This window comes from Accipiter gentilis, chromosome 5, assembly GCF_929443795.1.
Source record: "Accipiter gentilis chromosome 5, bAccGen1.1, whole genome shotgun sequence".
NCBI classification, from domain to species: Eukaryota; Metazoa; Chordata; class Aves; order Accipitriformes; family Accipitridae; genus Astur; species Astur gentilis.
Window position 1 is genome coordinate 30947561 of NC_064884.1, and position 72089 is coordinate 31019649.

At 39.9% G+C, this 72089-nt stretch overlaps 1 protein-coding gene across 1 annotated transcript; it reads left to right on the forward strand.

Annotated features, from left to right (window-relative positions):
• The first annotated feature begins 15321 nt into the window (after positions 1-15321).
• On the forward strand, positions 15322-54809 carry NOX3 (NADPH oxidase 3). The gene is made up of 13 exons (XM_049801211.1): positions 15322-15425; positions 16089-16184; positions 16390-16500; positions 18335-18419; positions 26981-27126; positions 30186-30367; positions 33148-33277; positions 36417-36509; positions 37649-37902; positions 41507-41669; positions 48966-49112; positions 52349-52473; positions 54683-54809. Exons 1-13 carry the CDS (start codon positions 15381-15383, stop codon positions 54807-54809), a joined length of 1704 nt encoding a protein of 567 aa, XP_049657168.1. The 5' UTR covers positions 15322-15380.
• The last annotated feature ends 17280 nt before the right edge of the window (positions 54810-72089 follow it).

The following is a 72089-nucleotide window of genomic DNA, read 5'->3' on the forward strand; positions in this document are numbered from 1 at the left end:
ACCATCCCTTCTGCTTTTTTTGTACAAAGACCTTTCTTAGGACATGTTATTTGTTTTGTGGTGTGCTCTAGTCTTTAGAATTTCCCAAAGACACTTGAAATTTCTGCTAAGATCAAAACTTCACCATGTCTGTGGTAGTTAGGGAGCGTTATATTGATTCAGCTTTCATTTCTAATCAATGGAAGTTCACTGAAGAAGTTGTGCCAAACCAGCGTTAATTCCCCCATCACGCACACTGTCAGAAGGCAACGTTTGCACTTTGTCCTCTAATTGTGCCTGCGGGCTGCCCCTGAAGCAGCCCTGAGGGTGAGCTGGCAGAGAAATCACACAGGAGCTGGGGTGGAGAGAAGAAGGAACAGCTCCTTAAACTGTCATCACTGAATGTGTCAGCGAGCAAAATCCTTGCCAGTGCAAAGTGAGGCAGGTTACAGGAAGCAAGAAGTAATACGTTGTCTAGCCCTCTTTTTAAAATCTCAGGTATCTTCAAGATGGAATGTCTTCTGGATTATTTTTGTCCTTGTGTGTCTAGGATCATAAATAAGAATCATGCTGTTTAGGTGTATTGGGTTGTGTGGTGGGGTTTTGGTAGCGGGGGAGGGGCTGCAGGGGCAGCTCCTGTGAGAAGCTGCCAGAAGCTTCCCCAGCTCCAAGTCAGACCTGCTGCTGGCCCAGGCCGAGCCCATCAGTGACGGTGGTAGCGCCTCTGGGAGAACAGATTTGAGAAGGGGAACCTGCAGTTGAGTGGTGGGATTGGGATGTGAGAGGAACCCCTCTGCAGACACTGAGGCCAGTGAGGAAGGAGGGGAGGAGGTGCGCTGGAGGAGGGGATGCCCCTGCAGCCTGTGGTGAGATGGCGGGCTGTCCCCCCGCAGCCCACGGAGGGGAGCGGGAGAGCAGATGCCCACCTGCAGCCCGGGGAGGAGCCCACTCCGGAGCAGGGCTGTGACTCCATGGGAAAGCCCGTGCTGGAGCTGTCTGTGCCTGAAGGACTGTGGCCTGTGGAAAGGACCCACGCTGGAGCAGCTCGTGAAGGACTGCAGCCTGTCAGAAGGACTTATGTTGGAGAAGTTCATGGAGGACTGTCTTCTGTGGGAGGGACCCCACACTGGAGCAGGGGAAGAGTGAGAAGTCCTCCCCCTGAGACTGAAGGAAGGCCAGAGACAAGGCCTGGTGAACTGACCCCAACCCCCATTCCCTGTCACCCTGCAATGCTGGGCAGGGGAGGAGGTAGAGAAAACCAGGAGTGGAGCTGAGCCCGGGAAGAAAGGGGGGGGGGGAGGGGAGGGGGAAGGTGTTTTAGAATTTGGTTTTACTTCTCATTATCCTGCTCTGATTTGATTGGTAACAAATTAAATTGATTTTTTCTTTTTCCCCAGGTGGAGTCTGTTTTTCGCCCATGACCATAATTGGTGACTGATCCCTCCCTGTCCTTGTGGCGACCCGTGACCTTTTCATTATATTTTCTCCTCCTCATCCCACCAGGGCCGGCGGGGAGGAGTGAGTGAGTGAGTGAGTGAGTGGCCTTGTGGTGCTTTGTTGCCAGCTGGGTTTAAACCACAACATTAGGATACGAAAAAAACCCCAACACTTGTAACAGGGGATAAGGAAAAAGGATTTGAAAATACCTTGGCTAGTTAGGAGTCTCCTATTGTGCTAGTCATCAGTAAAGAAACAAAAGTAAAATAACTAGAAAGACCTGGGGCCACTCAGACAAGAAAATGGACTTTCCTTTGTGGACTACATGAGAATGCTAAATATATATCATGGGAAAATATTCATAAAACATAGCTCCATTTTTCCACCCAGCATGGGCATTTTTGCAAAACGACTCTTTTGACCAGCTTTAGACATAGGACAAAACTTTAATTTCAAGAGCATCTTGGGAAGCAGAGCAAGATTTCAGAACAGACCACAACAATACTAATGTGGGAGAGGCTATCAATTTTTCTGCATTAAACTATACTGGTTGCAACTAAATTAGGAGAGAGCTTTAAAAGCATGTTTATTGTATTAAGAGCTTTGTGGAAGCCATTAGTAAAAACTATTTTCCAAAAGTAGTAAGTAATATTTTCAGGGTTTTTTTTTCTCTGCTTGTTTTTATTTAAAAAGAAATACTCGTGTGAAAATTTCTGTTGCTGAGGAGTACATTTGTTCCACAGGGATTTTGATTTCAAGTCAGGAAAAAGCAGCAGCAGCTGATAAATTCCTATGTGCGTATTTTTATGCAAATACCTCTAGTAATCAATAGGGAAAAGTGATAAAAAACCATATATGCTCTAGAAACAGAATTATTTCTATATAGAATGTTTTCAGAATTTCCCATGAGAAGACAGTAGGTTTAAAAAGCAAGTTGCAAACGCCATCCTTAATCTGAAAAAAAAAATAATCTATGGCAAGTTTTTCACAATACATTTGTGAAAGGCATAGAAGTAAAGATTAAAGGGTGCATGCATTGTCAACCTTGGAAGCAGTTCCCATTAATTAAATATGTGCACAATTCTAGCTATTACATTGAAAATAAGCCTCTGCGAGAGCATCTAGCTTAACACTCCTTGTCATCTAATTACCAGGTTACTGTCAGGGAGAGCCTCTACTGGATCACCCAAATATTTTAAGCCTCAAGAGCTTCAACAGAGCCCAAACACTGTCAGTGTTTCACTGCCCCTGCTCACTCAGGAGATGCTGTGGTGCTGGTTAGGATCCTCCTGTGAGTTTCCTCTCAAGAGACACTTTGCTCTCCTGTCTTGTTCCTATCACCCTGTGTTTTTTATCGCTCTTCCACCGTAATACAAATTTGTCCTTTCCCATTATTCCTGTCAAACCTGCAAGCTGCCTGGTTTCCACTTCAGCTCTCTAGAAGGCACACCATAAACATGCAGAGAATAGGGAAATGAAGGTAGAGGTAGATACAGATGCACCATAGATTGCCATAATGGATTACATTTGCTTGCATCATTACTTTTTACTCAGAAAGATAAAGCTGCCAAGTCATTCAAAAACAAACTTCCAGAAAACAGTGCCACTTAGGCTATTTTAGCCTTCTCAATTTAGCCATTCATGTTTAGGAATACATGCAAGAAATTCATGGCTTGTCTGCCCTGTCTTTGAAGAGACCTGCAGATTAACAAGCATACATAAAAGAAAGGTCAAATTCTTCCTGCATGGCCTGTTCTCCAACTTATTTCCCACATACACTCATCCCATGTCACCTTGAGACTATTTTTCAAATTATTGCATTTTGTTCTTTTTTTCAGTCCAGTCACTTTGAGGCACCTTTCTTTAGAAGAGTAGATCAGGTACAAACCAGCTCCCCCTCAGTAATAATAAAACACCTTTTTCTAGTAATTTCAGTATTTATTCAGCTGAAATATACTCACATTGAATCTAATAAATACTTAGAAAATTATAGATTCTTTCAAAAGCAAGAAAATTTTAGCCAGAAGTTCTAAGACCAGCTCCATATCAATAGGAAAGTAATCAACACTGGGCACAAAAACCTCTTACCCTGACTTCTTGCATGCACTCTTCATAGAAAAAGAAAAAGATCAAAGTATTTGTAAACGTGTAAGACAAAAGCCAAAAGTAATAGACAAACACATCATCATGATTATGGAATCTTTATCAGGCATATGACTAGGTGCCACACAGTTTTAGTGAGATGTGTCACACTTATCAAACAAATGAAATGATCATTTATTCTTTGGACATAAAGAACATTGTTATTCAGAAAAAGAATTTTCTATTCAATGAAAAATTCAGACTGTGAATTGCTTTCTATTCAAAACTGAGTGAGGAAACAGTTTTAATGTTACTCATCTCTATAACTGCTTAGGACAGTTAAACTACTCTGGTTATATAAAATATAAGCAGCTGGGTTTGATTATTTTAATGTAATTCCTGGTAATTATTATTTTCAAAGAGAAAAATAAAAATTTAAAATTAAAAAAATATAAAATGTAGTTTTAACATGTTTTGAGTGAAAAATGTCACTGTAAACAGATATTGCCAAATTTAATATCATAATTTTGGCCAATACAAATTGGACCAAATTGTATTCTCTGGTGGAAAATTGAATATCAACAAATTTTCTAATGGCTTTGAGGATCAGAAATTGGATGAAAGAGAATGGAAGTAGAAAAAAAATTGCACAAATTGGCATTCAGTGGATGTTCAGACAGTGTAATTTACATGTATAGGAGACAGAGGGAAGTCATTAAAGGAAAAGCAAATTATGGGATAGTGTAAGTCAAAATCTGTTCCCTTAGAACTTTAATTAGTCACCCTCATCATTGCCTTTCTCTTATAAGCACTTTTGCCCCACCTCATTCAATCAACACCAGTTTAGTGCAGCACCTAAATTCAGGGATAAGCTGCATGTTTTAATAAATACACCCATTCTTTGACAGGCTCAGTCTACAGCTTGTCACTCTTTATGATGTTACTAAAGTTAGGCTAGCTTTGATGGAAGATTTGCTCACGTACCGCAGCCCTGATTTATCTGTCTTGGAAGAAAGATCTGAGGCAAGCTCCTTACATTTTGTGGAACTGCAGTGGAAATTTTATGGCAGCAAATATTTATTTTTAAGGATTATTTTGTTTGATTAAATACAACAGTGCATACCGTTGCACACAGCACAATTTATATGGTGTGTCTGATATTACATTTATTTCATACCGTCTGTGCCATTTCAGCTTTCAATGTACCATAGGCTATCACTTGCAGGTGTGAGTTAATAGTTCATTCATATGTGTAGGACACTTTGTGTTCCTCAGCAATCATCCCGTGATGTCTTAATGTCTGGAAAGCATCACTAGATCAGTTTACACTTGATTTATATTTTCAAGGCTGTCACCACAAAAACAAGGTCTAGGATGTTGTTTGTTTATTTGTCAATTGAAAGCTGCGATTGTTGAGCTCTGTTCCTGGGAAAGGGGTGAAATATATTTGAGACAGACTGTGTGCAAAAGTTTTTCAAAGGACGGCATTATCTTCAGCCCTGATCTTTGTGGCCATCTTCTCTATCATTACCAATTTTTCTACATAATTTTTGACTACCAGTTCTGGATGCATTCTCCTATATTGATTTTACCAGTGCTATAAAGCATGTCATATTCCTACTCCTACTCAGGACTCCCACAACCACATAGCCATTGTCTTGCTCAGCCAGCTCACTGTAATAGGAATTCAGAATGAGTCAGTTTTCTGCTCAAAACCATGAACCTTTCTGAAGTCACTGCTCGCCAGGAAACAAAGCTTCATCCTGTGCATACAATTTTATTCTCAAATACATAGATCGGCATTCAAAGTCCATTTTGTTTGAAATGGCCAAGAATGCAGGATGAACCAGCGTGCAAGTGTGGTTGGTGCAACCTCCCCCAGGCTGGGCAAGGGACGGAGCTGCTCCCTACACAGCAGACCCTGCCCCAGAGGGAGGTCCCAGTCACCAAAGCCAGCATCAGCCTTAATGTCAGGACAGGGATGCTGGAGCAGGTCTCACAAAGTATGGCAGCAGTTTCCCATTTAGCAAGTATTAACAATACTTGGGGGAAAAATACTTCAGAAGACAAATAATGAATTAAGCAATAAATCTCTTGTCATCTTTCTTTTTGTTTCTCACTGCCATTCTCTCTGGTAATCTATCAAATCACAATAAAAACATTTGGGTCTAGTGATCACTCATTATCATTTTCTCCACTATAATAACAATTAACAGTGCAGGTTTAATGTTCAATATATAAAGAATGTTTCAGCTTTTCTCAAAACAACGGAAAAATAGTAAAAGTCTTGTGAACTGCTCATGAGACAACCTGTTAAAGGTTGCTGTGACTCTTTGGCAAGTCACTTAATATCATCTTCTGATTTTCCTTTTTATAATAACTTATTTTCATCTTACAGAGTTTGATGTAAAGACTAAATCAAAATGTTTGTATAGTACTTTAAGTATGGCAAGAGTTCCCCCCAAAAAAGAGTGTATTTTTTTTAATGAAAAATACATTCTTATATAATAAAATTATATAATAAAATACATACAATACAAATACTATCAATTGAGTATTGAAGTAAATGAAACAGAACATTTTAACTGAATTTCTGTTAAAACAATTTAAAAATTAGCATGATTTGTAAATAGGCTTCTCTCTAGGTTTTATTTCTAAAAACTACATTTTAAAAATGTTGTTCAACTTTTAAATTAATAGCATTTTACTGATAGTCCTTTAAGTGTCTTTTAATTTCTTTATTCTCAAACCATAGGCAGTTGTTGGAACTTTTATGAGATCTGAAATGAGCAATATTTGAATATAAACCAACTTTAATCTCTTCTGTTTTAAAGCACTATATTGGGAAAACCTTTAACAAAATTGAATTCATTAGCTTAAGTTGTAACTACAATATAAACAGGCATACATTAAATACTATAATCACCACATCCTTGCAGTTACCTTTATGTTCATACTTACAATAAGGTAAATTTACAGCTCCACAGAAATTGCAGGCAGCTCAAAGCCTTGAAACACTTGCAATGTTAATCTAAATTTAGAGCAAAATGAAGTGAGAGCTGACTTCCCAGGGCCCTGGCGAGGGGTGATGCCTATGTTGAGCAGATGTGGCTGGGTAAGGCCATGGGGCCAGGGCAACGTGGTGGTGCTTGTGGTGGTGACGGTCAGCAGGGACATTGTTGGTCACTGGCTGGCTGGAGGAGATGGGAGCTGATTGTGCTGCTTGTGTTGCTTTCTCAAGAAAGCACTGTGGTAGGAGACCAGCCTGCATGTGGTGAGGAGAGGAGAAAGAAGTCACCGCACCTTGCCCAAAGGAGAGGAGAGGTGAGAAAAGAGCAGGAACTGGTCTGCTGCTTTCTTCTCCATGTTCAGCCTCAGACCCCCATTGATGGGGATTTACTCCACTACAGGTGAGAATGAATGAAATTGGTGTCTTATTAGAAAGGAATCACTCAAAATTTAATTTCAGCTGCAAGGACCAAATCATGAGATGTGTTAAACACAGAACCACTTGGCCCTTTGGGATGAATTTGACGTCCTAAAACTTTATTGCTTTGTCCACAGCACGTTAAATCAAATGTATCAAAAATTGTAAGTAAAAGACTTTTTAGCTATGCACACTATTGCCATGAGATGTTGAGAAGTCTAGCACAGGACTAACTATTTTTAGTTGCTAAAAATTACAGGGCTTTTAGAAAAAGTTTAAGGGAGTGGATAAAGATGTGGGGACAAAATGTTGAAAGGAGAAATAGATAGTATCAGGTATCACTTGGAAACCTTTGCTTGCAAGGGTACTGTTGCTTAGACTATGAAAATACTGTTTAAATGTCTGTCATCCTCCCCCTTTGTCTTTATTCATTGTTTCTTCACCTCTTCTTCGTATATTCAATCTTTATTCTCGCCCCCCCCCCCCCCCGCCTATGCCTCTTCCTGGCTTCTTCTCACAACAGAGAGATACTTTATAGGCAGTGCCACCGGCTTATTTGAATTTAAGGTAATGGAAGCAAATAACATTTTAGTGGCAGAGAAATGAGTCCAGAACACTTACGGCTTATGCTTTTATATATTGCTATACTGCAGTGTTAAAAATGATGGCCTGTAATTACTTTAAAATACAATTTCCACTTTGAACATGCTAGAAAATGCTTTCTACTAGGTGAACTCTTAGCTCTTGACCTCTGTTCTTGTGTGCAGTTGTGAATAGCCATCTGGAAAGGTTGTATGTATTGCTACTCTTCCTGCATGTGCATATGATTACTGACACCAAGGAGTATGTAGGAGTGACCTTTTAATGCTCCTATGCTGGGCAAACTGTATTTCATTTTTAATTTAATATGGAATAGGATTTAATAATAATCTCGGAATGAATTTGGGAAGGAATATAAAGTCTGAATGAGGAGAAATCATTCACTGAAAACCATTCAGATAACATACAGTTTTATCAACTCTGGTAATTTTACTACTATGCAAATGAGGAATTTGCATGGTTATGTGTTTTTTGGAAAAATGATTTGCAGCACACAGTCTTAAAAACATACCTATATACAAGTCCTTATATTAATTTAATGAAAGTCTTTATTCATGTCATTGGTACTCATTTTAAGGGTATATGAAATCACTTAAATACCTATGTTTCCTTCTTATTGTTTTTGAAGTATCCAGTGAAAGAATTTAAGACTGCATCAACCAAAATTGCTATAAAATATTCCACTGAAAATATTCAATCTAGCACTCCAAAACATTTCATCCTCATAAAAATCGACTGCTAATGGGATCACAAAGTTCTGAATAAAAGCCAGAAATAAAATCAGACTAATCTAATAACTTCTTCATGAAAATTTTAACAAAAGACAAATTAATTTAGTTAAATTAAGTATGCTGATAGTCTAGGGTAAGAAACTTCAGAACACTCCATTCACTTTGTTCCAATAAACTAAGTGGAAATCACAGGCTTCACAAAATGTCTGAGGTTGGAAAGCACTACTGGAGATTGCCCAGACCAACTTCCCTGGTCACCTATACCAGGCTGCTCGGGGCTGTGTCCAGGTGGGGTTTTAATATCTCCAAGGGGAGAGTCTCCATACCCTTTTTGGGCAACCTGTGGCAGTTACCCTCACAGTGAGAAAGTGTTTCCTGCTGTTCAGACAGAATCTCCTGTGTTTCAGTTTGTGCCCATTGCCTCTGGTCCTGCCACTGGACACCACTGGGAAGAGTCTGGCTCCATTTTCTTTGGACCCTCCCATGAGGTATTTATACATTGATAAGATCCCCCTGAGTCTGCTCTTCTCCAGGCTGAACAGTCCCTCAGCATGTCCCCTCATGAAAGATGCTCCAGTCCCTTAATCATCTTTGTGGCCCTGACTGGACTCATTCCAGTAAGTACATATCTTTTGTGTACTGGGTAGCCCAGCAGTGGACCCAGGACTCCAGAAGTGTCTCAACAGGACTGAATGGAGGGGAAGGATAACCTCCCTTGACCTGGTGGCAATGCACTTTCCTAATGCAGCCCAGAAGGCTGTTTGCCTTCTTTGCCATGAGGGTGCATTGCTGGCTCATGGATAGCATGTTGTTCACCATGACCCCCAGGGTCTTCTCTGCAGAGCTATTTCCCAGCAGTTGGCCCCCTGCTTGTATTGGTTTCTGGGCTTATTCCTCCCCAGCTACAGGACTTGGCATTTCACGTTGTTGAACTTACTGGATTCCTATCAGCTCATTTTTTCCACCTGCTCAACACCAAACCCAGCAGCTCATCAGAGAAGGCTATCAGGTTGGTTAACCAAAATTTCATGTTTGTAAAGCCATGCTGACTGCTCCTGATCACCTTCTTGTCCTTCAGGTGTCTGGAAATGGTTTCAAGGAAGATTTGGTCCATCATCTTCCTAGAGATTAAGCTGAGGCTGACCACTTCAGGTTCCCCAGATCCTCCTTCTTGCCCTTCTTGAAGACAGGAATGACACTTGCTTTCTTCCAGTCCTCAGAAGGCTCCCCCAGCTGCCTTGACCTTTCAAAGATGATTGAGAGTGGCCTCGCAGTGACACCAGCCAGATCAGTAATCGTGTGTCCCATCAGGTCCCATGGATTTGCGTACGTCCAGTTCGTTTAAATGTTCCCTAACCTGATCCTCCTCCACCAAGCGTCGGGTGGAGTCTTCCTTGCTCCAGACTTTCCTGTTGGCCTCAGGGGCCTGGAACAACTGAAGGTTAGTCTTACCGGTAAAGACTGAGGTGAAAAAGTGATTGACTACCTCAGGTTTGCCTTATTCTTTGTCACCAGGTCCCATCCCTGATCTGGTCAGCCCTGGAGAGCACGGAGAGTATTATGGATGTGCAATAGTGTAGCGGAATTGGTTGTGTTCTGATGTGGAACCTGAACAACCCTTTTATACCCATACTGAGTCTCCCTCAATACTTTCTCCATTGTGTCAGCAATGCCCTGTCTCTGGGGGAGGTGAAAAGCCAGCTGGCAGCCATCTTCCCCCTCTGTCACCTCACTTGCCAGGGCACAGCCCTTGCTTCCCCTTTACTGTGGGTTATACCCTGCCTGGCAGAGCCTGCTCCCATAAGGGGCATCCTGTGAGCACAGTCCTGCAAAAAAGTGTCACGATTGCAGATCAGTGGACTTAGTAGTGGCACCTGGTACAGGAGATGAAGAGCTGGAGGGAGGCCAACTGATGCACAACTTGCTTGTGCGGTATTAGGAATGTATGAGACAGGGCCAGATGAAGAATATCTCACCTATTATGGGATTTTTCAGGTCTGGTGACAGAGAAAACATCATGAATGCTACTGTCATCCCTTTTTCCTCTGCTTCTTGTCCTTCCCATTTCTCAGCTCATCTTTAAACTGTTTTCCATGGCTTGCTACCTACAAAACAGCTAAAATGAAAATTCATCTGGGTAACCTGTGGACACATCAATTTGTACAAGATTTCAGCTGCTTTGAGGGGTTCTTTTGTTTTATTAAGCTGGAAAACAGCTCGTGTGGGAAAACCAGCATTTTGCACATGTAATTAGGAAGGCAGGATACTCTGTTTCTGGAGATGCACAGTCAAGAGCTGGAAGATTTCGACACTTACTGAAACAAATAGCTTTTGAACGTGTGAAATTGCTCCTGAATATATTTTGATTACAGTGTGAGCATGGTAATAAAGGACTCCCTTGAGAAAGAAAAGATTTGGATTCAAATATTAATATCGTCTGATTATCTCCCAAGCTAGAGCTGTTAGGTTTCTCATTGATAAACCTTTCTGCTGGCTTACAGAAAGAGCCAGAATTGGGGCTGCCCTCTGCAAACAGGGTGCTGAGCCCTGCTTCAGGCAGAAACACCACTTGGTCCCACACTGGTCAGTGACAATCTCCCTTTTAGCCTCCAATGTGTCTTTTGATTTTGATCCCAGACCCTTTGCATTTCATTGTTGTTTTGACTCCTTTTCTTGACTCCTGTAGGCATTGCTGGTGTACGCTGTGATTCCATATCCTGGCACTGCCCGTCAGTTGAGATATCCCTGATAGTATCAGGTCTCCAAACACAGGGAAAGGAACAGTTTTATTACAGTGTGTCTATTTTATTGCACTGGCTTGTGGCGTTCAAGAGGGGCTCAACCTACAACCAAAAGGCTTTTCTTCTTTTTAAAGGGTTCTGAAACTTTATTCTGCTTTTCTGGATGGACGCAGAAGTCTTCCTTTCCATTTTGTGCCTTGTGACCAATGACTGGGTTTGTGGATGTAGTCAATACTTGCTGTACCATTGCTAATTCTGCCAAACGCATCGCAAGTGTTTTGATAACTGCATGATTTTTTGTTGTTGTTCAATCCCACTTCCAGGGCCAAGATTTTTAATATTTTATTAAAAAATAAACACATTGTTACTGAAAAAAAGCTGTAAATGAGAAGCCAGATGCCGTTGAAGTCGCAGTACTCAGTCAGCTCTCCCCCCCAAACCGCACACTCTTTTTTTTTTTTTTAATTTCATAAATTTTAGAACAATCTGATGATTTTTGAATCTTTGGCACTGACAAGTCTGATATTACATTAGTCTTTTATTGAATGTTCTCAAACTGCAAAACAGTTCCCCCATTCATAATGGGAGTACAGTTCATAAAAAAAATCCATTAACATTAATGAGGTAGTTAAATTAAAAAAAAAAATAAACCACTATAAGAAAATATCTGAAAATTATATAGCTGTTTTTCTGCTACTAGTCACTCAGCCACTGTTTACAGAAATTCAGTAAGTTTCTTTTAGAAAGCCAGAATCAGAGCCTTGAAGAACAACCAAAGCTGAACCTTGGCCTCTGTTCCTTCAGAATTGTCTTTAAAAGAAAACAAGAGGAAAAAAAGGAAAAGGTTTGCACTCTAATCAGCTTCAGCAGCTTCTCTCTCCACAAAAGTTGAATGGTTTATCAAATATATTGTGCAGCTTCTTCATCCACTCAACAGAGACAAATCTGCCTCTCACTTCTTAAACATTATTAGGAAACATTATGTAGAAATAATGTAAAAATTAGAGAACACTGCAGTGCCACCATTGTGTACAGTCTAATACAAAGTGTACACTCTGATATAGCCAGCAATTAAATGGCTGTCAGATGGTCTGCAAAATTAAAGCACCCTGATCCTCTGCATCATTTGTTTACCTGCATCCATCTCTATATGTAGCATAGTGAAGCTCATCAAGTTCATCCAGGTTACTGACAAACATAAAGTCAAGCACACTGAAAAACCATGAAAGGGCTAGGACAGAGTTCAGAGCCAACTGAAATGATTTTGTCTTTGAGAAACAAGGCATGCATACCTAATAGTAAAATTACGATAGCCTAGCAAAATGAAATATATGTAGGTATATGTATACAGTCTCATGCTAATAATTAATTTGTCTTGTAAAGGGTAAGCACTGCTGAAAGTACTTTAAAAAAATTACTAGCAACCTCATATAGAGGTTGCTGTCAAACAGAATAGAACTAACTGCGATTGAGATCTGTAGCAGTAATTGATATAAACATTGACATTAATGCTGAGATACTTACATGGAAGAATTCAGCACCTCATAAACCTCTTTCCATGCAAAAACTGACCTTTTAAGCTAATGACAGAGTTGCCTGTCTCTTGCATGGAAACTCAGCATACCCATCACTGCTTTTTCTCCAGCTGCCAGAACCAATCCCTTTTCATTCTTACTCTATATCCTTTTTAGGACAGTTGCAGCTCATTATAATGACAAAACAATAAGAAAATAGAATACTGTTAGTTCTTTAATCAATAAAATGTCTTTTCCTGACTCTTGTCTGAATAGTTTGTGCTAGAAATTGGCTGAGATCACTGCAAATCAGTATAATAAAATGATGATGACCAGTTCCTTTGTAGAAAATGAAGCAATAAAGAGCTTTTGTGTTAGCTTTATGTTTTTATTGATAGATAACATACCGGAGACCACACACATTACCGTTATATATGAGAAAAAACATAGCTGTTTCAACAGACAAAAAACAAAAGTGCAGTTGATTCATCGGCTCCTTTAAGAGGACGGGCATCTGGACCACATGCACTTCAAAGTCAAATGCTGTACTGAGATGTGCTGCTTTGAAGTACAGCTGCTGATCCAGACAAATTTTGGAGCCTAAACCAGCTGTATGAATCTGCTGTACTCTGAAAAAAAAATCTATTTCAGATGCCAGTTTTGACTCATTTTAGAAAATTGCTGTCTGGATCGGCTGAACTTCAAAGCAGAACATCGCAGTGCAGCGTTTCCCTTTGAAGTGCAGCTAATCCAGATAGTGGGTTTTCTCTCTCTCTCCCCCCTCCCCCCCCCCCCCCCCCCCTTTTTTTTAAGTAGTTAAAATTGGCATCTGACCTTACCAGTATTTCTCCTCACCCTCTGCACATTCTTCTTCCCTTCCCCCTTATTTCCTCTTCTTTTGACCTCTCTGAAAAATACAGCAATACTCACTATCTTGTTAGCTCCTGCATTACCAAAGCTACTATAAAGAGGGTCATTGTGGGAATAGCCTATATCAAGTCACAAAATGGACAGTGGCCAATTACTGCACATGGCTTGCCATAAAGTTTGTTAATAAATAATGCTTCATTTTACCATCCAAGAAAAATAAAGCTCAAAATAAATCCCTTGTAAATGCTTATTTTCAGAGTATTCATAACCACATTTCCATGGTTCTGCTAACTCATATTAATGGTCATTAGCACTGGCTTAAAAAGTAGCTGAGCTTAACAGCATTTCAACTTTAAGGAATTTTAAGCTATTTTGTCACAGAAAGGTCTCCTTCGCAGCCAAGTCGGGAAGGCCTTAAGAAAATGGTTTTACTGGGGAAGGAATGAGATTGCTAAAGGCAGAGTTTGCCCAGCTTCTGGCAAGGGGAGCCAAGGGTAAATGCAGAGCAGTCACCAGGACAGGACAAAAGAGAAGCTAAGACCTGGTCGGCCAGGAGGACATTCCTGCAGTGGAGTGGACCATGTTTCAAAGCAATCTCTTCCTTACCCCAACTGTTGCCAGTTCCACAATGTAAGGGAGGTCAAGGGGAAGGGATTTCCCTTTAGAGAAGTGCAGAAAAGTCAATAAATTATTCTTCTCTCTTAGTAAAGGCAAGTCAGAAAATGTGATCTTCACATGGAATATAATCGTGGTTCTGGCTGCTCAAATAATGACCTACTAAAGAAAAGTCTTGAGCAGACTAACAGCATTCTCTGTACACTGACCTGTCCAAAGTTTTTGATCTTCCTGAGAGGTACTGAATCCTGCTGACTCATTTTTGCAGGTGGCTTGTTAGATCCTTACAGGAGTAAACCTCTGAGGAGAAGGAAGTAGGCTGAACGGCGCTCAGCACAAACCCGGAGGAGGAACAGGAACATCAGGTTTCATAAATAAAAACAAATCCTGAAAAAAAAATGGGTAAACTGCAGCACCGGACAGTGTTTGTGGATTGTATTTGGAAGAGGGTTATATTTCCTGAGTACCTTAAGTCCTGCCAAAGCAACATCACTTTGCAGACAAAACATGGGAGCAAGGTCCATAGCCCATGGAGAGCCACAGCACCTGTCAGGCTGCTCAAGCCACATGCACAAGGGGTACAATTTTTCCTAACACCTCTGTGCTCAGACCTCTGAAATAGGCATCTTCTTCTCACCTCACAGATCTTAGGTGAAGGCAGCCAATGTTTGTGAGACTTGACAGAGAAACCCAGGAGGAAATTAATTGTTAATTCTCTCCTCCTAGCAGGGAGGGAAGGAAGTAGGATTTGTGCCCTTACACCAAACAATTTGAATAGAAGAAAGAGAAAATAACTGCTTATTTTATGACTGTGGCCGACTGAATGAAAAACTATCATGCATTTTAACTTTGCCATAATCTATACTCACAAGAAATCCAGAAAAATGTGAGAAGGGCACCCTTTATTCCGGCAGTTCACAACTTCTGACTGAGTGACTTTGCCACTCCCAAGCTCCTGTCTTATACACACAAAGGATGCTCCCATCTGCTACTAAATTAAAAGACAAATCATAAAGAAATGTTACATTCTGTTCAAACTGCAAAGACAACGCAAAAAAACCCACCCAAATAAATGCTAGTACAAAACGACAATTTAATGACAGAATCTCTCAATTGCTGAGAAATAACTTCAGAGAGAGAGAGGACTGGACAATGACCAGCATTTTATTTACTCAGGTCATGAGACATGTCACTTGGGTGATCTGTTCTTGTCAGGCAGTCCTTAATTAGAAAATTCCTAGAGAGAGCTCCTGCTCCCACTAGGTGCTTATTAAAATCTAAAGACAAAAGGAGTTAGTAGAAAAGCCTGAGGAATGGACGGAGAACTCAGGTTACACTGGAAGGCAAGAGTCAGCTGCTGCTAGCATAGGGAGAGGCACTCAAGATGGGATGCTGGATTTTGAATGAAAAACTCTCAGTGCTGTTATTAGTGAGTATTTTTAGCATTAAAAAAATCTAATTGGATATATATAAATATTTTAAGCTTGTTTAAAAGACATTTTATGGTTTGCTTACAGTAATACTCCCAAGCTTAATGTAAAACTTGCTATAAAATATTCAGCAGCCTTTTTATAACTAGTCTTAAAAACAATTTAAAGTCTTACGTTTTATTTTTAATTATTTTTAAGTCCGTGTACTTTAGTCCTCAGATAAAGGGAACAGGGGTTTGCAATTGTAATTGAAATTATATTTTGAATTCTTTTCAGAGACTTTGGTGGATTGAGTATGGGGGGCAGAGAAAGGAATTTCCTCAGCTCCTAACTCCCTCCATTTCTGGAATTCTTTAAATTTGGCTTTTATTGCCTTTTTAGAGGCCAGGCTAAGCCCTGTGTTTAAGATCAGGTTTACCATCACACAGTAAATGTCATCTATATCCTCTACCGGGGGTGTGGGAATAGGACTGTAATCCTGCATTTGCTAAAAGATAGTCTCATTCCAGCAGGCATTTGTGGTTTCTATCATCTGTGATCAAGAACTGCATTGCACACTGATTTTGAAGCACCTCTCAGATACTTTTAAAATTACAACCATAACTAGTTTTATATGCATTAAAAAACTAGTGTCACTAACCTGTAGCCTGTCTGCTTTGTAGCTGGTGTGGCTGGGACTGAATTTCTATTTGTTTATTGATACCTTCCACTGGTATGAAGATGAAGATGCTTACATTTATACACGGATTATGCTGGGAGTAAGTACGAGTTTGATTGTTAAAGGGCTCCACAAGAAGAATATATGCATAGTCTGATTTTATTTATATCCTTCATAATAATGTTTTTGATGCTTCGACAGTAATTTTCCCATATAAGAGTATTATGTTAATATAGTATTTTCTTTCTTTTGCTCTTCCTATACCAAGCTTGTAATTTAATTTCTTTATGCTGTTATATGTACAGTCAACCCTGGCTTGGGCAAGAGCTTCTGCAACGTGCCTTAATTTTAACTGCATGCTAATCCTGTTACCAGTCAGTAGAAACCTTACCTCATTCTTAAGAGGAGCAAGCATTGTAAGTATCATTTTGCAAATAGCCATATTATCCTCCCTTTTTTATTTCCATAGTTTAGCAGTGTTATCCATATCAAACATTTTCCAAGGATTTTTAATTTTTGATAGAGAAATCTGTACACTATTGCCTAGTTATTACCATTTAAATTGTCAGTATTCGTGACTGAAGAGAAACAAATGGCTTGTTTAACACAGTGCTCTAAATGCAATGCTGATTTTGGCAGCCACTGCATAGCATGGTGTCATGAAGTGAAAAGTGAGGAGCTACAAAAAAAGGATGTAATAATGCAACTTGGCCAAATGGAGAATATACGTATCCATCATGTATATCCTGTGTAGTTGCAAAGTGAAAATTGGAGAGAGAAAATGTACAGATAGATAAAAGTGTCATAAGGATAATAAGGAACATGTCTAAACCCTTCTGCCTGAGTGGCCACCATTCAGGTCTTCCTTTCTTGTAAACATGTGTTTTTGTAATGGAGTGGTCATCTGCTCAGAGGCATTTACATTAACCTCGGCATCACACATAGGATGTACTTCAGGCTTTAGCTCTATTAGCTATAGCTTCAACTTGCAGTGAATTTTTACAGTCAGAACAATTCCAATACCACATGTTTGGGTAAAAAATCACTGATCACTTCATGCCTCCAAGAACAACAGGAATTTAGAAATCGTGATATTAATTTATTTTATTGTAAGCTGGTTCTTATTTCAGTTCTGCCTTTTTTTTTTTTTCTTGAGAGTTAGAGTTAACATTTCAAGCAGTCTTTAGGCTTGGAATCAAAACTGATAATTGTTTGAGTCTAGGAGATGAGCATTTAAGAAAAAAAAAGCCTTGTTGGACTTCTGAATCAGTTTGTGAATTAACATAAAATAAATGCATCCCCACTTAGATGCTGAGTAGGAACTCAGAGAACTGGAACTCTTCTCACAGATAATCAATATCATCTTGCTCTTCTAGACAATATTCTCCTCTTGAGGAGCATGGTACAGAGCAACTTGACTGGCTCCAGCATGGTCAGCACAAGGCTGGATCCAGTGTCTCTCCGAGGAGGTGCTGTGTCTTGGCATTGCACCCCACAGTGCTCCAGATATTTGGAAGATTTATTAGCTGGGAAACAACATGGATAAATGCCAGGATCTTTGGCATGGCACTGTGCCAGGTCACGCGAGCAATCCAGACACCCACAACACCATTCGGAGACTGAATTAGGTCCGCAAGGGCTGTCTAGGTTCCAGCGGAGTGTGTTAGTTTTGGCTGGTTGCCGCCCCGGCCCCAGGCTGGCTCTGTGCAGAGGCACCCAGCTGGCCATGAGCACGCCACCAGCCACCATCAAGCACTTCCAATAATGGGAAGACGGCTCAGTAACACATAAGCGTGCAGCCACCTGAGGTCTAGACAGCCTCACCCTCCTGGGGTGTGCATTTCATGAAAGCAGCGAAAATGTTTTCATTCCAAGCTGGCTTTGCCAGCAATTCAGCTGTGTTCATGCAGCTAAACCTAAGTTTGCAAAGCAGTGGTGGCCCAGCCTGGTGTTCTTATACCAGCAAATTAGTTAATCACCAGCCACAATAAACCACTCGCAAATCACAGCTAAATGTAGCACAGTTTTACCAAACCTGGTTTTGAGCCCCTCTATAGGCTGAAGAGCTTAAGACGTCCTGTGCCGAAAGCAGTTACCTGAGACCCAAAGTCAAGGTTAACCCCAAACTTCCACTGAATTCCTTCAACATTCCATTTTTACATGTACTGAGCTCCTCTCTTCTCCTCTCCAAAATGTGAGCTGTAAATAGTAATAGAAATGATGTAAAACAAGGTCTGCTTTTTCACCAAGTGCTGTGGAGGAGCACTGAGGAGACAGCTTGACAAAAACATCGCATTTCACAAGATGGTTGCCTATGGAATAGCTGTAAATGCAAGTAAGCTTTTTTTTTTTCCTTCTTCTTTGCCTTTGAAATGTTTTGAATTTCACAGTGATTCTGCCTAAATGCTGTAATCCCCATCAGCTCTGATGTGCTATTTTAGTGCAATCATTTGGTGACTGCAGCTTTAAATAGGTGTAGGAGTTCCATCTGATTAACCATTTGTAACCATTTTTGCTTGAGAAAAGTTTGACTGTTAAGTCAATAACTTTCAACCTGTATAGTAATTACTAGTTGCCATTTAGTTAATGTGAGCAACTTGTGTGATCTTAATATTTAGTGTAAATAACTTTAATTAAAACTCTGAGAGTGGCTGTTTGGGGAGGTGACATAGCATTACAGTCTGTTTTCCTAAGGAAATGGTGCTTATGAGTCACACCGCTCATCTGTCCACCACTACATCTTCTTCAATAATTTTTTCAACCAGGTAATAAATTTAATCTGAATTTGAGACAAGCCACTGTCTCAAAACCTTTAAATTCCTAAATATTTTTTTTAAAATAGGTGATGAGTACAGGGAACTAATGGCCCCCTTGAGGGAAAAAACTGCATCCTGAGCTCAAATGTTATCATCTGTTCTGCTGATCCTAGTGACTCACTGAGGCATAGGTGTTCGTTCGCCTGGCTGGGAAGACGACATGGCACCTTCCTGTTCTCCAAGTCATTAAAGGACCTGGAGAATACTGAAGCTTATGGGTATTCAGAGGACAGGAGGACAACAGGAGATAGTGTGGGCAAGAGGAATGCACAAAGAAGGAAGAACAAAAGGCAGTATGAGGAAGGGCATAAGCACATAGAGATGGAGAGGTATCTGGGGCAGACAGTGAAGGAGGCAGTGGAGTTAATTAGGGCTATTTGGAAGCATAAGACATTGCAGGGTAACAGTTCTACCCGCAGGCTGTCTGGGTGGATCCTGATCCCAATACTTATTTCAGTCTACATGAGGGAGCTGCTTTTGTGTGTATAGGCTGTTAATGTCCCCATGTAGTGAGACAAGATCATGAAGTCAGGATTGCCATCAGGAATCAATAGCTAAAATTTGTCCTTTGTATGTAGTGCTAAAGAATTCAGAGGAGAAGGCTGGGGGATGAGAATGTGCATCTTATAGTATATTATGGTGATTTACTTTACTGTCATGTCCATTCATTTATCAGAGTTCGGTTTCAGCATAAAGCAGATTCCTACAGAACGCAACATTGCTTCTTTAATTAACAAATCAACCCAGGAATGTAAATTAACCAACTTCTACTTGGTGTATAATTTGTCATGCTCCAAAAAGAAAGCAAAACTGCACAGTCAAAGCTTTATGTTTTTTGGGTTTACGTCAGTATAAAGATGTTTGCTAGTGCATTAAGGTGGACAGTTTGGGAAGTGCAAGTCTATCAGAAAAGTGTTTACTTTATGGCTTCGGTAATTCCAAGGAAAAAGATACAGGAGCTGATGTGAAATGACAAAAAGCACCATTATTTAAATCTGTCACTCTCTAGGGAGAAAATGAGCATTTGTTGTTGGGTTGTTATTTGAGTTGGTTGTGGGGTTTTCTTCCAGAATATAAAATGGACAAATAGTTGATGAGGTATCAGTATTTGAGGAAGAAAACAAAATACAGGTAAGTCTAATGAACAAAACATGACAACTTATGAACTCATGCTTCCCTAACAGACAAGTGAGAAACAACTATCATATTTGGGAAAACACTACATCACTGTATAGTCATTCTTGGGTAAAGAATGGCCAGAAACTCAGCTGCCTGAAATTAAATTTCAAATTAATAAAAAAAATACAATCTACAGCACATAGTGTGACAGAAAAGCAACGTTTCAGAGAGGTACCCACAACTATATTGAGTCCCTTTTTATAAAATCTAACAGTGTTAAAATGATGTGTAAATAGATGCCATTTTCCTCTCAACTGACACATTATTTATCCAAGTACTACCTATATTGCCTTTTGTTACACAAAAGCATAGTCAACTCCTATTAGTCTATTGCAATTTAGTAATTCTTAGTTAAATGAATGTTCTCCCCTGTATGATCAATAGCCTAAATGTGGCAGCAAGAAGTTAAACCAATTTGCAGATCAGATCAGTAAGCTTAGCCTCACAATATAAAATTGTAGACTCCTTTATTATTAAAGTAACATGTATTCATCTCAGCTTGCCAGGTGGTGTTATTCCAGCATATTTATTTAATAGCATGCTAAAAATAGTCAATGCAACATTAGTATTGTCTGGCTTCTAACAGGCAGCCAGCTCAGCTGAGGTGCATGTGGCCTTGGAAAAAGTACATCGGTACCTTTAATTTTTCATTAGCTCTAATACAAATTCAAGAGCAGGCTTTAATTGGTCAGGTCATAAAGGGATATAATTAGAGACTAGTGGAAGAGGGAAGTTAGAGGAAAGAGGGAGAGTAAACAATGCTATCTATAATCAAGGGCATCATTGAAATTTCAGTAAAGGGAATTCTGCTTAGTTTGGCTTCCTGCATTCTGCATGCCTGTCTGTGATAAGAGCTGTCTGGGAGTTATTCACCCACTAATAAATCTTCCTTATAGACCCGTAACTCTGCTAGAATAAAATCATAGTTTCATGCACTCACGGTTTGATCAGTGCAAATCTTTCTATGCTTTCTAATGCAAAAGAGACTTTTCAGTTGAGAGGCAGTTGTCTGAAACCTAAAGATACCTACAAGAGATAGTAAATAACATTTTGTACAACTCCTCTCTCTTACTGTATTGTTTGTACCCTCACAAGAAAGTACATTAATACATTTTCTGAAGTGGGGAGTGTTGGGGGGGATATGTTGGGTTTTTTTACTTTGGCATTCGGTGCATATCTTGAAAAACAGACTGCTTCTTGTGTTGTTTTGATGTTTGCAGAAAGGTTATATAGATACATTGTGCCAACAGTCTCTGAATTTTGATATGAATAAAGCTTAAGCAATTAAGGGAAAGTAGGGGAAGGACAGTGAGGTTCTTTGTAGTTAGGCTGTTTGGAATGGTGGTTCCTGCTCCTTAAAAATTCCAGCAGTGAGATTTTCTTTAAAAACACGCAAAATGCGGAGAGAAGTATAGTGATGCCAGGTGTGTTTGGCTTCTGACAATCACTGAAAAATCTATGGCTAAAAATACTAGCAAACCTTTCCATTTTCAACCACATTTTGGTAGTGGTGGCTATGTGAAGGGCTTTGGTGATCTAAGTAACATTTTTGTGTAAGCAGTGAAGTTTTCAGGGAAGCAGATGCTTATCTTCAAAAGAGGTTTAGCTGATATCTCAGTGTTGTACTTCCAGAAATTACAGAAAATCAAATTTCCATTAAACTGCATATTTTTTTTCAGTCAGGTTGTTTAAATCCAGACTTAGTACAAGTACTAGGAAGAAAACTACATTAAATTAAAGATTATAAGCTTCCAGCTAGGATAAAAAATGGTCCAAGCCATGTTCTTCTTTGATGTCCGTAACCATTCTTAAAGAAAAAAAATCCAGTGCAAGTATGTGTGTGGTCACTATTGGTGCAATTTTTACATAACCTGCACTTTTTTAGTCCACAGAGACAGCATGAAGCTGAATTAAGGGTTCTATGTAACTAGAAAAGGCACAAAGCTGTGGGTGGCAAAAGAATCCAGGCTTGGTCAGGGACAGAATTCTACATGCCTGGGTTAGCTGCTTGCAAAGCTGTTCTCTTCACTGCGGGCAGAAAGGCCAGGGTTTGACCCTTTGATTTTATCATGATGGGTTGGTTAACCAAAACATTTAACTGCTATCAGCCAGCTCCAATTTGATTATTATCCTGTACAGGCACGCAGAAAAAGAGAGAGTGAAATCTTGTCCTCAGATAAACACATGCAATTTCTGTTTAGTTCAATGAGAGTTGTGCATGCTTCACTGAAGGCACAATTGGCTGAATAAGACTAGCTAAATTGTCCAGACTTTCAAGATAATTTAATTACATATCTTTGTATTTAAGAATATGTACAGTAAACACCATGCTCTAATAGCAACCCTTTTCCTCCCTCCCTCCTTCCAATAAAATCTTTTATTTGATCTCAGAGGTGGACTAGATAGAACATCTCAGGGTCAAATACGAATTAATGTATGTTAAGTGCTTCAGAGGTTCCAGATGTTGTTAAAAACAACAGTCAAAATTGTTCAGTCTTCATGCACGGTTATAAAAAAGAACTTTGTTTAAAGGATTGCATGATTTATTCCGTACTTTATATTTGGTGATGCAGAATGAGGAAAAAATTGAACTGAAAATCCTGACATGTAGTACCTTAAACTTTGCCCTCATGGTTAACTTAGATAAATGGTGCAGGGAAAAAAACCCAACTGTTGTAAGGTCAAATTTCAGAAATCTGCATATTAATTTTGGAATTGCTTAGTAAATTCTATACACTGCAGATGCAAAGGACCTTCAGAAAATGCACGTTAGGGATGTAAAATATTTTAGCTAATGGCAATGTATCCAGCGCCAGACTTTTTAGTCTGCTACAGCTATTGTACATTAAATGAACCACACTGAAAATGGAATTAGAACTTTGCATTACTCTTACCATCCAGCTATAATTCACTTTTAGATTGCATCATTTTTTCCTAGCAGCACACAAAAAATCATCAGAAGTATTAATCTAATAACACTCTAGGCAATATTTAAGATCATGGGAGACTCAGGTAAACCAACATATTCAGTACATCATTAGTTTGAATGTTAATATTTTCCAGTGTATCACTGTATTCTGTACATTAACAACTACCACAGAATAGCTTGCAGAAAAGACCTCTCCTGTTGATTCTGGGAGTCTTCTACACTTGTAATATGCTCTACCTGTTAGATGAAAGCTGGAGGGAATGTCACCCAAAAGGGAAGATGTGGTAAATCCCAGAGAAGAGGGTATGATGATGTTTCCATTGTCAGTAACACAGTAAGGCAGAACAATATGCAGGTGCACAAAATGGTGTCCTTTAATAGCCTGCAAAAAAATCTTACTAGGTTAAGTTGCAGAACGCGGATCTCTTTTCCAGGGAAAAGTTGCAACATGATTACCCTTCAGAAAACCTTAGGCTTGAGACCTTTTCGGGAAGCTATGTCTACTCAAACCACAGGTTTTTTCTGTTCGAGATTGCAAATACTCTGTTAGCAAATGTGGACCTCTGGAAGAAACTACCACCTCATTTTGTTCTCAACACTCGACATATACCAGATAGCATTAGGTTTCCTGTCACTGCTGACATGACCGGAATTTGTACAAATCATATACAGTCCTGCACTTTGAGGGAAGTGCGAGATTTTGTAGCCTTCTAAACAACAGAAATGTCATCATTTCACATGATGATTTCACAATCTGCATTATCACTTTTTAAAAAATCTATGTCTTTTGAAGGTGAAAGAGAGAAAGTGTGTTATGCGCTGAACACAGATTGGAACCACCACCTCTAGTCAATGTTGCTATTTTAAGTGAGCAAGGATAGTCCAAAACCTGCAGTGTATATGCTGCAGGGAACCCTTGGTAAAACAATGCTATAGATCACAACTGTATGAAACTCACCTGGTCCCAAAGCTATGGTGACTATTACATCATATCAGAGTTACAAAGAATATCCTGCAGGTATAGAGGACAAGAGGCCTAAGTACCATTACTGATTGCACCAGTAATCACTAGCAGATGCCAAGATATAACTGCTCAGTAGACATCCACTCAAGAGATTCATTGTCAGGGCTTCCCGTCCTTTGAAAGTTTTCGCTCCTCTTTCCATTAGGCTGGTACCGGACTACATGCAGCATGTAACTCCACAGTCTACCAGAGACAGCGGTCTGTTACCCCACACTCCCGTCCTCCAAGTGAGCTCTTTCAGATGTCAGAGAAATCAGGTCCTCATCAAGCAATGACTTGGTTCCCTTCCAGCTGGATCTGATAACATCCCTACCAGGCCAAAACATCTGTTCTGAAAGGAGCCCCTTGTAGGAACAGCTCCCCGCCGCCCCCTTCCCACTCAGCACTTAAAAGTGCTGTTACACTTAAATACATAAACAGTGTTTATATACTGCTTATACATCAGTTGTACGCTGGGGAACAGATTGCCACAGCCCCCACACAGCTGCCACCTAAACCCTGCAGCTCAGAGCCTCTCAGGCTTTTGAGTTTTGACAGTCTGAATCCACACATCTCACACGCTTCTTACGGTCTTGTGCAACCTTCATTCCAGCGTCCTGGCGCTGCCGAGGTGCTGGGAGCACCCTCTCACGTGCAGGCTCCAGGCAGCGTCTCCTGCCCGATGCTGGCCAGGTTGTTTCACATGCAGCACCTAATCCATAACAATGTACATGGGACATGCCGGGTCACTGAGTCCAATACCCTCTAAAGCTCACGGTCACGTCATATACGTTATTTCATAAAATGACCAACCTTCAGCTGAAAGCTGCTTGGATTGCTTGATCCCATTATCCTGTTTATTGAAAGGTTATTTTAGAGTCTCATTCCTCTGATGGCTTGAATCTGTCTTCTAATTTCCAGGCTCATTTTATCTCTGTGCAGTTCATACCCACTTGGATTCAGTCTCCATTCTGCTGAAGCTATTCCAGCTTGTATAAATAATTTATTATTCACTGGGCCAAAGATTCAGAAAAAATGGGAGCCTGATTTTGCAGTTTGGGTGCTCAGGATGTTCACTTGGGATGCCTGTGTCAAAAAATATTTGATTATTTTTATTAAGGGCTTCATCAGGAGACAGCTCACAAGAGAATAACCAGTCAGCCTCGTGACTAGGACATGTGATTTGGTTTAAAGCCCTACTTTAAATTTAATGTAACAAGGATTTTAAAATAGGTCTTTCATCTCCCATTGAGTATGTAAGCATGGGGCAATGAGGTGAAGCAGGTGTTGGGGAGTGGCAGGAGGGAGTCCCTAAGCTAATATTATGTTTTGAATGAAACGCAACCTGACAGTCAACCAACCACAGCACATCTACTGCTCTAGAAGGATCACCTCGGGAGAACAGAGTGAAAATTATCTCTCTCCAGCCTGGACACATGGGCCAACCTACTGTCGGGGGGAAGACTGCAATCTTCTGCCTTCTTGCACTGACTGTTTTAAGCACTTCCATGGCCAGCATCCTACCTTAACTCCTATTCCCATGTCCACAGCTCTCCCCAGGTGCTGCAAAGGAGCTGCACTCCAGCATGCAGAGTGAGGGAACTCACTAAGTGGATAGGCACCTAAAAGACTTAGCAATACCAAAGTCCTTATGCTTTTAATCCTGTGTTTCATCTATGATTACACAGTAACTAGCAGAATAAGACATTATTTTTGTGCAAATAGTTACAATTTTAAAAAGAAAAAAAAATAAAAAAGAGGAAAGAAGAAAGAAGGAAGAAGAGAGAATAAAGAAGAGAGGCAAGAGAAGAAAAAAAAGCAAAAAAAAAAAATGAAAAGATAAAAAAGATAAAGGAAAAAATAAAAAAAAGGAAAAAGGAAAAAATAATCTTTTGAGAGAATATTATTGAGGGAAGCAGATCATATTTGGTTTACTACAAATACTGCCTTTTAGAATGGTTTTTTAAATAGTCAGGGACAAGAACAGATAAACACTGAAGAAGAGATGATAACAGAAAGCTAATTATAAAAGCTAGAAATAGCATATCCTAATAGCTCTACTGTAAACATATAATTGTTTTTCATTGTCATTTTTTCATCCTTTGGCGTTTAATATTTTGCATTAATTATGACTTTCCTGTAATGAATTTGAGAATCTCTCATATTGAAAACTGAAACTGCACCTAACATGATTACAACTTTATCTATGTTAGCCAATAATAAAACAAAACGTCCTTTGTTTTTCCTTCTTTTGAAATTAACATCTTTCCACTCATGAATAGAATTACAGGGATGTTGTTACTTCACTCTAAGGTGTTTTTCTAAACTGACCATTTCATATACCTTTTGGGAAACTGCCAGAAGTAGGGGTGATATATGATGCTCAGGGCAAATCAGATCTAACACTGTGATCCAGACTCCTCCCCTAAAATTATCATTCCTGTGGCTTCCCCAGGCTTCACCTGCATACTTGTTAATAGGGGCCAGATTCTGGATTCATCTCTTAAATATCCCTGGTGCAAGTTGCAAACTGGTCTGTGCCTAAAACGGACCAGTTAGTGTCCTGCATAGCAATATTAAACCATGGCACATCCTAGTATATTAATAAAAAAATAGGGATTTTTAATCAATTTCCCTCATTTTGAACAATTAAAATCAGAGGCAAACACCTTTATATGATCTCTCAAGAGGTCTTCCTTTGATGACACTGAAGACTGCAGGGCACTTGACTGTAAACATGGGGGGTGACCCTGGAGCTGTTCTTCTCCTCTCCAATGTGAAGGAGTTACTCCATATTAGACACATATTTGATAAAATTTTCCTTTAATTGTCAGCTTAACCCATGCAAAGCGCTCAGTTTATGCCCCAGCTTTTCAAATAGTTCATAGTGTGCTTAATGAAGGTCCTTCCGGCACTGTGGACACATACAAGTGTGCCTGTAATTTCACACCACTCTTTCTCTCATGCAGCCATCCATGTTGTTGCCCACTTGATCAACATTGAGCGGTATCATACCAGCCAGTCAAAGGAAGCTGGGGAGTTACGGAATAAACTTTCTGGCCTTGGCAAGAGCCCAAATGAAAGCTACTTGAACCCAATCAGGACCTATGAAACAGTAAGCTGTCACTTTTTGGTTTTCCTCATCTAAAAAGTTTTCCTCTGTGGATTCCATTGTCGGTAAAACTGTATTTCAAAGCCTTTTAACCAGAGCGAGAAGGTGCTGCCAAAGGTTAACCTCAATTTCAGCTGAAAACACTTACTCAGAGCTGCAATTTTCAGGTTACTAAGCTCAAAGAAATGCCTGCAGTATTTTAATTAGTTTATCAGGAGACAGCTGGGGGGAGGCAGGATGAGGATCATTGTGAATGGTAGACAATGAAATGAACCTGCAAAGAATTTAAAATAAACTAAACTATCAGTACATGGAACAAACACAACTTCCTTCCAGAAAGAAAAGGAAACCAGCAATAACCCTTAACAATATTTCTTTCACAGCTGCTGTTTGTCTCTCCCCATGGCTGTACAGTATCTTCCCAATCTGGGGGTTGATTCTGCCTTGTTACATGTTGAATGTGGCTGCCCAGGGAAGAGCACATGCAAAACCACGTGGAGGCTTGCTGCATTTAGGAAGCAGTGCACGGGGAAGCTAGTGCCACTGTGTGATCTTCAGAGCCAAGCTGGATCATGGGCGCCTCAGCCCTGCAAATAAATGGTTCTGCTTGCTTTGGGGAAAAAAAAGTGACTGTGCCTCCCATCCACTTCCTTGGCTATCTCACAACAGCATTATAAGCTCTTCCTTATAATACTCATAACATAAAGAAAAACAGACCCTTTCTGCAAGGTGGGCATGTAAAACATGCAAAAGTTAATCAGCTTTTTTCCCTATTCCATTATACTATACATCACATTTATGTTATATATTTGCTTGTGTATAGTGTTTTATACTGTTACATACTCCAGGGTTGAAATGGCCCTGGTAAGACTCCCATAGATACTGTTTCTGCTCTTTAGAAAATTCCCACATAACCAGCATGCAATAAAGTCTGCTTGAACACCAGGGAGTGGGGCTCTTTCGATCAGTGGTGTGCTCCACTGAAACAAGAAACAAAGTGAGACAATGGCTGGACAACAGTCAGTAGAATTTGATAATACTTTTCAGTTACAAGGCATTTTGTCCTGTTTTTTTCTCAGTTCCTTTCCAGCTTAGTGTGATTTTTGCATCTTTCAAAACAAACAAGTAAACAATTCTCAAGTTTGAGGAAAATCAACCAAATTAATAGTCTCAATGGTATGAATAAAAAAGTCTTCATGTTAGTGTTGACAACGTAGTCAGGTTTATCAGAATAGGACAGCGAGCCAAGGACTCAGCTGCACAGTCTTTCAGTACCCCCAGTACCCACTCTCACCACATGCACATGAGGTGTTCCCCAGGAACCAAAGAAAGCTCACAGCTCTGGACAGGAACCTACCATCTTTCAGTAGGCATGTTTTTTTCTCCACTAAGGCTTCCCATGGTGATATAATTGTGAGGTAGGCCTCTAATTAGCATTAAAATCCTAAATACCCTTGAGGAGGAAGACTAGCATTTTTTTGAGATCCTTTCCCAGATTTCTTACAGTAATATGCCCCACAATTACCTTCTAATTTATAGCCTAGATTTTACTCTAGCCTCTAATATTTGTATTTCTTTTATCGCCCACTTGTGTCTCAGTAGCTACACTCAGAATTAATAAATTATGAAGGAAAACAAATAAAAGATTGCTTCTAACTTCAGAGAAGAAAGTTCTGAGAGCGACAATTCAGGCTTTCTTTTCAGTTTCATCCTACCCCTGTAGTAGCAATGTACTAAGTGTCTTTGACATTTTTCCTTGTTTCATCTCAACATTCAAACTAGCCGTTGTAGAGGAAATGTTCAAAATATCACCTAGATCAATCCTGTTAATATGTAATAGGATCTGAACACACTCTTCACAGGCACCAATTTGAAAATGTACTGTGTGCTGTCAAGTGTGAACATTTGAAAGAATGATTTTACTGTAAAAAGTGACTGTAAAAATGGCATTGTGGAATTTTATCACCTCTAGGATTTCCATATCAAATGAGTACAATGTAGGTTTTTTTTCTCCTAGTGTATTAAGCTGTAGAACCAACTCAGGATCCAGAAGGCATGCTGAGCTCCTTCATTCCTGTGCATCAGCACCAGGAAAACAGATATATATGCTTTGCAGGCCAAATGGGGACTTTATTTACACTCTGCTGGCATATTTAGCTTGAGCCTCATCTTGCGTGTGAGATTTTTACTGCTGTTCTTCATGATTTGCACTTTACAACTGACATCAGCATCTGACTGTTGTGTTCAAAATAAATCTTCATTCTCACTTCAGTTTATTTTGGTGGGTTTAGACAGATGTAACAGACCTGTGCTGATGTCTGTGAGTCATGAACAAGAAAGAAAATGTTCTAGCCCAGCATATTAATGTTTAATCACTGACGAGCATAAAAATGTAAATACAAATATGTCTTTTAAAAAATAAACCCAAGTATTTTCCAATGTACCTCCAGCTATATGTAAGGAACAGGTAAATGAGATACGCTGTTTAGGTAAATGAAAGCATGCCATTTTTATACACCATTTCAGGGCTGCTAAAAACCCACAAACTTTGAAGTAAAATAAGTACAAAAGAGCCCCACACCATTATGGTTGCAGGTGTCTTAGCACCTCACTTCATCACCCTCAAATGAATAAGCTGGTTTCTAGTGCTGTTTTGCTTATTACATCTCTAGGTTTAATTGTCTCATTTCTCTAATAATTTTCCTTTTTTTCTGAGACACTTTTTCATAAGCAAAATAGATAAAAGTACTAATGAGACTGTCTAATTTCCTCTTTTCAATTCCTGAAATAAGTAAGTGGCAGCAAGCATTTACACATCTGTCTGGGATAAGCCTGAGTGGAAATAGAGCAGAGGAATGTTTTTCCATGCTTTTCTGTGGTAAAATGGAGGTTTGCCTTGCATCCATGTCTTGTTCTGGTTTTGTTCCTATGCTGAAAATATTTCTTAGATTTTGGATTTGTATGTAATAGCAGCAACAGAAACAATAGTAACAGAAGTAGTAATAAAAATAGCAATTATAACAACAATAACTACTAATACTAATAATGTATTCTTATTCTAGAACACAACAGGAGAGTTACTAACCACCATAGCTGGAATAACTGGAGTTGTGATAACTGTGGCTTTAATTCTGATCATGACTTCATCCACTGAGCTCATCAGAAGGTCATGTTATGAGGTGTTCTGGTATACCCATCACCTCTTCGTGGTTTTCTTCATTGGTTTAATAATCCATGGTATGGGGTAAGTGTCTGCATAAACTACCTGGGGTATATGTACACAGTTTGAGATGAAACATGATTCCAATCTATAATCCTTTGCTTTTCTATTAACAAACTGCTGGGATCTTTGCTTGGAGACAGATTGCAAAATTAAAGCATTTTGGAATTAAAACACACCACTTTTCTGTGGACTAAAAGTGTGGTTTAGTTCTTTTAACCACTCTTCTACCATCTGACAAACTGCACCTTATCAATGCATCAATCTGAATGAATTTTCATCCCTGGGAACTTGGGGCATTACAGATTAGGAATCAAACCTTTGTGGGTTCAAATTAATAGGGGATAGACCTTCTGCTGATAGGTCTTGTTAGGCATTTTGTGAGAGAGCTTGTACAAGCTTGACAAGCTTTCAGCATGTCAGCTACCCTATGGTGGATGTCCCTGTGCCCATTCTCCTCTGCATCCATAAATGTAAAGTGGTTTTGGTGGTCTTTCTCTGTGGGGAAAAGAACCCCAAATTTCCTCACCATAGAAAAAAACTGTGCAGTAGCAGTAGGCACTATATTACAAACCAGGCTTAAATGACTGCAGTAACAAACAACTCAAGTTTATGACTAGTCGAGTCAGGCGGCTTTTATGGAGAGGGATGACTGCCAGGTCACTGACTGTCTCCTTGTTCCTCAGCACAAGAGGAAGGTCCATCATCTTGGTGCAGGGCTCTGATTCTTACACCAAAGGACAGCAGGTTCAGGGGAGCCTCCATGAGAAGCTCAGGGACTGATAAATCCCCTGTCAATGCAGAGTTAGAGTAAGAAGGTGCCTAGTGCTGAAACCATTCCATCTTCCATTTCCAGCTTCATTGACATCTTCTGCTTCTTCTCCCTTTTGTGCTTTCCCCCCATTTCCTTTTCTCATTTCTTTGTGATACTATTAATGTAAATCTACAGTGGTGCATCTACACTGACATTTTAATTCAGGTAGGGAGTACAGTTTTGAGGCAAATCTCATGGTCCTCCTCACCTCCTAGGTTTAACTTATACCATGGTGCAATCCCTGGACTGCATAACACAGAGTGGTTTGGGATGAAACTACACCGACAGGAACACATCTCTATGTGCCAAGCACTAACAAGAGATCCATTCACAGGACCAAAACAGACCTAGTCCTAAGCCTTAGGTAGCCCTCAAATGTGTTCCTTGCAAGGCCCTCAACAAAGACTGCTTCGCTCCATAGATCTTTTCCTTCTGACTATCTAGCATACACATGGCCGCAAGCTGTAGGTAAGCTTTTCTAGACTTAAGGACAGAGTCACTTGGTGTTATTGTAATACACTTTTTATGTCTGTTTTGTAAAACATTCATATGATATTGGCCACCACTAAAGTATGTACAGACCACTACTCTTTGACACAGAGGAACTTCCTAGCCCACAAGAGTGTGTGTGTACCTGTTCTCTGGAGGTATGTGGCGTCACCATGGGGCAGGGAGCAGGCCAGTACTATGTCTTCTGGCGTGTTACTTTTCTCACCTCTTTCCTTGTGATTTAAGAGCTGCCACATTCAGTCTGGCTTTGAGTGTTCCTGAAATTGGCCCAATTAATTAGTCCCAAGTTTCAGAGGCACAGATGCGAACAAATGCTATACACTGTACCCTGGCCTGATTAAAATGGCCCCCTCCCCTCTCACTGGCAAATCTTTTAGAATGCAATTTCAAACAACTATAATGAACCCTTTAAACCTTCAGCTTTGTAACATCCCTCTGCCTAGCCAGCTGATCGACACTCCTCAACAAGAGACTTCCCCCAAAAGGGGACACTTATTTAACAGCCCTATTGATAGCATTCTGAGTATGCTGCTTGCTCCAGGCTTGGAGTGTGCTGCAACAGAGCAGCTCCCTGCTGCCCCAGCACATCCCTACCACTACCCCATTTATGAAAAGGAGTCAAAACCCAAGCTTTCATCCAATTCCCACCTCTTCCTCCTTCCCAGATGATTGAACAAAACTCACTCAAGCCTACCTCCTTTTCTGTCTTTCTGTCTGAACCGGTGGCAGCCGATGACATTGCCACGTAAAAGAAGGCAGCACTTCTTATCTCCTTGTCTCTTGTTAGACTAGTGGGGCAGGACAGGCTAACATTGTAGAGCCAAAGTAAGTAAGGAAGAGAAAATTCAAAGAAACAATATGAAACAGGGTTTCCCCATAAAAGTCTTCCTTCTCTACCAAAAATCCACACCAGCTGAAACCCATTTAAACTGAACAGTCAGGATTGATATGTTGGGAAAATTCACATCATTAACATTCTCAGAAGTAAAGAAGCTAGACTTTAATATGTTTAGAGAGTATACATCTAATTATGGTCCTCCAACTTTATCTGCAGCTTTTAAAAATGCATTCAGAAAGCAGCAAAGGAAAGACAAAGTCTGTCACTATTAAATTGTATTATTTTTCTAAAGAATAGCAGATGCTCTTATACAGAGGAGGTCAAAGTGCCTTCTCCAAAGAACTTGGAAATCATTCTAATTTTGCCACAAACAGCAAAATGTAAATTTTCTATGCAAGGACTCTCTACACTTCAGCTGCATTGATGTATACTAATACTATAACACACTTCTTGCATTTGGCCAAAAAGTCATGGCAAAGCTAACGAAAGGTGATCTGAACAAGAGAGCAGAACAGGGTTGAAATGGCCAGTTCTTGAACTTTCAGTTATCTCCTGATCTGCATTCGATTACTAGGGCAAAAACTACAGACGCACAGAAACCTTGCAAAGAGGCATATCACTGATGAACATTTTCGTTTTAAGTCAGCTTGTCCGAGGTCAGACGTCTCAGAGTCTGCTGCTTCACAATGTCACTTACTGTAAAGATCACTACTTGGAATGGGAGAACGCCACTCAGTGCCCTTTGCCGCAGTTTTCTGGCAACAAACCTGTGGTAAGAGTGATGTTTGTCTTCTGTTTTTAACTTCATGTTCTCCCTTGGGAGGCCAAACATCTTGGGGAGCAGAGGGCTGGAGTGTATGCTAGTGACTGGCACTTACTTAGTGTCATGTTTAGAGAGTAGTTTCACATTTCCATTCCATGACCTCGCCCTGTGCTTTAAGATAGTGATCCCGACCTTCTCTGTCAGTATGGACAGGTACAGATGAAGAGTGATGTATAAAATTTTGGTGTCATTAATAATAATTTTTATTTCTGGAAGATCCTTTAGTTAGGCAACACTCCCTTTGAAGGGTATGGATTTCAGAATTCTGCTCTATTTAAATCTGTTGTGTACATTTAATTTGAATTATTCAGTATCACCAATATCCTTGATGTGTTCATTGCACAAACGTAGCCTCCAAGTGAAAACCTTATGAGGGTAGACATACAGAAAATACAATGGAACAGTAAAGCTAGGGATGCAAATTAGTATTATTATTTTAACTAATAGTACTTTAATATGGATAGTCTAAATACCAAGGGAGAATAAGTTGGAGATAAAATTATGTCCTTGCTTCGGGGCACATGCTTCATATTGTCCAGCCTTGATGTCTTAAGTCAGGTAATAAGGAGAGAATTTGAAACAATGAATTATGAAAGGGAAAGGCAAAAGGCAGGAAAAATGTCCCACGGAAGGGTGGTTTTGCTGCAACAAGATTGCAAATCCACAGGGGGTAATTAAGTAGCAGACTTGTACAGTATGTCAGATGTCTAGCATCCAAACAAAATCATTTAACATTTAGAGCTCGAGATTTAGATTGCTCATATGCAAGTTTTTGTTGTTTCTTCCAAAAAGAGAAAATATACCAAAGGAAATCCTAAACTAAAGGAGAAAAATTAGCATTCAGTGTCTTGTAGCTTTTTTAATGGCTGACATAGATTTTTTTCTTAAACTAAACTATTGTTAGCCACTATCCAACCCGCATATTAATGAGAAAATGAATGCCTCTCTAAAAATTTCAGCTACAACGTCGCCATAAAAATCAATACATGGCTACGCACCATGAATATAGACACAAGCTTGCTTCCAACAGCATGTCCTGACATTCATTATCATAAAGCTAACTGGAGAGAACTTCCCCTTCTCCGTGTTAAACCTATTTTGCCACACTTTCCTGCATACCCAAGGCCATACTAGCAAAGTCCCATTACTTTAAATGAATTGTGATTATACCGTATGGCACATAGATCATCTATAAGAACAGTGCTTTGCTGGATGGGTAGTGTGCTATGGTGTGATACTTGCTAGACACCGCAGATAGATAGCACAAATTCATTCAGAGGCTAAAAAGCCATGACGAGGCTTGCGCGGCACCAGCAGGGGCAGGCGCAGGTGGGACTGAGCAGGGAGGGCACAGCCTGGTGCACAGCTGGGATTGCGTGAGGTGACACCAGAGCGCACGCCCCACTGGCCACGGCTCCCGGGGGACGCTTCCATGGCGGAGCCCCTCGCTCAGTCATGCCACATCTGCTCCCCTCCTCCATATTTCAGCAGGTAGGAGCCCGATCTGTCTCGCACTGAGGACAATGAAGCACTCGTGTTGTACCCAGGGCGTCTGGACTTTTATCCTCGCAGCCCCTCCTGAGCCATCGCTGCCCCATCTCAGTTCATTCTCATTATAGGAGGAAACACCACTTGGGCAAGAATACCAATGCCCTGATTAGCCGGCCAGGAGCCGTCTTGCCTAGCAGCCCATCCCTCCTGGTGGATGCCCTGTTGTCCCAAACCAGCCAAAAGATATTTTGGACGGAATGCTCCATTGCACTGGGAGCGATGGCACCTTTGAAATCTCAGCTGAGCTCTCGCAGAGGGTAGCCTTAACATTCTTGTCACATGCTTTTATTTACAGGTAGTACAAATGGAAGGGAGGAAAAACAGGTCTCATCATTATTGTGGCTTGATATATGCAAATATATTCAAGACGTGAGATTACCCACTGTGCAGAGACACCTGTAGTATTTAGGGACAACGGATGTGTTGAGTTTCTGCTTTAACTGAGAATCTTCTGGCTTAGGCTGGTTTCTTCCCATTATTAAATCATGCATTTTTTTAATTTAATTTTCAAGACGTAACCTTGGGAAATTGCCACCCCATCCTCTTAGCACTTTCTAAGGAAGCCATGTAATTTTATGGCTTGCTTCTCATAAAAGATACTTTATAACCCCTGTTACCCAGCTTGTGGAGCAAAGTCAATGTTTCAGCAAGTAAAGTTACTCTTTGGAGATTTTAAAAGCCACACGATTGTGGAGTCTTCAGTTTGCTAGAATGAGCTGTGTAATTAACAAAACTGGAAATAAAACAGTATCTCTTCTAGAAAAAAAAAATATTTTTTTAAATCATGAAGATTCAATTACATCTAATTATCTTAGCTATCAGTGCAACTCAGTAAAATCATCAGCTAGTATACTTGAATAGCCAAATATCTTTGATTGTTACAGTGATCAGTACATACGATTAGCAAGTACAAGCACAGCAATCATCTGCAGTACTTAAAGTATGACCAGCTCAGTATCCTAGATCAAAAAAACACATTTATTGATACAGAGCCAACTAATGGATTAAATGAAAACGTATCCCATTCCTCTAACTGAATATTTGGGACTTAATGTTTTCTCATGCAGCATCAGAAAACTCACAGCTGACAATAAAAGCTATTCCTATCTGACCCTTCTGAAATATTTTAGACATTGAAGAGCAAAAAAATAGTAAGGCTATGGATAATATTGTATAGCTGTATGCATCTATACATCTTCAGGTCCAATGACAAGTATATGTAACACCTAAATAGATTAATCCTTTTGCCTTTTAGTAGGAAAAGATTTTAAAGGACTCTTCTTGGCCAGAATACAGATAGATATTAGCACCGCTTTTGGAGTGCATCTGTGAAGGAGTCCCATATGTCTGTTCCACAAGAAAGCCAGAACTGCTGCAGTAGCAACAGAAATACTCTCTTGAGAAAGGCAAGCCAAAAATCACAGAAAAGAAATCAAATAATTTCATTTTAGGCTACCTGCTGATTTAAACCTGAAATGCAAAATATTTTTTCAGACATTCAGATAAATGTTGTTTTTTAATATGCAACTTTCTACAGGCTTGGAAGTGGGTCTTAAGTCCAATGGTGTTGTACGTCTGTGAAAGAATTGTTAGATTCTGGAGATTTCAACAGGAGGTGGTCATTACTAAGGTATGTAACATAGCTTGCACGTCTGCGTAAAAGAAACGTTATGTCAATGACTTTTTTTATCTTTTATAGGTAAATTCTCTATATTATGACCTCATTTTTCACTCCTAGCTTCAGCAGTTCTTCCATCATTGCCATGGTTTCAGCCAAGTATTGATTTTAGGTTTTGCATTTATTCCAATAGCAAGTCCATAAGAATATTCCTTCCATACAGGACCAAACTTGATTAACGAAGTACCAGACTTTACACCACCATAACACAAACATCTGCACAGAGGGTCTCTCTTTTTCATGAACTGAAGCCATGTTCCACTGCAGTAAATGCCCTCGACTTCAGTAGGACACGGTTTTTACTTTCAAATCTGGAGGCTTCCAAGGAGATTAAGGGTTATATTATCAGTTAGCATAAACAGTCGAAGCTTCATTAATACCACTGTAACAATTTATCCCAGTTGTAAATATCTCTGTGCGCTAAGGGCCTGTTTAAGTCACAGCAGAATGCATGGGGAATGGCACTATTGAAGCAGCCAAGTCCACATGTATCAAGCTGGCAATCAGAAACAAGCTTATCTTGTGTGAGAGGAAAAGCATGTCGGATAAGTCTTGCTGCTGATTTCACAGAGTGGCTGTGATCTGAGAATCTCAGTATACTATGTGTGACATATAAAACTGGCTGCTTAACTGAGATTACCTCTTAATAAAAGTATATTATAGAATTGAGCTCACTGGGCTCTTTTCTTCTTGCCAAACACACAATAATCCCATGCATGTTAATTGTGTCACATGAGAGTAAAACTGGGAAATTACTCCAGACTATTAAGGAACACTTTTTCATAGGCTCTATTAAGATAGAAAGTTGACAAATTGTTGAACTGTTACAGCCTTTCCTCTGTCTTTTACACTCACAAAGCAAACTGCCCCACGAACACACTGTATGTGCTCTCAAGCTATTGGGCAGCAACAGCACTGCAACATGCAGTTTAGGGCATAATCTACAGGACATTTAAAAATTACTGTGCATCCCAATTTGCATTAACTTGTGGTTCAACTCAAGCAGAAATGGTTGCAAAGTCACCTGTAACCTAATGGAAACAGTTACTCTTCTGAAGGAAAATAAAACAGGTCCTCTTATTATTGTTCAGGTGGTGACACATTCCTCTGGAGTCCTTGAGCTTCACATGAAGAAACACGGCTTTAAAATGGGACCTGGTCAATATATCTTTCTACAGTGCCCATCTGTCTCACAGCTAGAGTGGCACCCTTTCACCCTTACCTCAGCTCCCGAGGAGGACTTCTTCAGTGTTCACATACGGGTCGCCGGGGATTGGACTGCAGCCCTCTTCAAGGCCTTCGGAGCAGAGGAAAAAGTTTTCAAGGAATTGTGGATGTTACCAAGGTTTGAATAACAAACAATACATTTTAAAATGTTAATTCTACATTTTAAAATAAATGTTAACATTTTAACTATAATTAATTTTGTGTGTGTTCTATATGATACAGTATTAGATCATAGTTCTGGATCCATAAATATGCCATTATGCTAAAAAAACCCACAAATACACATAGTCATGAATATAGGCCAACAGCTACCAAGAAGATGTGATGACTAATCCAAGATTTAAAGTCCATATCATTATCTACATCTCTGTTGCTATCATTTAAATCTCTAACATCTCTATCTACACCTAAAGATACCCATTTTGACAGATAGGTGCTTAAGAACTGAATTCAAACGACACTGGAAGCTGTCTGCTAGCTTTGTGCCTGTATGCTTATGCTCTGATGGCACCCATCACCTGCCATCCAAAATTCCAGCTTTTCCCTTTCAGTTACTTAGATATCTTGTGGCCCCAGAAACTTCTGCCTGAACCTTACTTCTTTCCAGCAATCTCCCTCAACTCTGTCTCCGGTTTCCAAACCCTGCTCCACTTTATAAAGGTTATTGGCGTTCAAATTCTGTATCTGTGGCATCTTAATCCAAGCAAAAGCTTGATGCTGTGTTGTCGCAAGTCAGCAACCTAGTCCGCTGAAGTTAATGGAGCCATTCTGACTTACACTAGCTAAGCACCTGGCTCTATACGTAATGGATTCAAACCATGTAGCTCCTTGCAGGTGTAGTGGAGATTTTCAGCACAGGATCATTTCAATTCTGGTGGAGTGTGTAGGGCCTGGGACTGAAAGGACTGTTTTCCCCCTGGAAAATTGCTTTTGATGAGGGAGTTCTAGTAAAACTGAACAGCAAAAAGCACTTGTTTAACTACATTTATATAATTTAATGGGACTTGGATGATAAAGAACATTCCCTTAAAAAGCTTATAGACACCCCTGAGCTACAGAGGTGTACTAGAGGGTGGGGGCAGAGAAGAAAGTCTGGTCCAGTCCCTGCATTTTATCAGTTAATAAGAATTAGAAATGAAAGCCATGCCTTTGTTAAAGGCAACTGGAATGAGAAGTATGCCGTTTCAGCAGAACTGGAGCAAAAATGGTCCAAAGTGATTGACAGCCCATGTAAAGAATGAGAAAGAGAAAAATGTTATCAAATGTTGCTGGCCACAATGCAGGCCTGAAATTAACAGCTCTGTCAGATATATAAAGGCTCTTCTTTTTAATCTTGTTAGGGTGACTAATGCCATCATTCAGTTGCTTTCTTGCAATATATTAAAAAGAATATATCAATAGTTAAGGTAGCAATAAAGCAAAAAACAAGTCTTTTTCACAGATATCAATATCTAACAATAAACACCAAATTGGTGACTGTATTAAAAAATAACATATAGCAGAAACTGAGCAGAAGACAGAAGACATAGCAACTGAATGATATGGTAAGGTTCTAAAAATAAACTATGTAATTAATAAAAGAAGACTAAAATAAAATGTACAAGCATTTATACACATAGCAAAGACAGTTAGTTGTGACTTCTGGGCAGTTTGAGAGATAAGACCATAGACTAGACTATTTCTGTGAAAATAATCAAGTTCCATATTATGCCTCTTTGGGATTTTGGCTCACTTAATTGCTGTTTTAGCACATTGTCCTGAAATCTAACTTCTCTTACAGTCAGGGTACTACACAATAATGCTGATCAGCAAATGTTTAAATTCTAAAAATAATACAAGAATCTGTTAATATTTCTTTTTCAAAACTAAATTCTTTCCCTGCCTTCCCCAAAAGTATAATGCTTCTTTCTAATGAAATTGTGTAGATAAAGACAAAGAATATGGACAATCCAAGCCACAGCTAGAAACAGTCTATAGCACTATTTTCTACTCCTCCCTTGGCAAATGCAAATGTAAATGTAATATTTTTTGTCACTTTGTTTACTACCTTCCTCCCTTCCTCCACCCGCTGTAGATCAAATGAATGGGTTGTATAGGTCAGTTTCTCTTTTTCTGCTTTCTCCTCCCTACTTCTGTGAGTCTTTGTATTTGCTAAGCTCTCTCTACGGCTAAGCAAGGCATTCAAGCAATGATGGGATCTCTGTCACCTGAGGATTTAGGAGCAGACTGACAAGACAAATCTCTGTAAGGAATGATTCAGAAATAATTGATCCTGTCTTGTAGCACAGAAACAGATTAAAGAATCTCTTGAAACTCCTTCCAGATCAATTTTTTCTCAATCTACTAACACTAATGAGAATTGCTCCCAAGCCCACGTTGAACTACATAGAAAGTTTACCTGAAAGCCGTTCTCAGACACTTTACATATATAGCCTAAAGTAACTGAATTTTACAGGAAGTTTTGAGTGCTCAAAAAGTACAGGGCTGGGCAATAACCTGAATAACAATACATATTTTGAAAAAAAGATTATTTCTTTTATACTCAAGGCCAGATTTCCAAAAGATATCCCCGAGTAGCTGTTTCATTTGCTACCGCACTTGTAGAGCATTTGGAATACTGAAATAAAAGTGACAAGTACAAATGAAAGGGAAAATGTTTGCTAGGACTTCAGGTATACTTTAAGAAAGCAACAATTGGGTTTCAGGTATGTTGTGTCCCTATATTTGTATGTACCATTGCTTGGTGATCCCCCCTTCTTTTCCTGTTAAAACATTTCATTCTTCCTTATGTCTGCATATTTGTTTGTAGTATTTGAGCTGAATTTTAAAGATGATTCATGCTATAAAGAGCACAAAACAACGGAAGATCTGGAAGAAGGAAAACTTAATTTTTCCTAAGGACTGGGTGTTAGTGAAACCATCTTCCAGAGCGCTTATGTTATTTAAAGACAGACTGGACAGAGCACTCCAAAGTACTGTGTGTATTTACATTCCATGTTGCTAGAGGAATGAATCTGATTATTTAATAATCTTTTTCATCTCTAATTTTGACCAAAATGAATGCCTCAGCATCAGCAACACTGATTATAGGAGGTAGTAACATAAACAAGCATTTCTCTTTACATATTTTGCCTTTATGTCAGATACTAAGTACAGTATTATTGCCAAAAATGTATTTCTGAAATACTGTTTTTTCAGAAAGAGCTGAGAAAATAGTAGTTTCCTTGCATATGATGACCTCCTTCTTGCTTGCTCTTTTATTACTTCAACACATATAGAGAACTTTTCAAAATTATTAATATAATCTGTTCCTCTTTACTTTGATATATACAATATAGAAAATAAAGCTCTAAAACAGGATGCTTTTCAGTAATTTGTAATCAAATATGCAAATTCCACAGCTAAATTTGGACATGCAATTATATGACTAATCACATTGCAGAAAGCCAGAAAATTGCAATTGCATGCTTAAATAGATGGCCAGGCCCCAAAACCACATGGGTGCTCTTGTTCTCTCACTTCAGAAAAAACAGTTGCTTTGCTATTACGTGGCACCCACTGAAAATTAAATGTGTACGGGTAATTTCTGTGCCAACTTAGACATGTATTTTCTCTTTTATTTTAACAGAAGTTCAGTTTTGAAAGCATGTAGCCTAACAAATTTCAACCTTTCTGTCATTTTATATGTTGCTGACCCTTGACTAAATGTCTTGTTGCTGTAGACTAGCCGTGGATGGACCATACGGATCTGCAACCACAGACGTCTTCCACTACCAAGTGAGTGTGTGCATTGCAGCAGGAATCGGCGTCACGCCATTTGCCTCTATTTTAAAATCCATTTGGTACAAATGCTGCAACCCTACCACAGTACTGATGCTGCAGAAGGTAGGTGGGAAAGTTTATCGCTCCATCAAAAAGTTGCACAAATGAGCTATTTTGCCAGGTGAGAGAGGCAATTCAGAGCTAGAGACTCATTTGAGTGCTTTAACTCACTTTCAGCAGCGGTCACTCGCTTTCCAGCTGCCTCAGAAGCTGTTGTGGGGTAGGGTCTCCCAAATTCACTGTCATTCCCTGAGGAAGAAGGTAGCCCTAGCTGCAGAGTTTTAGTAAAAGCTGAAGAATCCGATTTTCGGTAGCAACTGGAGATAAACGTGGAATGTCTTTCATAGCTGGACAGATAGAGAGCTAGAAGAGAAATTTGTCCTCTTTCCTACCAAAAATAAATCCTGCGAGGTCATCTCAGATGGAAGTGAAGGGCAGCACTTGCTCCTTGTCCAGCTGCGTGTTTCATGAGGGCCCTTTGGCTGTGTCTTCTGGTCCAGAATGCTGCATTCAGTGACCATTAGCTGCTTTTCTCACCTTGCAAAGTCAGGATATTAGCCAGCATAGAAGGAATAAAAAAAGGCATTTAAGCTCTGGATGAGATGCATATATCAAGATACATATTACTGCCTCAAACCACTTTAATTATTTTGTTGAAAAAATTATATTGGGGTCTGTAAAGCATGGATGGCACCAATTAAGTTAACGTACTCTTGATCTGCTAACCTGTTATACATCTTCTGCCAAGGGTATGTGAGGCAGCACTGGCAGAGGATAGGTGAAGAAGAGATAATGGGTGAAGTAAGGTAAGGGGTAGAAGGTAACAGGCAAAAATCAGCATTAAACATTCTCTTCCCTATCGATCATGGCAAGTGGTAGCTTTTGGAACTTAGAGCTTCTTTTAGCTCATTTTCCAATTTAAAAGCTGAATCAGGAACTGTTCAACATTTCACATTTAAGGACAAATGTTGAAATTACATTGGAGTGGACAGATCTCTGAGAGGGTCAGTACATATGGAGCAGATTGCAGGACTAAGGGGCTGAACTTTTTAAATGAAAGAGTGTTAAAACTGGCATCTTAATGACAAGCTGCCACTGAAAAAGCATCTGGGATTTTAGTAACTGAGGAGTTGAGGACAGGTTCAAATTGCCAGGGGGTATCTTTGAGGCAGAAAAAGCACTGAGAAGGGAGGGAAATAAAAATGAAAATACGTGCTAGATGTGAAAAGAAGTGTAGTTTCAAACACTACGATTGTACCAGAATGGTCTTTTCCACTGGAAGGAGAGCTAGAGATATATATAGACCCATCGTATATGTATATTATGTATATTCTATATGTATACAAGTAGAATTGTTATTATTGTCGTTGCTGTTGTTATCTTAAGGGGAAAAGAACAGAATTTAACTATGCATTGAGAGTATAGTATACCTCAGGGTGTTCATCCATAGCTTAGGGAGAATCTTGGATAAGTGTGCCTGCAAAGATAAATGCATGGTGAATTCTGCCACAGTTTTCTGCTATAGAGTTCAGTTTTTCTGAATTCCTGTGAAATACAAAAGTATCATGATTTCTGTATGTCCTTTCTCTATATCTTGGCTTCCTTACTGGTGCAGTGGGAATAGTGATACTTATTTTTCACAGGTGTTATGAGGCTAAACTTCATTGGTGCTTGTAAAGTATTTTGAAAGCCTGGATGAAAGGTCCTGGGGAAGTTCACGGCATTACTTAAAAAATTTAGCAGTCATCTTAGTGAGAACGATTTATCTCAGGGTAGCTCCATATTTTTTTTCCATTGGTTAAAAGCTTCCACTTGTGGTATAATTACAAATAATTTAATCTTCCTCAAAGTATTCAGCACTCTCTTTCTGCCATGATGAGTACCATAGAAATGTCTATTAAGGAAATAAATAAGAGGTTTTTCTTTTTTTAACAACTCCGTTTTGATTTGAGTACAGCTATCATTACGCTTATTGAACTAATATTTCTTAGTGTTGCCCACATACGGTTGAGATATAAATACTCATAGCTTCCATAATGTCTGCAGCTGTATAATTTAAAAAACCCAGCAAATCAAAAAGAGTACACATTTATCTAATTGATTCTTCACAATTAAATAGCCTTAGAGCCTTCATTTCCCTATCATTTTTTGCAATGAGGAAGGGCACTACTACTAGTCATGGCTGGAAAGTTTCTGCTAGCTTTAGTTACACATAAAATGATCTTTTTTTCACATTAGTGGTCTCATTTTTCAGATCAATTGCCGCTGAAATTGATAAAATTGTACTGATCCATCAGATGCTAATATTAGCAAACATCCACTTTCTCTTTTACACTGTATAAGGACATAAGAAAGGTCCTACTGAGTGTCACCAAAGATCCATCTAGCCCAACATCCTGTCTCCACCAGTGGCTCTTCATGAACACCTAGGGAAAAGTATACAGACCAGAAAATCATACAGTGATAAGTCTTTAGTGAACACTTCCTTGCCTTTGAGCAACTTGCAGTTCAGTAATGTCTTGATGCAAGAGCTGCATCTCCGCGTTTAATATCCCTTAGTAGATTTTTCTTCCATGACTTTCTCTAATTGCTTTTTTAATCCATGTAGACCTTTGACAACCACAGTATGTTGCGGCAGTACGTTCAGCTACATACCGTGCGGAAAACAAAACCAGCCTCTTCCGTTTGCTTTGAGATGGACCGTCCCTCCCTGAGGCAATTTGCTTTGAGCTCTACCCCAGCCCACAGCCCTCTCCATAAAACATCTTCTCCCAAAGACCTAAAAACCTGGGCTCTTTTTGCTGTCAAACATCACCATTTTTCTGAGCTGTATTTGAGAACAGTGTAGGCCCCTTGCCCCAAATTTAGGGGTATGAATTTGAGCCTTGTCCTGCATTTATACGAAAGGCTGCGTGCTGCCACACCAGCTGTAAGTCAGCGCCTCACGCAGGCTGCCAAAGCCCCATCTCCTGCACGCCCTGGGCTGCAAATCAATTAATTAGGCTGAGGAAGACCCCCGATCTTTTTTGGAATGCTACAGCCCACAGGTGGTGTGGTCTACTCAGGAGCAGGATGGACTGGGATTTTGCAGGGAGGTGCCCGGCTGCAGATGTAGGAGGGTTTTGCAGGGACTAGTCATCTCTAAGACGGAGCGGCGTGAGTCAGGGATGAAGGTGCCTCCCTGGGCATCTCCTGCTTCATCACCTTTTACACCCCTTTGGTGAAAAGCTGGCTTTGCCCAGAGCTGCAGCTCCACCTCTGTCTGCAGGGAGCAGGGAGAAACAGACGGATGGTCATCAACAGATAATTATTAATGACTTTCCACACAATGGAAGCTGATTTTCAAATATGGTCTTTCACCTTACAGGAAAGAGCTATTGGAGCTCTTGCTCTTGTCTGTTGTACAAAATTCAGGAAGTGGGAAACTGAGTGATAAATACGGATGCATTGCAAGGGAGGAGAGTATTACAGAAATAAGCGACTACGCAAAACCCTGCATTACAGATCTGATTAATAGCAATACTGCATCTAACTCAATTTGCAAAAAGAGCACTTGGAAAATTTAAGACAGTTTATTTGGGCAAGCCATCAAGCTGATGAATGTAGTTGATGGGGGTAGGGTGGGTGGAGACTAATGAAACATAAATCTAAAACAGATTTTTAAGGGTCCTAAATAATTGCAGTCAGTCAATAGTATGAGGCTTACAAGAAAAAAAGTAGGATTCAGAATAATTGTTTAATTATAGAAATGCATTGATGCTGGCTTTATTCTACAGTTTTAATAAGGATTAATTTTATTGTGCATTTATTGTATTTTAATTATACATGTAATATGTTGTGCTATGCTATGGGCAGTCAGTGTAAAGAAAGGAAGACTTCTTTGTAAACACCATTTATTTTAACATATTATACTAGAAGTCCTCTTCAGTCTAAGGGAAATGGAGACCTTTTACCCATAGGCCATCCTTCTTCACTACCTCTTTTCTTTCTGAGCTTATAATCATGGCCAAAAATACTTCTTATAATGACAGTCTTTCTTCATTACCAAAAGCTGTCCGCCTCTAACATGTGAAAAATAGAGGCAGTGCAATGGGTACCACTTCAGCAGAACCGCACCAGGGGTGAGTTTAAGGAATTTCTCCAGCTTCAGAAAGTTATGTCCTTTCTTGAGAGGACTGTGCCAGAGGCGGCTTGGCCCAATTCAGTTGGACTGGCTGTTACTGTAACAGCTAGGTCTGCAACCAGCTAAAAGCACACCTTCAAGCTCCATAGCCTGATATTCTGGAAACCAGTCCCTCATTTCGAAGACCACATCACCTCAACTCATTGGCTAGCTTTTCTTCCTCCTTCCCTGAATGTACTTGGCTCCCAGTCCTGCCCACATGCTCTCAGTTGCTACCCCATGCACAATTCATTATTCATGTAGAAGCACATGCCTCCCCTCCACACACATGTACCAAATATACATTTCCATAAAATGAACTGCTGAAAAGACTTGAGAAATAAGATGATCAAGTAGAGGCTGGGGGAAGAAATTTCTCACTACAAATCAAGAGCCACGGTGTGATACAGACTGACAGCACTCAGTGGCCCGATTTTTGAGGTGCTGAGGATGCAGAACAAGTGGGGACTTCAAGATTCAGACACAAAAAAACTACATAAAGGTTAAGGCTATAGATCTTATCCAGTTTCAGTAATTTAAAATAATGCTGCTGTTGGTCACCAAAATGAAATGCTATAAAGTCAGTGGGCTTGCTTTTTCCTCATAATCTATGCCAGTATAAATCAGCAGCAACCCCCCTGTAAAGCAGTGAGGTTATATTTAAGGTGAAACATTGGAACAGAAGGGGAAAAAGCAAACAGTCAAGATGGTTGGTACTAAAGTTCTGCAGACAGTCCTATTCCTGGGCTGTAAAAATACCCTACTTAACCCTGAATGCTTTATCTCTGTTTCCTGGGACCATACTTCATTTATATTTCTTACAGAAACCACAGATGGTCCCTTACAGTGCACTCAGATCTAGGAAACATCTCAAATTATTGTTAGTCTCTTTCACCAAATCTCCAGTGAAGCATGGTGTTACCACATTTTTCTCCCACCACCTTACCAGAAGCCTGACAACCTAGTATATTAAAAATCTTCGGGAAATCTCTTTACAGCTTTCTGGTTTCTTCTCTGATTTTTCTCTTCAGAAGTGTCTAATATGCATCTTGATCTCATTGATCCTATGGAAAAGGGCTACAATTTCCAAATCATCAGTGCTCCCACAATGATTGCCTTGGGGACCGACCTTCCAGATTACCTTTGATATTGAGGTACAATAAAAGACAGAGGGGGTGGTGAGCACAAAGAAAGATGGGTTGGAGGAAAGCAAGGGATTCTGCAACAAAATAAAAATCACAGTCACAATTAAACAAGTTCCAACCGTCCCTTTGTTATAAGCTTATACATTTTCCTCCATGCTGTTCCTTTTTCATCTGAAATTGTGTATTTTTAGGCTTCCTCCATGTTTGTGAATTATTTTTTTGGCGGTACTATAAAAATAATTAGACTCAAAATTACATTGCCCACAGAGGCTCATTCAAGGTCTGGCACCCTCTGTTCAAAAGTAATGATGGATTGTGTGGCAAGAGCTGCAGAATTCGAGTTTTAAGAATTGCAGTCAGATTTGTCTTAGAATTGTGGTTCAGCCGGGCATCAGGGTAGTGCCTGGGCAGACACCCAGGGAACTTCAGATATTCATCCCCTGGGTGGTACGGGAACTCCCAGTACAGTCATCTACACAGCTCTACCGCCTTGAGACGAGAGACTGAGCTGAAAGCAGGGGATGGGCTGTACTCCCGATCCCCGTCACAGCACAGAATTGGTGCAGCAGATTTCCAGGTGGGAAATTCTGACTGTCCTGAAGACTCCCAAAGGTAGCTCCTGCTCCTGCTCCTGCTCCTGCTCCTGCTGGCCTAGGACAGCTGTATGTCTCAGTGTGTTGATTAAGATCCTGAGAAGGGATTCTCACCAGTCCCGAGACTGTTCCTGCAGGCAGTTCCTGCTGCAAAATTGATTAACTTGTACACAGATAAGACATTTGCAAATGGTCAGCAGAAACTGTTCTTGCAGAAGTGGTCACACAGGACAGTCTTTTATACATAGTTAATTAGTTAGAAGATGCTTTGTATGTAGTTAAGACAATAAATCACAATGGATCGTGCACATGCTGGAGTGGTCACGACGGTCGCTGGGCCAGCTGCCTGTAAGAACTGAGCAGAAAAAGGGTTTTGGGGAGTCTCACCTGATCCAGCTGAAGATGCCACCACAAGGACTCCCGAAATAGAAACTCTCATCATCATATGGACAGTGACTAACCGTCTTGTTTGAAAGATTTTATTCCCTATGCAAGCATTACCCTATGCCAAGATCCTAACAAATAAAAGGTTCTTTTTTTTTTTTTTTTTTTTTTACAAATGCTCTGCTCTGTTTCTGATTGACTGCAGTAGAGGAGGAAGAGACAGAAATAAGCCATAGGAATGATTAAAGGATGGAAAATTAGACTCTCAGTGACAGATCCCAGGAAGGTTTGGTTTACCATAGAGAGGATTATAGGTTGACTTGATCCCAGCCACTAATTTTTACCAAGGGAACAAAACTTTAATAATAGGCTCTCCAAACCAATAGACAACTAAAACAAGATCCAGCATATGGAAGATGAAGCTTGAGAAATCTGGATGAGAAAAACTGTAAATTTTTCATAGAAAGGAGGTTTTCAACCAACAGAAAACCAATCATGGGACAGTGGTTTGTTTTACCCCTTTGGCAACTTTAAAATTATATGCTCCAATTTAAACAAGAAATACATTAAGAAATAAGTAGAGGCATTCTGTAGCCTGTTTTATACAGGGTATCCAACTTGAAGAACGTAACTGTGTCTTATGACCACATTAGCTGTTAACCTATGGCATAAGGTCTTGAGAAACAGGAATTTCTTGCTTTAGTGCTGAATGAAACTGAAATTCCATTTTAAACATAACTGAACATAAATCCAAAATTTCAAAGAATAATCAAGTTATTTGCAAGAAATGCAGAGTGAGGTATTATAAATTGAGATGCACTGGCAGGGAGAGATAAGAAACTTGTACATCTTCACTAAGCTATCTTCCCTAGCACATTAATATATTCACTCAATGTTTAAGATGAAAATAAATTTTTTAAAAGATAGAAACTACATCATCAAAATGATATGTAATTATGTTTAAATTTACAGTGGAGAAGAGTCATACACTATGTAGCTAATGACTTGAGCCAATCATTAGGAAGTTTTATTGAAAGTTTTCTTCTTGTTAAATCTCTTTACTTTTATCTGACAGGTTTATTTTTACTGGATTTGTCGAGACCCATCAGCATTTGAGTGGTTTGCTGATCTTCTGTTCCATTTGGAAACAAAAATGGCTGAAAAAGGGAAAAATGATTTTCTAAGTTATCATATATTTCTTACTGGCTGGGATGAAAGTCAGGTAATAATGAAACTGTTACGAGTCTGAGTTAACGTACCTTGTTTTTCCAGTATGGTAACATATGGAACAGGAACAGCTGAATAAATGATGGATGAAGCAGAGACACAAAGAACTGTAAATATAAAGACACCAAGCCGTCTGTTTCCATCTCATATTTAGGAAAACAGGAATGGAGAAATCAAGCCAGTGATCCTTCCAGTCTTATATCTTGTCATGGGCAGCGCTGATTACCAGGTGTCTTGCAGAAAAGTGCAGAGAGCCTTTCAGGAGCTTGTGAAGGAACATTTTGTCCACTTATTTGGAATGGTCTTTAAATAGATTCTGGCATTTTTGTACTGAAACATGGAGGGTTGTATAAAAAGTGTTGGTTTTGTTTAATCTTATTATTTACTATAATTTCTGTTGTTCGCATATATGTCCAGAGCACTTTTGAAACCTGCTGCGCTCAGAACATTTTGGCAACAGACTCTATAATTCATGTTGTTTGAAAAGACGTTTTCTCTGATTTGCCATCTCATAATTTCATTGGACCATCCCCCCTCGAGGCACTTAATCCTTAAACTGGGTTGATTTTATTCAACTTCTTTAGTCTTTACCTAGACCCAAATGAGTTTATTTTTTCTCTCTCTCTTTTTTTAATGGATCACTCAGATCACACTGCGATCAGAGTTAGGCACCTGCCAGAAAAACTCTCACAGGAAATTCTTTGCTCTACTGTTTTATTTCCTGCTGTCTCTGTTGAATGAAGGACTGCCTAGTAGAGATTAAAAAAATAGATTTCATAGAGCTTTTCCCCTCCTGCCTCTGCTGCCACAAAACCCCATTGTTTCTTTCTGCTTTCCTTAGGGTTTCTGTCAAGTAATGAGGTATGTGCATAAAGCTGTATTCAGAAAAATCTGCTCCCATCGTTAAGTATATGGCAGTTAGAGAAACTAACACTGCATTAGCAATATCACAGGGTATTACCTAAAACCTGCTTTGAAAGAAGCTATTGAGGAACCTAACAAAACACAAAGTTGCCCTCGTCTCTCAACTGTCATCATCCCACTTCCCTCCTGGGCAAACATCAGGCCAGAAATCAGGTAGGGAGACAACTATTCTTGCTGGGATGTCGGACTCTCTTCACTTGTGTGCCCTGCACTTTTCTGAAGTGCCTCCTTCTTCTCTTCAAACTCCATTATCTAGTCTCCTGTCAGCACTAACTCGTTATCCTGTGCTGCTGGTTAGGTGACACCAGAGCATCCCTGAAGCTGTGCTGCCTCCCCTCCTGCACTGGTACTGCTCTTGCTCCTGGACCGCCCCCCCCCCCCCCCACCCCCAGCATCCTACCTTTAAAGGGCTGTAGGGGAAGAGGAATGCTTTTCAGTGGCTGCTTCTCCTACTCTAACCAATCCCAGGGAACTGTGCTGGGTAACAGCTCCACCTTCTACAGACATCCACAGAGCTCCCTCATCTTATAGGTCTTACTTATCATTAGTAAATTCCAGTTCATCACTCCTCAAAATTTGAGCTTCAGCACCAGTAATATTTGGATGATGCTTTGCTTTACTTCTCCCTTAGCAAACAATGAAACCAACATTCTCCCCATTCTATCCCTGTCTCACCATATAGACGACCATTAGTCAGGTGAAACTGAACCCAAGTAGGATGGGCAATTTATACCTTCTAGTGCACCCTCCACCTAGTGCAGGTGTTTACTCCTCAGACATAATATTTGTTCAATGCTTCATGCTCTTTGTAGATTCCATGTTGGCAACAGATGGTCAAACAGATATGGCACATGTCTGCCTCTGCTTGGACAAGGAATCATGTTTCAGCCTATTGCTCCTTGCAATGCCCCTGAGATTCCTAGGCAACTTTAATGCTGTGAGCCATAGAAAGGGCTAACACCGAAATTCCTGGAAAAGTTCCACTTAACGAGAGCAGAAATATACCATCTGTTCGGTGGCACAATTTTGCTGTAAACAATTAAAAAATCCTGCAGTTCCCCACCTCCCACTCCCACCAAAAACATTAAGTTCTTTCTTAGAGTTTTCCAAGTCCTCCATGACATTGGCCAAAACTAAGAAGAAGAACCTTTTAGAAACATGACCTCTTGTGACAACTGTGCTTGACCAGAATTATTGAGTTGTTAAGAAACATGGAAGACTCATTAGCATGAGAAATATACAATATTCCCAGGAAATTGATCTAAATTTCAGCAGCCACTTCTACAAGAGGTGATAATGATGCCTAGTTCATGCTAGGGCCTGAACTAAATGCAAAGTCCATTTTTTAACTTAGCTTTCCTCTGGTAATTTCTTGACAATAGTAACAAGTCTGTAGTGAAAACAAGTGTATTACTCCTACACAATAGCAGCAGAATTAGTAGAGATGATGGTTTTGTTTTTAAATGCATCTAGGAAGTACTCAGCATGGTAATGTGTGGAGCTGAGAGACTGTAAATGCCCATGAAAATCAGGATTTGTTTTCTTGGCACTGGGAGCTGTGCAGCTCACTTAGTTCAGTGCTTCACCTGAGCTGATCCACTTTCTGCACCTGCCTCTACCTGAGGAGAAGAGTCAAAACACTCCGGGTTTTACACCTGCCAAGCTGGTACATCCGCTGTCTTTCCCATCAACAGCAGAATGCTCTGGACTTACTTAAGGTGCATGTAATTGCTAGTATTTATTGTCAAACTCTGTTATGGTACACTTTGCTCCTTTTCCTAAACTCCAACACAACCTTAAAATCGTGACTGTCACTTCAGGATATGCAATGAAGGAAGTGCAGGGTGAGACATTTAAAGGCTGAGAAGAAGTTTAGGAATCTAAGACCTGCTTGTAAAAGTGACTGAGGCACTTAGGCTGAGGCCAGTAAAGACAGGTATTTAATCCCGACTCGTTTCAAACATTCCATCTCAAGAAACTGAACTCCTTTGAGGTCTTGGGCACTTTTGGAAGTACTTTTTACAATTCTAGTAATATTGTGAACTCTTGATTACTCCTCTCTCCTCTCCTCTCCTCTCCTCTCCTCTCCTCTCCTCTCCTCTCCTCTCCTCTCCTCTCCTCTCCTCTCCTCTCTTCTCCTCTCCTCTCCTCTCCTCTCCTCTCCTCCTCCCATTTGATAATTACACAGTTTCCTTTCCCTCATTAATACTTCTATCTTTCACAGCAAAGCAGTGTTATTGCTTTCTCCTCTTACTTGCGGTATATGTTGTTGACTCTGAAATTATTACCTTGTAAATTTGCCTTTAGGCTACTCACATAGCCCTACATTATGATGACAAGATGGATGTAATTACTGGTTTGAGACAGAAGACCTGCTATGGAAGGCCAAACTGGGACAATGAGTTCAAGCAACTAGCCGAAAACCATCCTAGGTAAGGCAGGTTAGCTTCTAACCTTGTTAGGTAACTCTTCTCTCAGCATAAACAGTGGGAGAAGGGGAGGACAAACCTCTCTAAATGACCCTTTTAAAATAATTTAGGGTTTTTTTGCTGTGTGGAAAGAAGATTTATGCTTAATGAAGCTTTTAATGAAGAAATCTCGGAAAGAGAATGCCAATAAAATCTAATTTTTGGACAAGAAAATCTAATATTTAGAAGTATTTCAATATCCTGGCCTTTGTCCAGATATAATTGAAACACACAATCCAATTACTGTTCTGCACAAAGGACAAAGTAGCATTAATTTCCCTTGAAGATGGTTATTAAAGAGATAAACTGTGATTTTTTTCTTATGATGTCAAGGATATGTTTGTTCCCCTAACATATTTGGCTACTCTTGCAAGACTATGCTGTTCTGTTATTAGTTCATCTCTGCTGGCAAAGACAGTTCATTTGAACTTGGTGGATTCGCTAGTGGTCTGAGAAAAGCTTCTTTGTTCCTGAAAGCCTTTGAAGCAAGAATTTGAAATATTTTGTGTTCAGAAGTAGAAAATTCCAGAATCTTTGTGACTCTCTATGGTTTCCAAACATTTACCTGCTAATGCAAAATAAAGGCTTGCACTTGGGAGACAGAGATACAAAATGAAAAAGAAGAAAACTTTTTTTTTAAAGATGAAAAAGTCACAAGAAAAAGCTGAAAGGGAGGAGATCAAAGAGAATACAGTAAGCTACAAGAATACCATAAAATTGCAAAAATAACAGTAATAGAGAAACCACTTGATGGAGGTCAAAATAAATACAATCAGGAAATATGAAAGATTAAAAATAGAATAAGGCCAAGAGTAGAAAATATGATTTTTGAAAGACCTTTTATAGGGGTTCTACTGCATAAACAGAGCTTTTAAAGTTATAGTTGAAACATTACTTTTTGTTACTTTTGTTAAGTACAACTGAGAAAAATCTGGTTTTCTGATGCTCAGGGAGTGAGATGGACATTAACTTTCTACACTGGATCTTGTGGTATTTCCTTAGAAATCCAGTGCTAAAGTGACAGAAAAATCTGCATTTGCTCCTGAATCTAGATGCCCATGTTCATGGTCAATGATGAACCTTTTAAAGAAAACCTCACATGAAAAAAGGATTCCTTATGAGAAAAAAAATACCCTACCTTTTTTTTGCCCTGAGTTACAGAAGGTTCAAGAGGCAAAGAAACTCAAGAGTTTCTATTGTGTGATGGAACAACCAGCTTTTACAAATTGATTAAATTTTGGGTCCCTACACCTAGGTCCATGGAGGTTCCCTTGGCTGCAACAGTGTCTTGTAGCGGATCAGCAGGAATATACCACTCCAGGTTAAACCTCGTGCAATCAAGCACCAGAACAATATGGGCACTACTTCTGGGGACTATGGCTTGGGCACCAAAATCAGAAGTTTAGTGAAAAACAAAAGTTTACAGGAGCAAACTTTTTGAAACTCATGCTTTCATTGCACAGTCACTTGCACTGTGTTTACATTGATTGAGCTTTCCCCAGTAGCACAGTACGTGTGTGTATCTGTGTGTACATATATATGTTTTAAAGCTATATGTGCTGTGTACTTAGAAGCAAGCCCTTTAAGGCACTTTGCAGCAAGTAACCAGGTTTCCAGCTCCCTGTAACAGACTCCTGCAGTTATGAACACAATTATTTGTTACATTGGCCATGTTCTTATTTTATAAGAACTACCTATTTACAAATTTTGTTATTAAATCAGCCATTTAAAAATGGCCCATAGGCAGAAAAGTGTTAAAATGAGGAAAAGAATTTAAAAAAAAAAGATGAAAACTCAGAAGTAACTGAGAATTTTGTGTATTTTTTAGAAAAAAAAATTAACTCAGCTGGAGAAAAAGCATTGAAAATTTTCAGCCCAAGCAGTGTGTTTGCTTCTCTGATTAAAAAAACCTATGAAGATTAAAACCAAAGAACTACCATTTAAGTTTGTGACCTCTAATATAGCAATTCAAATAAATAATGCAGTAAGACATAATAAACACTAAAGTATTAAAATAATTATACTATAATGATTTGTGACAGTAACACAATTTTTTTCAAATGCATTTCTCAAAAAGCCATTTCAAAAGATGCAAAGCCTGAGGCAGTCAAAAGGTACAGTTTATCCATTTACTCTGCTACTCTCATGTTTTTTGTTGTTATTGCGATTACAGCAACAGTATTGGAGTATTCTTCTGTGGACCCAAGACTCTCTCTAAGACCCTTCAAAAGACATGCAACTCATATTCATCAGTTGATCCAAGAGGAGTTCAGTTTCACTATAACAAAGAAAGTTTCTAGGCTGTACTTCTTAACTATATAATAGGTATTACCAAATTGTGTGGTTTTTCCTTACCTTCTCCTGTCCTCTACTCATTCTGCAGCATTCAGGCCAGATATTAGGAGTTGTAAACTGAAGTAGGTGCATTGACTTCAGCAGAAAAATGCCATCCTATGTCAACTAAAAAATTGGACTGCATCCTTAGCCTTTCCTTCAGAGAACTGAAGGGCCAATTCTCCATTGCTTACTTAACGATGCTGTGAATCCATCTACACCTGTGTGAAAACCAGCACAAACCACTAACCTTTGAAGAAAAAGGCGTGAGTAAAATGGACATTTAGAACTGTACCTCACTATTGTGTATGATCAAACTACTACCACAGGCAATACTCACATTCCTGCTGTTTAAATCATGCCCAGACATTCAAAGCATTTTCCTTCCTGGTGTTCCGATTTTGCACTTCTTATAACCTCCCACTATGCAAACATCCACATCCACATCACCTTTTGTGCTGTAGCAATACTCTTTATATACACACTGTCCAACAAACTCCTGTTGCCCTACCAAACTACGCACCATTTAAACCTGGCATTTCTGCAGCGATGTTGGCTGTGCATGCCATAAGCTAGTATGTTCTGAGGGTTGATATGTTAAGCAGAGTCCAGAAATTTTTGCACTCAGCAAATGGATCTCCTGAGACAGGCAACTGAAGCTGTGGAAAAAAGTTTCAGGTGCCTTTTAAATGTCACACAGCTTCATGGGCACTGAAGAGTGTGCTTTAAAAGATACAAGATACATAACAGAGTTACTGAGTTGGGAAGGCACCCCTAGGGATCATCTACTCCAAACCCCTTGCTCAGAGATTCTGTGAAGACAGGAGCGACATTTGCATTCCTCCAGTCCTCAGGAACCTCCTCCCATGACCATGACCATTCAAAGATTATGACGAATGGCCAGCTCCCTCAGCACTTGTGGGTGCATCCCATCAGTTCCCATGGACTTGTTTAAAAGCTCCCTAATTTGATCCTCCTTCACTGAGGGTAAGTCTGAATTGCTTCAGATTTTCCCACTTGCCTCAGAAGCCTGGGATCTCTAAAGGTCAGCCTTACCTGTAAAACTGAGGTAAAAAAGGCACTGAGTACCTTTATCTTCTCCATGCCCTTGGGCCCCAGGTTCCCCACCCCATTCAGCAGCGGACCAATATTTTCCTAGTCTTCCTTTTGCTGTTCATGGATGCATAGCACTCTTCTTGCTCTTCACTTGTCTCACCAGATTCAACTCCCAATGGGCTTTGGCTTCCCTAACCTCACCCCTGCACACTCAGCGTCTCTATATTCCTCCTGCATCACCTGCCCCTTCTTCCACCTATTGTATGCCTCCTTTTGTGCTTGAGTTTTGTTAGGAGGGATTTGTTCATCCATGCAGGCCTCCTACCACCTTTGCTTGACTTACTCCACAGATAGAGGGATCATTTTTGAACTTGGAGGAGGCGATTCTTGAAAATCATTTAGTTCTCCTCGGCTCCTCTTCTCTCTAGGCCCATATTGCATGGGATCCTTCCAAGCATGGAATTCCTCCTGTGTCCTCCCCATGCCACGTGTGTTAGTGTACAGGCACTTCAAAGAGGCATCCCGTCACATGGAGGGTGTTGGAGGAGGTGGAGGTGTCCTGTAGACACTCACTTCTTTGTGTGGATACCCTTGGGGTGGGTCCCCTTCTGCCCTGTTTTGTTGACTGTGACATTTCTCCTGTTCACATCATCCCGCATACTTTGCTTGTCGCCACAGCTCACCACTTCCTCAGTTGATTGTTGGTCATCCACTCCCTCCCCATCATTCCCAATTTAAAGCTCACATCACAGGCTGGCCAGCCTTTGCCCCACTGCAGTGGACCCCATATGGGTGTAAAATGCACCCATACATATATCGCTGCTTAGCATTTTTAACAAAGCCTAATTCATATCTGCATTTCTTGTTTTTAAATCTGCCTTGTAACTGATCCAGCCTTTCCTCATAGGTCACAGACTATGTTACTAAGACTAGTTATCTGTTCTCTGTTATGCGCACATAGCACTGAGAGGTAGGTACAAAACAGTAAGTCATCTTTTCACCTCTGCAAACCTTGTCAGGCAGCTGCTGGGAGTCCTGAAATACAACTGAGGCCAGCTGCAGAGCTGCTGGAAATGCTGTTGTCTGACAACTGTGTTTCAAACAACGCATCCAGGGCCCACGGAGTGTTCCCTGGAGCCACATCTTCTAACATGCGGGGACCAACGTAAAGCTATGCGTGCCATCTGTACAACCACCGATGCTTTCTCCAAGAGAGGACTGTCTCCAGCTGGTTAGGTCAGCCAGCCTTGCAGCACTTTATATATCAAAGCAATGAAACAATGGCCTTCATGCAACCTGAATCTTTACTCATGTTCTTGTAGCTCTCATTGGCACTAGGGCTGTCATGGATATAGGTCCTACTCCCTAAAGCAATCCTTCCCTCACAGCTTTGTATTGCTCATCTTTGACGTCTGAGTGTATCATTGCCACCTTCCTAGACCTGATGTTGTCTTCCACCTTCAAGAATTACTTGTACTTAGCTTTGTGACTTTAGCACGGTTAAGCACGTGGAGCACAGGGCAATTCCAGAATGAGGGAGAAACAAAATAAAAAATATGGGAATGTTGTAACATTCACGTAAGCTAGAAAAGTGAGAAAAATATTTCCTTATTCCCCAGCACAGAAAGCTAAACTACATTCCAATTGGACTGAGGCATAACAGAGTTCACTAGGATCACATAACACATTTACCCAGCCACACAATAAAGATGGGAGGTAGAAAACATCCTATGTATGTCAGCACTCAAATAAGACAAATGGCAACATTATATATGTATACTTATACACATGCAAAAATGCCCACTAGAGGGGACATAACTGTATAGACAAAAGAAACAGAATAATAAAAATTATGTCACAGAAGACTCCCATATTATTTTATACCTCTTCTATTAGGGGATACAGTATGTGTGAACTGAGATTGTTCTACAAGATACAGCTGTATTATTATTAAGCTTAGGGCAATGCATCTTTGTTTTAAAATTGTTGAAGTTTTTTTAAACGCCTGCCTATGTGAAATGATTAATGCGGTGCATACTGTGTAGCAGTAGAGTGAGTGGAGAATTAGAGCCTCTGCCAGTTCACCTAGAGGCATTTATCTTTTATTTTTTTCCCTGGTGCCCATGCTGAGCCTCGGGGTAAGCTGACACATTTTTTAATATAAATTAAGCTTCTTTTTTTTATGTGTGTTGAAAATCTTGAAGGAAATGAGAAATGTGTGTAGGCACCAATACCAGCTGCCATTGCATGAAAGAAAGAGGTGACAATTTCCTGCAGACTCTGAATGATTGTTTTAATGGGGTTGGATCGGAGGTAACAAGCACAAAGATATTGTGCTGCCAGAAAAACAGGATCTGTTCTCCCCCTAGCCTCATGCAACAAGATGTAACATTTAGCTTCTGGCTCAACATGGCATCTCTTCACTGCTTTGATTTATTCCCACTTTTGCAAATCACTGTGGTATGCTACAGGAGATGCATTTAGAGCCCTTGTTATAGTTCATTGAGTAGCACTGCTGTTATCACTACCAGAGGAGAATTTCACTTGTATCAGGACTGAGTGACCTAGAATAAAGGAAAAATAATAATAATAAAAAAAAAGAAGTGGGGAGGTTTGTCGGACTAGGATGAAACTGCATTTAGGTTGAATGAAAATCCCTTTATTACAAATACAATTTAAATCAAAATAGGAACTAGGAAGATTTGGCTTCCTGCCTTGTTTTGAATACCACTGAGCATGCAGCAGCTATGGTAATGTGAGTGCATATGTAATGACTCTATTATTATGTTTATATATGGAAACATCATTCACTGTCAGGGAAAATGAAAGATATCTTCATGGATTTGTCCATTCAGCTTCTTCAGCAGGAAGTGTTCAGCACTGTGTAGGAAAATATTATTAAATAAAATATAGTCATAACAGCACAGACTCACCACATCCTGTGACAGAAAACTAATCATAGACAAGGACTGTAAATATACAGATTAATTACTTTGGCTCTTACAATAAAAAGAGTGGTATTATTATGATTGAAGTTGTGTTACATTTATTTAAGTTTAATCACTAGTAATGTAAATTGAAATACACGGGTTTATATGTTCTGGGTTTCCCCCCTCTCCTCCTCCTCCTCCCAAGTTATGCATGTTGTAGAAATTATTTAAGTAAGTTTGCTCCTTAGTTTACACTGAAAGATTAAACAGAAACTGCCAATCTGAACAGAAGGTCCATCATACAGTGCCCCTACCATATCAGCATTATAAGGACTTGCCTGCTTCTTTCCTGCTTTTAGATATAATTAAATGGTTAAGAGGAAATACTGTTAACTGCAAAAAAGTGACAGACTTTTCCTAGGTTTGAGTACTCCTGATTAGCAGGAGATTTTAAAAGAACTGCCTTAAAGGCAGCTCAGCTGCTCCAGAAAAGTAGTAAACTAAATGACATGGTAGTTTTATAATCTCAACTAGTCAACAATTTCAGTGATTTTTTTTTTTTTTTTTTTTTTTTTTGAGGGAAAATCACCTGAATTTCTTCAGGAACAGAGAAAAGGAAAAGAAAAATGTGAGAGTGCTTCCACCCAGCTTGTCCTATGAATACCAAAAGCTTAAATGAAACATGCACAGTCAGTCAAGTAATTAGGAATGCAAACCTGTGACGGTCAAAGTAGCATAGCAGGTGATGGACTGGAAGGTGCAGTACTATGTGCAGCAGAGGCAAATTGTCCCTAGGCTTTCATCTCTTCTCCTGACACTTCTCAGGCAATCAAATACCAGGCGTGAAGTCAGCCGGTGACCACTTACAAGGTGGAGGGCACTCTGCTAAGGACTGGCTGGCCTAAACCTTCCTAGTGCCAGAAACCAGCTGAGCTGAGGCTTTCTTACCTCAGTCAGGTTATCTATTCTGCAGCAGCAACTCCAGCTCTTTGTGTGTGATCCCTTAATTGTCTGAGAAATTCTGCATTTCTGTGGAATAAATTTGGTGCCCATTTCATTAAAGCTGCAGCCACAAAAAGAATCATTTTCCAAGAATGTCTACTTACATGTTACTGAACTTGTTCGAATGACAGTGGACTGATGATTTGCATTTTAAAACTCTAACCAGTTAAGTCTATTTAACAGGAGTCTTCTTGACCTTCAACAAATCATATCTTAGAGTGAAAAAAATCTCAGTTACACAATGGTCTTAATATATGTGAACAAATGTGTCAGTTGACATGGAAACACACTTTTTTTCCTTTCAAAAGCAAGAAAGGATGAAAAGGCTTAAACTCTTTAAAAGATATATTAATACCCCTTCAGAATACATAGAAACAAACAAAAGTTGTATAGTATAATGAACCACTCAAACCAGCATATTTCAAAGGCTATCTGCTTCAAATATTTGCAACTATTATTTCTAAACAATAATGACTTCTAACATGGTAAGACATTTGTATTCATTGAGGATAAAAGCCCTGAGCCTGCCAATACTTACATATGTGCTTTACTAACTTCAAACAATCTTTTTACTGTCCTAGAGGACTAAATATGGTTTCCTTTGAAGCTCATGCACTTAAGACTGATGTCAGGCTCAAGGTTGGGTCCTGAAGGCTGATCTGTATTATTCAGCTATTAAACTACCGGACTGTCTTGATTCTTGTCTAGAGACCATTTCTCTGGTACAGTAATTCTGAATATGAAAGACAATTTACAGTCACGCTCGCCTTACAATTTACAGTCACGCTCGCCTTAAGGTACACAGATAAGATAGGACTTATGCACTTTAATAAAAGGCCTGGTTTTCAGTGGTCTTACAGCTTCTATTAAGCAAAAAATGTGGATTTGGGGAGAGCTTTTCTCTTTTTTTTATTTTGGCCAAATGAGGAATATGCAGATCTAAACATTTTATTCCGTGGATATACACAAATAAGCAGGAGAGGGCAGATATGAGCCTGTCCTCTGAGACAGAAGTCCTGGTCTCCAGCCTACTGCTGACCATTCCCCAGCATCACTGCCTTGAACATTACATCTCCTGTCCCACGCAAAGGCCTGTGCCCTTGCTTTGAGACAGGGGTTCTCTGCACAAAAGCAACACCTTTCCTCTTGCTGCTGTCCACGGCTGCAAAAACCCTCACAGAAATCATTACTGTCAAAAACCTGGACAAAGTGGGACTTTGTGAGCAAAGGTAAGGAAGCATGCACAAGCCCAAATTAACACGCAGTAGTGGTGTGGATGCACACAGGAAATTTGCAGAAACCTATCTGCTTTAGATCTCACAAAAGCTGATGTCCACAATTCCCTCTTACTGTAACCAGCACAATGTATTTATTCTCATGTTTCCAGGAATTGATCAAGGTTAAAAAAATGAAAGACAAACTTTGAATTCAAAAGGTCACAGGCACCTAATCAACCTGCAACACATCACACTCATTAATTATACATTACTACACAATTACATTACATTTAGATAAAAATGTTTAGATTGAAGAGTGCCCACCATTCGCTCATTAATATTAGTAAAATATCCCTGCAATTTTCCGAGTTTGTGTGCTGCTAAGGAAATTTAGAGGGCTACACAGAACGCATACCAATGCAGAGTTAGCCATTTAAGATCACCCTTTTTTAGATTCTTTGCCATGCTGGCAAAAGGAAGATAGTTAAGAGGCACAGCTGGACAACTTTGAATGTAATATCAAAGGTTTGAGGATGAAACAAACAAATGTATGCTGTGATACTGGTCAACACAGACCTTACTTCAAATATAAATCGTGTGGAGAACAGCTAGATTTGACTGAACTGGACCTTGTATGATACAAACATGCCCAAGTACAATTTCTCTGACAGGAATGCACATTGACTATTTTATGATGTAATGGAAGCTGTGGTTGTCGTTACAAAGATGTATCTATAGTAAGAGACATCAAGTGTAATTGCAAACGCTGGCCACCCTATCTCTATTACAGCAAGTACATCATCCTCCTATAACATTGTGCATTCATAAAGGAGCCTGAAAACACTTTAAAAATGGTCTGCTGCTGGGAGGTGCTGAGCTGAAAGAGCTTTTAGTGAAACCAAAAGAAACTGTATCTGCTTGGCATTCTGCAGAACCAGACCTTTGGAGTCCAGACAACAAAATTAACTGGAGTTTTGCCAAAATGAGGACAGTAGAATTTGGCTCAGTTAGTCAATGTCAGTGCACAATGATATATTGCAAATATCGAACACTGAACTTTAAAGGAAAAAAATTAATTCACTTCAAATTGTCTCACTTGTTTGTAATGAAATAGCCAGTGCTTTACTACATGCTGATTTTCTTATTGCTACATATGTAGACAGCCTTCAATAATGAAGTCTGTAAGTGGGGAGACACCTTTTTGTGGATGGATGCAATTATATCCATATATAAAATATATATTATATTATTAATGTAACTACACCAGGCTCCAGTTCAGCAGAGCATTTGTGCTCATGCTTAGTTGAAGCATTTAAGATGGGTTTTTTTGTTTCAGGTGGGTTAGACACATGCTCAAGGCTCAGCCCATGTCTTGAGAGCTTTTTTCAAGTGAGACACCAAATGTCTCCACAGGGAAGTTTTTCCTAAATTGGAAGAGACTTTTCTCACAGGGTTAGTGAAGAAACTGGGAATCTCCTTGGCTTTGCTCTCCAAATAAATCTTGTCATATATAGGGGTATGAAATAGGTTGTGCCCTTTTCTGGGGAGCCAACTAAGACCAATCTCAATTCTTAGATTTGCATTTGCCATAATTACTGGTTATAATGTAGTTCCCTAAAGAAATAAGACTTATGCAATTATGATGTCTGTCTACTCGTTCCATTTTCTGCCCCTCTACTCCTCAGCAAATATTGCGTAATTTGCCAACCACTTTTAACAAAGATACAAGGTAGGTAATCTTATTCTAAACCCTTATATAGCCCGTATCACCAAAAACGTTCTGAATACTTTAAAAGCTTTAACAAGCGCACAATGTCACAGAACATTCACTCAAACAAAAACTGTCTGAACACAGGCAACTGAGAAGCTGCACATCCCAGGACATGGGAGGTATGCCAAACTCAGGGCATACTGCTGGACCTTGGAAATTAGTGACGCTGAAGAAGAAATTGAGGCTTTACTAGACAAACATCTAATCACATGCACTTAGTAAAATAACGCAGCAAAAGAGATAATTGTTCCTTTGTACATGGGAGAGATGAGACTAATACTGGTATATTGCAAAGTGTTCTGTTGTACATGTTAGGATGTTAAGAAATTAGGGTAGAGAAAAGAGCCACAAACGTATTCAAGGACTTCAGAAAATACCTTGTAATTAAAGGGCTCAATCAGCTTAGCATATCAAAAATTAGATTAAGAGATGACTCTATAATAGTGTACAAGTACCTTCATGTGGAGAAAATATAGGCACTAGCAGGCTCCTTAATCTATCATATTAAAGTATATCAAGAACCATTTCAAATAGGAAATAAGGCACTCACTTTTAACAGAGGAGGTGATTAGCTACTGGAAGGCCCCATCGGAAATGGTAAATCCTGCGTCTCTTGCTGTCATCCAATCAAGCCTGGGTACTACTCTGGAAGAGCCATGCTAGCCAGACACAAGTTAGGCTCAGTTAAATGGAAATTACTGGTGCAGCTCAGTAACTGAGTTCAAATTATTGGCTGCTGCTACTACTTAAGCATCAAGGGTAAAAGGTGTAGTGGTCCCTTTAGGGTTCAAAATGCTTTGAGTGTATGTTTTCTCATAATATCCTTGTCAGGTGGAAAATTTATTACTTCCAGTTTTGGATGGGGAACTGAGACATAGAAATGCTAAGTGGTTTGCCTCAAGCTCTCGAAGGAATGGCAGAACAAGGATTAAACCACAGCCTTTCAGGACCAAGACTATTGCTTGAACTGCTACAGCAATCTTCCTCTCCCATAAACTGTATTACTTATATTTGACATGGCCCTTAAAAGTATCTGTGAGCTTTCTGAATGAACATAAAACTGAACTGAATTATTTTCTTTTTAGTGGCAATGGTTAATACTGTTATTAGGCAGCACAGATTGAAATGCAAGTATTTTGATTCCCAGGACCAGCACGATACTCGCTTGCTCACTTTTAGAATTATATGTATGATATAAAGTATTTACATGAAAACTAGGTCCTCTGGCATACAATGAGTGATTTCTGTGATAAAATAGGAGGTTTAAAACAAACAAACAAAAATAGTATGTATCAGAAAAGAAACAAGATTTGGGGTTTCCTACTAAGCGATATTATCCAAATATCTGAGTACAGATTTTGATGCTGGACTCAAGGCTGATCCTGCTCTTAGCAAAGAGCACAGGAAAATGCTTGCTGCCTCACATAGTAACAGCATCCAGCTAAACACCACATAGCACAGCAATGCGCTGTCAGGAAAGCCAAGATTTCATTTTCATGTAGGACAGATCAGAAAATTTTAAAGTGTATTAAAGCTCCTCTTTAAATATTTCATGTCAAGAATATACAATAACAAATAATAAAGCTAGGTAAATAAATAACATTCTGCTTCAGTTTCCTGGGATGCACTTATCCCCTTTATGACCATTTGATGCTACACTGCATTTGTTTGCTTTCTGATTTCTGCTACCTTGCTTGTACTTAGAAAATTTTCTAAGATTGCAAAGGTGGACCTGGTTATTTCTTATGTCTATCCTCCATTAACAGCTTAAAATAAATTCTAAGAGAACGAGATATGAAGTCTTCATCCCGACTCTTTATCACCTCTGTTATTGGCTCCACAGTAATCCAGACTAATGGTATTTGGTTATTGCCCTGCTTAAAGGTACATTAAAGCTGTGTCTGCAATAATACTATTTACAAGAGTAAATTCATTCCTTCTCATTCTATTCACTAATATTTTCTATTAAATTAATGCTAGGGAAGGAAGGATTTAGTACACTTCACCTCCTGCAGAAGTAATCAGAAAACATTTATGAACGTTTGCAGTTGTGATGGGAGGAATAGAACAGAAGGCATTTTATTATGCTGATTTTATCCTATTTCTTTTGACTGGTGTGAACTAGTGTACAAAAATCCAAAGCTCATCAAAGAAAATGGATCTATGAATTTTCAAAATTCCCTGTCAATAAAATAAATTTGAGGGGGGAAAAAGTAATTCATACCTTACTGTGTAAGTTTAACTCCAGTAGCTGCCAACACCACAGAGCACTGGGACATACTGTTAAGCAGAGGAATGAAAACTACTCTAAAAGACAATATCAATCTAGAAATTCAGTCATTGAGAGCTTGCTTCATGAACTGAAGCTAATTAATGCTCTCATGTAGGGTTGAACCCAAACCATCAGAATGATAGCAGCTCCACAGCTGAATTACTTTTTTAGTATTCTGCCACTTAAAATTCCACCCAGTCACTTTAAAAGGATGGAGCACACGGTTAAATTGCGCTACAGGAAGGGAAAAGATGAACAATTAAAGTGAAAATCTCCTAAAAAACAAAGATGACCTAAGATATTTAAATACAGAATGACTTTATATTGCAAAAAAGCTTTCTGCAAAAAGCATCCTTTAATTATCTGCATAGAGTTACTCCTTGCACAGCTGTGTTTGGAAGCTCTAGAAGAGGTACTTTTGTCAGCTCAGTCCTACATAGCTGCTTCAGTAAAGCGGTTGAATATCCAAAGCATAATGGTGACGCTGACAGCATGAACTATGCAATTTTTTTAACCAGAATAATTTGTCTGTGCAGATGTCTGGAAGAATGTGAAAATAAAAACCAAGGGTAGATTGAGGAGATCCCTTTACCTTAGGAGTAGGAAACAGAACAGGTCTTTCTTACAAAGGGTATGAACCTGGATTATTTGCAAGTTACTTTCACATTTTGCAAAGTTACTGTAACTTGGGACATTGTCCATGACAGTGATTTCAAGCTCTTCCAGTTTATTTGCATTCCTAGCTGCTCTTGTTTGGATACTTCGCTTTCTGAAATAGACAAGAACGAGATTTCAATGTGTGTTTAGGCTGGGAGAGGATGATCAGATGTATATGGCTATAAAACCACATCTGCTAATGTCTCTAAACAATGCTACAGCTGCTGAAAATCATAACATTTACTTGTCTAGGTTATCAACTAAATCAAAATTATATTTACAACTCGATTTTTCATCAAATACATGGGATTATCAAAGGTAACATTTCAAAAAGAATTGAGTTAGGAGACTAAATCACATTGACTTTCAATACAATGCAGGCATCTATGTGACATAAATAAGTGACATATATAGATTAGTACTTTCAATACTAACCCGTGTCAAAGGTATGAGGCCTTTCACTGACTTGGGAAACAGCACATTGTAACTGGGAAGAAGCCAAGGGAAAGGGAGGGGCAGAGGAAGCACAACAAGAGGCACAGCATTTGTAGAGACCATTGTTCAGTGAAGCATGGGTTTGCCCTCAACCGGGAATAGCTGGAAGGCTTCCTCATGCTGCCCTGAAGGAGGATTAGTGTCTTCTTCTGCCTGGTGTTTGAATTTGTTGTGATTTATGTAAACTGAGCCAGCTTGTGAAATTCAAACCAACATGGCTTTGGCAATCCTTAGTCATAGTCAGAAGGTAGGAAGATCAGTCCCATTGTGGAGCAAACACGGACCACGAGGACATGGTCAGTCCAGAACGGGTGGTAGGGCAGCAGGAGCTGCAGGAGGCTGTAAAGCACATGGAGGCCCAGCAACAATTCTTTTTCTGGCTATTGGACTGGGCTCAGGTAGGTCACACAAGGTAGTGGCACACAACGAAAGGGAATGCTAATATGGCAGCAGCTCCTTTACAGATGTTTCAGAGTGATCTGTGAGGCCCCTAAATGCCCCGGGCGTGTATGGGCTGTCTTTGTGTGATTGGCATGGTGGGTGGCACAGGGCATAGGGCTGCCATCCCTGACTGTAGCAACGTGTGTGAAGGTGTTTACTGACGATGATTTAGGCAGGAAATGTTCTTTTCAGACTCATATCCAGGACAACATCACTGCAGCTCGGGAGTTTGTGCCGCTCACCCAGAAGCCTGTTCCTAGCTTCAGTTGAATCACTGATTTTGCAATAGCTTTCTATCTGGCACGATGCAAAGAAAAATTTTGCTTCCAGCAATGTCTCTAGCCCTGAGGAAATGATATAACATGCAGAAAACTGATAGGAATTTTGACTTGGGCTTTAGACAACCAAAAGAGCCAAAAGCCTAAGGTCTTGAGCTCTTAAGTTTGTCAACTCCTTCTGAACTTCTAGGCTGCCCGCCCTCCTGAGCTGCACCTAGTTTTCTCTGTCCACATACGCTGGGAATCATGGCAGATAACAGAAGTGATTTAGGAGAGGTGAGCACCTTAGCAGAAAGGAGAGGTCCTTAATTTGTTTCACTGTGAACAAGTCACAAACCTAATGCCTATGGTTTCCTCATGTTGATTACCTGTAGCTGTATCTCAAAGGTTGCTGGAGAGCTTCCAGGACTACAATGGGAAGTACACAGGCAGCAGACAACTCAGAACTCCCAAAGTTGAGTAATAGGCCCAAGGCATGTTTATGGGATGCAGCTGTGGACCCCACCATGTGGCCAAAGAGACACTGATACTGAAGTCAGGTAAGGTGATGATGGCAAATGGCTGTGGCCCTGCTGCATATAGGTTTAAGCTTGAAACTGGGGCCTAAGAGACTGATTTCTGTTATGGATCATTAATCAAGTTCTGTACTCTTGTATAACTGCCTAGAAGAAACCGTCCTTTCCTCTTACCGCTTCAGAACAATGAAAATCAAGTCCAGAATGGTGGATCACTGGAGGGTAACAGTCCAGTAAAACAGTCTCTGCAGGTTGACTTCAAAACCACCTGTGTTTCTGCGGCAGGCAAAATTCCAAGTGAGGTGACCAGGTTGTTCAGGTCACTCTACAGATAACTGGCAAGTGAGATGCCAGTTTACCCCATATAGGATTCCCAGTACCACAGGTAGATGTCCTGATGAGGATAGCATAGAATGAAGGGATCAGGGCTTCCCAACACCAGATCTTGATTCCCTGTAAGACAAGATCATTCAATAGCAACAGCATCCCCGGCTGCTTTAGGAAGAGCAGGTCAAGGGAGGTGATCCTTCCCCTCTACTCAGTGCTGGCAAGACACATCTTGAGTGCTGCGTCCAGTGCTGGGCTACCCAGTATACTGGAGCGACTCCAGCAAAGGGCCACAAAAACTATTATGGGACTGGAGCATCTTTCATGAAAGGACAGGTTATCTCTAGGGTGAGAGAGCCTAGAGAAGAGAAGGCTCAGGGGGATCTTATCATTATGTATAAGCACCTGATGGGAGAAAATGAAGAAAAGAGATCCAGAGTCTTCTCAGTTGTTCCTACTGATGGGACAAGAGGAAATGAGCACAAACTGAAACACAGGACTAGAGTACCTCAAGAGCTCCCTTCCAACCTAAACAATTCTGTGATTCTTTAAAGACATTGCTGTATTTCTTGTTTGCAGTTCAGCAAGTCTCAGGGTCGTCTACGGAATTTTCTCCCTTTCCATTATTACACATCAGGTAGCACCAGGGAATATTGACAATGCAGAAAAAAGACAGGGACCAGAAGTAAAAATGTGATCTGATATATCCTCAATCTGAAGGAGAAGTTGCACAGAGTTGGATCCTTTGCCAAGAACCTACATGCCACACAGTATTCTCAATAGTCATGTAATTCAGTGTTGAGTGATACCTACCAAAAAGCTGATCAGGTTTTGCTTCCTGATGAAAAACAACACCAAATTGTCAGTAATTGTCATGTCTCATTTGAGATACCAAGGTGAGCAGGGAAGCTGAAAATGTCATTTGTTTAGTAGGGAAATGTGGCCATGATAATCTACTGCAATTTTGGAAAACAGGGAAGATGTCTTAAGTTCAAGGTTGCACTGTCCAAACTAACCTTAACAATTCAAATACATGTCTTGGCAGAGGATCTAAATGACTCCTCACAGAAAACCTACCATAGATCTAAAAGAGGAAGCTACATGACTGGTTAAGAAGTTGTCAGATGTGTTTATAACCATGTCAGCTGAGTGCCTTCCTAACTATAAGGAATCACTGCCTAAGTGTAAGAAAACACCTTGTGAGGTGGTTATCAAAGACAAACATGAAGTATTTGCGGAAAATATTTCATTTAAGCATCTTTGAAAAGCACTAATTGTTTTACGTTGTAAAATCTGCATTTTGTATTGATTTCTAGAAGGGTACTAAAAACAAAGCAGCAGAATTTGACCCAATTTGATGCTTCAAACTGATGAAATGCAAGAGACATGGGGAACAGCCATTGAAAAAACAATCTTGAGTTAATGAATAGATATTGGCAAGCTCTGTTATTCCTGAAAACGAAGAGTTACATTAACTGCCTTTCTAGTCCCTATATCAGATGGTTTGATAACTTGCGGATGAGATACTTTGATACTATGGATATTCAGACATCCAGCTTGCTACACCACCTTAAGCCCTTGCACAGAGAGCTCCTCAAGTCTCTAAGGACTTTTTCTCCAACAGTGTCACATAGTTGACTGCAGCTTTTAGTAATATCTAATTAGGTATTTAGACCCTGTGCAGCCTAATTACTGTGGGTTTAAAAAGGAAGTCTCCATTTCTCTCACAGCAAACAGAAGCCACTTGTCTTCACCCCAAAGTCCCCCAGTGCCCTATTTCCACTCTCCTTATGATCTCTTGTTCACTAGTGTGACTCCACGAGTCAGTGAGCTACTTACCCAGGTGAACTGTTTTAAAGCCTTTTATTTAACACAGAAACAGTTTCCAAGGTACTTAGAGCAACAAACCTTGAGTCTTCGTTAGATCTCCTCTAATGTTCAGCTATCCTAGATCATACCCAGATCCAAGCTTTCTCATCCTCCTCACTTACAGCTTTAGTCCTATTAGACTCCTCCTATCCTTCAAATACTTTCTCAAATTCTTCCTGCTATCAAGTACATGGCGTCTTTTGCAAGTGCTTTTCAGTCTTGGTCTTCTGACTTCACTCTTAGCATGTGCTAAGAGTAGGGGGCAAGAGCTAAAGCTACCAGTGTGTATCTGTGTGCCCAGAATGAGGCCTGGGATGGCATGGTCTGGACAAAAACTGCCTTAAAATGTTCTTCCTGCAAATTCCTAGCAATAATTTTTCTGATCACTGCCAACAATATTACCACTGTGCTCCCATCTACTCATATAATCAGATTATCATTATCACCTTGGACCTTTAACTGGGCCTCATTCCCAACCTTTGTCTTGCAGATCTTTCTGTACAACATCTGTAAGATACTTTTTCACTGCTGTAGTTAAAATTCTCATCCAGTTCTCAACTCTTCATACCTCGCATATTGAAACCACCTTCTCCCTGGCTCTCATAAACAAACTCTTTCTTGTCCCACTTGTCATAGCTATCCTTCACCACATATCTATCTACCTCTTGCTTTGGCCAGATCCCTCTTCCCTTTACATCTTCCACTGCTTCACCTTTTATACTGCAAGATATGCCACAACCCCTCACATTCACTTGCCCGTATACAAAGATTCCTGAGTCTGCTTCCTGGAAACTTACTCATTGTTGAGAGGCCAGCTGGTTCATGAGAGCAGCCCATGTTTCAAAGAAGCACCTTGATTTTTTTTCCCCTCTGCCTTCCCTGTAAATATCCTCAAAGTTCCCTTATTGTACCCTTCAAAGCCTGCTCTTGTGATGCTACAGAAAAAATGCTGCCTTGCTGAGACCACAGCTTGTCATGCTGACCAGTACTAACTTAGTGCCTCCTTATTCTCTTAATCTGTCAGTATCCACTTTTCCCTATTCTTTTGGACTCACATGGAAAGGTTTTCCTGACAGAGGTCATATCTTCTGCTGTGTTAGTACAATTTCTGACATGCTGGAGTTCTGTTGGGGACATCTGGGTGTGACTACAATAAAAAAAATCCATTCTAAGCTTTGAATACAGTATTGAATAATGTCTATTTAATACACAGGTCCAAAGAGACGCATTCATTAGCAGTCTGAGCGGAGCTGTGGCTCCAAATTAACTTCAAACAAGAGTTTCACAAGTGAAGGACCAGAAAGAAATCAGTCTATCTATCCCCCATCTACCTCCATTCTCTTATCACAGTATGACAGAATGTATCTGGAAGTGACCAGATCACTGTTGCATTTTCAAAGATGTTAGAATATTTTGGTTTAAAACCAAATCAAACTAACAAGACATAAAAGAATTAAAAAGTATTCCCACCTGTTAGAAATCAGCGCAGTCATCACGATTTTAACAGAACTGTAGCAATTTATGCCAGGTAAAGCCTCAGCACAATATATTTAGAAAAAAACTCACCCTGTTGATTAGGGGAGCAATTTCTTGCTGATGATTTTTAATTTCAGTTTAGTACTTCCCTTAGTCTGGACCGAGAAATCATTCCAGTTAGCTTTACTCTCCCATACTCATCACCACAGCCGTGGTGGTTGTTTGCCACCTCAGAAATGCATGGTCAGAATGCTGCGATAGCTACAGCACCCTAATGATATAAACAGGTCAAGGTTTAAACAGAGGCACTACGTTTTATTGTACCAGCTGCATTAGATACAAAAAAATGACTTGAAATCTGACAGTGAAATGTTTTCTTTCTAAAATAGTTTTTTGAATCAGCCGTCTTACCCTTTTCGTAGCAAAATACAAATTCTGACCTAGCCCACTTAGGAACTCCCCAAAAGCAGAGCAATTATGATTAACAACCTACCCTTTCATGTGGTATATTCAGTAAACCTGTACCTCCAGGTTTTGTATCCTGGATTTTGCTTCTAAATCTTCCTTTCTTGTTTACTGTAAGCGTCTATCATTGACCTTCTGCTTTTTATTTCTGCTAGGCGGGCTATACGGCATTCATATTCTGGCAGCCTGACTAGACATAAGGACATACAGCAGAGTCAGTAAACTTTTTGTTCCTTGCTAGACTGTGCGGTTCACTCGCCGTGGAACAAGAGTGGCACCCAGTGGCCAGAGAGCTTGGTCCAATACTCATGCCCTGAAGCTTCTGCCTTTGCATTTTGTAAAGCCCCTTCCAGCAATTTGAAGACAGAAATCCTTCCATGCTCAAGCTCACAGACCCCTCTCCCACCTCTGTACTTGAAAGACAAAAGCTAGAGAGCTGAAGCTGAAAGTTTTCTTCTCTGCAATCTTTTTGAAT

Coding starts and splice junctions, on each gene's coding strand:
- NOX3 (XM_049801211.1), top strand. CDS start 15,381: ATGGGATGCTGGATTTTGAATGAAAAACTCTCAGTGCTGTTATTA. Junction 16,185..16,389: donor ATACACGGATTATGCTGGGA/GTAAGTACGAGT, acceptor TTATATGTACAG/TCAACCCTGGCTTGGGCAAG. Junction 41,670..48,965: donor CAGTACTGATGCTGCAGAAG/GTAGGTGGGAAA, acceptor TTTATCTGACAG/GTTTATTTTTACTGGATTTG.